The 60,948-nt window shown below is 40.3% G+C and overlaps 1 protein-coding gene across 3 annotated transcripts; it reads right to left on the bottom strand.

Annotated features, from left to right (window-relative positions):
* Positions 1-24,924: 24,924 nt before the first annotated feature.
* On the bottom strand, positions 24,925-40,131 carry SKA1 (spindle and kinetochore associated complex subunit 1). 3 transcript variants are annotated; one of them, XM_046671932.1, is made up of 8 exons: positions 40,078-40,131; positions 39,271-39,369; positions 34,890-35,014; positions 33,226-33,323; positions 33,019-33,066; positions 30,223-30,360; positions 26,683-26,852; positions 24,925-25,861 (listed from the first exon to the last, which is right to left on the bottom strand). In XM_046671932.1, exons 2-8 carry the CDS (start codon positions 39,356-39,358, stop codon positions 25,713-25,715), a joined length of 816 nt encoding a protein of 271 aa, XP_046527888.1. In that variant the 5' UTR covers positions 39,359-39,369; positions 40,078-40,131; the 3' UTR covers positions 24,925-25,712. The 3 variants fall into 3 exon arrangements, with proteins under 3 accessions (XP_046527888.1, XP_046527887.1, XP_046527890.1); XM_046671931.1 differs by having other exon boundaries at positions 39,979-40,124; XM_046671934.1 differs by lacking the exon at positions 33,019-33,066 and having other exon boundaries at positions 39,979-40,124.
* Between the last annotated feature and the right edge of the window lie 20,817 nt (positions 40,132-60,948).

Genomic DNA, 60,948 nt, shown 5'->3' on the forward strand with positions numbered 1-60,948 from the left:
GGTATCTCAAAGGCACTTCAAGTTCAGCTTACTTAGAAGCAGATAGATGATCTTCAATACTTCCCACTACACACAAAAAGCTCTTATTTCTGCCCCAACTCAAACCACTTATAGTGTCCCCTGTCTCAGTGAGCGGCACCACCGTTCATTCAGGGACGTGAGCCAGAAACTTGAAGGCATCCTTGATGCTTTCTTCTCCCTCACTTTCCCATATCCAATCATCGTCAAGTCTGTTGCATTCACCTCTTCCTTTGTTACCACCCTTGTTCATGCTGCCATCATCTCTCAGCCGAATAAATAAAATAGCTCAACAGGTGTACCCACAACCTCTCATCCCCCATCCAATCAACTTTCCAGAGTGATCTTTCTTGTAATGTAAAAAATTTATCATATGACAACCCCCTCTCAATTTAGACACTTTATAATCATCCCACTGATTTTAGAAGAACCCAAATCCTTAAAATAAGCCTCAAAGTTCTAATAATCTGATCCCTGCTTACCTCTCCAATCTTATCTCTCCCACTCGCCCTTGATGTCTGTACTCAACCCCATGAGCTGCGATGGACCCAGTATCTGAACACCCTTCCTTTGTTTGGGAATTTTCCAACTTATGAATTTTTGTGGGCAATGGATACCTCTTCCCGTTGTTAAAGCTGAAAACTTGCTTTCACTGTGTCCCTCGTAGCTAAGGCACAGGCACGTGACCTCCACTCCAGCCATCAGTTGCCCCCACATCAGACTCTGGAGCTTGTGACACAAAAGCATGCTACATGATGGAATCTGTTGAGATAAGGATGAAAGTCATGGTTGAGGTCACAACCAGTCTCTAGGGACAAGAGGGGAAGCAATCGTAGCAGCAACGGCCATGGCTAAGAAGTAGTATTGTCAGCAACGCCAGTAGCAAAAGCTGCAGCCCACAACAGCAGCAGTGGAGGATGCCCAAGGCCAGGTCTGCAGCAGGATTTTTTTTTTTTTTGAGGAAGATTAGCCCTGAGCTAACATCTGCCACCAATCCTCCTTTTTTTACTGAGGAAGACTGGCCCTGAGCTCACATCCATGCCCATCTTCCTCTACTTTATATGTGGGACGCCTACCACAGCATGGCTTGTCAAGCAGTGTCGTGTCTGCACCCGGCATCCGAACTGGTGAACCCTGGGCCGCCGAAGCAGAACATGTGCACTTAACCACTGTGCCACCGGGCCGGCCTCTGTAGCAGAATTTTGAATGCTTCTCCTGGCTGTGTTTCTTCTGCCTTCCTGGAGAGTTTCGGAACTGCTCCATATCTTGTAATAAATTATTTTTGTACTTAAATTAGCCAGAGAATACCTCTTTTGCCTGACATAAAAACCCGACTTATAAAAAAAATTGGTTCCAGGAATGATTGCAAGGAGTAGACTCTTCCAATAATAGGGCGAATCCAAACTTGATTATCTAGTATGATTGAGGACAAAATCAGTAAAATCCAGCAAATCTCTGCATTATGGCATTTAGTGATTAAAATGGTAAATTATTTCCTGTATCAGCTGGAACCAAGTGTCCATCAAAGGTCGGTCTTGGGGCATACGTCACATCTGCCACAGAACAGTCATGCAAAGCACAAGTAATTCAAGGTCCAGGAGGTGAGGTGTTTACTTCTTAACAACACTGAAGGGCTTAAAGAAATAAGAATGACAAGCTCTAAGTCCTAAATTCTCAGCTCAAGTCATGAACAGAAAGAATGGCTACTAAAATAATTTGTCATCTTTTGAGGCTGTAAGGCTGAGATATCCAAAAACTAAACTCTAAAGTTGATCCTACGTGTTGCCGAATCACGACATTAGTTTAATTCACAGCCTCATGCATTCTTACTTGAAAGTTTGGGCATCAATCAGGGAACAGTGGATGGGGATGGAATGGGATGTAATAGGAAGATGTGAAGGCCTCAGAAGCATCCAAACCCAGCGGAAGGAGCCTTTCCCTTCCCTTCTGATGAGACTATCGCTGCCTTGCCTGAAGACCCCTAAAGATCATGGCTGAAGTGGGCACCTTGCCAAGTGAGCCCATCCTCTCATCCTTTAGCTCTGCCACTTGTATTTGTTTCCAGGCTTTGGACTAGATTCCAGTTTCCAGTACCAGCATGGCCTGGGATGTCATTACAAAGACAAACCCAGGAGGAGATGTCCACACCAAAAGATATGCAAGATACTGCTAATTTTTATTTTCAAAAACTTGCAGGATATGGGTTTAGACCAAGGAGAGAAAAGTGTAATTTTAGATCAGGCTGAATTTACTGCTGTGTGTACCAGAAACTCTGAACTCAGTATGCCCGGTTGAGCAGCTGGAAGTGATTTTAGTTGGGTTTTCAATTAGTTGACCAACACCTGGGCTCAGGGGTGGCCTAACTGCAAGATGTTGAGATGCCAGAAATAAGCTGGCATAACTGTAGGTTAGTGCTTCTCAAACTTTAATGTGCATATAAACAGCATGGAGGTCTTATTAAAATTCTGAGATAGTGAGGTCTGGGGTAGAGTCCAAGATTTCTTTTTTCTTTTTTCTTTTTTTTTGGTGAGGGAGGTTGTCCCTGAGCTAACATCTGTGCCAATCTTCCTCTCTTTTGTATGTGGGATGCCACCACAGCATGGTGTGATGAGCAATGTGTAGGTCCACACCCAGGACTCAAACCTGCGAACCCCAGGCTGCTGAAGCAGAGCACGTGAACTCAACCACTATACCACTGGGCCAACCTAGATTCTGAATTTCTAATAAGCTCCCAAGTGATGCTGGTATTCCTGGTCCTCACGCACTTTGGGCAGTAAGAATACAGAGAAAGGATCCGATGCCTTAGAGATTTAGGAACATTGAAGTGGATTCATCATGGGCATCTCACTCATCCATCTTCTATATATCCCAAGAAAATCCAGAAAACACTCCTTTTACCAAGCTCTTGAGAATTACATTGGTGAAAGTATTACCATCATCTTCAAAAGTAATGGTAAGGCCTATTCCCTACAGGCTGAGGATGGTGGTGGAAGAAACTGAAATGGAAATGAGTTTCCTAGTTTCAAGGACAATGCTGGGATTCTAGGATAGACAAAACCCAGGGGCAGCATTTAACTCCCAGAGGCAAAGGGGAGATGGCTACAGAATAGGATGTGGGACCAAAGTAATAGGATAGACTGACCCACGGGGATCTTTGGCAATAGCCATTGATCATAAGCAACTTAGAGCTGAAATAGGTGGCCAGTCCACTTAGTTTCTTCTTGAACAATATAACAAACAAATAGAATCTAAGTCTGATGAAAAGAAACCTGAGCCACCACAATAGTTACAGCTCCTGTCTGAGGTCAACTTCTTCGGAAGCAGACCCTGAAACGAGGATTTCTATGCAAGTTATTTACTAAGGAAGTGCTCCCAGGAGAACTGTTAAGGAAAGAGGAAGCATGATAGGAAAGGGAAAGAAGCCAAGCGAGGTGTAATTTCAGGCAGAGTCTCAGCCTCTGTCTGATGCCACAGGGAAGTCTAGAGTTCAAATTATCTTGGAGTTTGTCCCAACTCCAGGACAGGAAGCTGGGCTTTCCCACTCCTGTTCTAATTAGTCATTGACTAGGATCCCCAGGAGGGAGGCATGTCATAAGCTCCCAGGTATTTCCAACTCTCTGTGCATGTAGCCAAATTGGCTCCAATAGCTGAAGAGAGTTGCAGGACTGGGACATTAGAAGCAGAAGAATCCAGGAGGGGTGCACAGAAATTGTAAAAGGGATCCAAGGGGATATAGGTGGACACAAAATGTCTGCCATAGTACCTCATCCCAGATTTAGCTAATTCACGGACCTTAAGTGCCCTGAATGAAGGGGGATTGCAAGGGACAGATCCCGCAGACCACCCCAAGTATACACTGTAAGTGCTCCTTTTATACTTGTCCACAGGGAACTGTGGCCACTTCCAAGAGCAAACAGACTTTGGGGAACAGTAATTGTCCAGACTTCTTGGGGATTATTAGACACAAGCTCTGAACTAACACTAATTCTTGGGTCCCAGGATACTACAGCGGGTTGTCAACCACAGAGGGAAATTGTGATGGTCAGATGATGCGTGAAGTTTGGCCTGAGTCCATCTCATGGTGGGTCTAGTGAGATTCCAACACTTGTTCAAGGTCATAGCCCTACTCCTGAGGGTAGAGTTGGAATAAATACACTCTACGATAGTCAGAAATTCCATGTGGACTCCTGATCTGAGGAAGAAGACCTATTATGGTAGGAAGAAACCAGAGGAAGCCCCTGGAGCTCCCCCTTCCCCTTCAAACTGTAAACCAAAACTAATCCTTCATCCCTGGAAGAACTGAAGTTCTATGGAAAGATGTAGGGGTGGTAACTCCTATTGTATCACCTTCTTAAACACAGGTTTGGTTAGTACAAAAGACAGCTAAGTCTGAGAAAAATGATACTAGCTTAATCAAGTGATACAGCAATTGTGACTGCTGTTCCAACAGCTATTTCTATTGAAAAAAGATTAACACAATCTCTAGAAGCTGGTATGCAGCTATTGATCTGGTGCTTTGTAAAAATCTATCCCAAAACAACAAGAGGGCTAGCCCCAGTGACCTCGTGTTTAAGTTCAATGCATTCCACTTTGGTGGCCCAAGTTCGGTTCCCAGGTGCAGGCGCACACCACTTGTCTGGCAGTGGCTCACATACAAAGAGGAAGATTGGGAGTGGATGTTAGCTCAGGGAGAATCTTCCTCAGCAAAACAACAACACATAAAACACCAGAAGAAAACTGTTTTTCCTTTCAGGGGCTGAAGCACACTTTCACAGTTTTGTATAATGTCCCACATTCTGGATTTGTTTGATTCTTTTCTTCTAGCTGTGTTGTTCTGACGCATTTATATGCTGCAGCTTTGAGGGGGCCCAACTGAGAGAAGCCTTAACAGCTGGTCTAGGAGGCCATACAAGCAGCTTTGCCATTTGGTCCTTTCGGCCAAGGAGATCTAAACAACTGTGGCAGATCAGCATGCTGTAAGAGCCCGTGGCAAGCCCCAAGTGGACAATTTCAGCCATAGCCCTGAAGGATTTTTAAGTAAAACCATTTCCTCTTTAGAAAGTAACTATTATCCTTTTGAGAAACAGTTTCTGGATTGCTACTAGACCTTGGTAGAGATTGAGCACCTGCTCACCACGTGACATAGAATGTGAGTTTCTCCTCACTAACCGGGTGTTTTCTGACACACCAAGCAATAAACTCAGATATGCCCAGCAGCACTCAGTCAGCGAGAAGAAACAATGCATGGTAGTCAGTCTCCAAGATGACTTCCAACGATTCCACCTCAGGTATCCATGCCTTGTGTGGTCCTCTCCCACATCGTGCCAAGGTTGGTCTATGTGGCCAAAGGAGTACAGCAGAAGTGATGGTATGTAACTTCTGAAGCTAGGTTATAAAAGACACTGTGGTTTATGCTTTGTTTTGTCTCTTAGATCACTTGTGCTGGGACAAGCTGGCTGCCATGTCGTGAAGACACTCAAGCAGCCTGTGGAGAGGCCCACATGGCAAGCAACATAAGCCTCCTGCCAAGAGCCAGGGAGGAACTGAGACCTCCTGCCCTCAGCCATGTGAGGGAGCCATCATGGAAGGGGGCCTGCAGCCCCAGCCAAGCCTTCAGATGGCTGCAGCCCCAACCGACACTTTGATTACAGCTCTGTGAGAAACCCTGAGCCAGAACCACCTAGCTAAGCTTCTCTCAGATTCCTGTCCCTCAAAAACTATGTGAGATAATAAATGTTTGTTGCTTTAAGCTGCTATATTGTGGTGTAATTTGTTGTGCAACAATAGATAACTAATACACAGCACAGTGTATTAGAACAGGTCTTGAAGTCACACGTAAGTGTCAGGAGGAAGCTCACATCCCCATGGTCCTACACCTGTCACAGCAACACCCCTTTCTCAATTAATGGGGAGTTTCCTAGAGAATTTGAGTTTTTAGAACACTCTGCATGTAGTGTGGGTTTCAGTGGAATGACATAACTGGCCTTAAGGCCAGTGCAGAAGGGACTTCTTCCTAACAGGCAGAACTTGAAGTTATGTATCTCATTGACTACTTTGCTTTCCAAGCCGGCCTTGTGTCTAGGGTATGGACATGTAAACTAGACCCTGCCCATTAGACACACCAGAGAGGATATTACTCAGCAACTTCCATTCTTGTGAGGGTGGTGGCAATAGGAGTAGCTGTGTCCAGTGCCCAGTATTGATAGTACAGCGATACCAGTGTAAGTGGTATCTGAAAATAATAGAGATAAATTCTGGCCAATTTTTGCCAAAAAAGGAATTTATTAAAAGATTGGGTAGCTTACAAAAGAACCTAGAGAGCTACAGAAGCAAGTTCAGTAACAACGTCCAAAATAATTCTGTGGAGCTTGTGCCGTGAAGATAAGAACCCTGAGTAATAGATTGGCTCTCATTTGTTCCCGCACATCACTACACTTCTTCCTGCCACAGGAACTGTGCACATGTTCTTCCTTCCATCTGCCTGCAACACGCTTTCTTCTCATTTCATTCGTTTTTTCCTACTCATTCTTAGGATCTCAGCTAAACTGTAGTTCTTACGGAAGATTTCTCTGATCCACCATTAAATATTCTCTTAGTGCCATTTACGTCCCCTTTCCATTACTTGTCACTTTTTTGCACGGCTATTTGCATAATATGTATATTCCCTCTAGCATATAAACTTCCTGAGAGCAAGGACCATATCTATTGGGGTCAACATTATATTTCCAGAGTCTAGTCCTGTGCCTGGAGCATAATAAGCACACAATAAGCATTTGCCAAATGAATAAATGGAAGAAAGAAATTGAAGTCGTTTCTCCAACTATTCAAGAGATTAACATGAGGAATTAAATGAGCATACACATAAGCAGACATCAGAATTTCTGACATAGAGAAGTAGTCAATGAATGTTCATTCCATTCCTCCTAGCTCTTCTTCCCTGGCCCCCCAACTCATCTCTAATCCCTTCTTGGTCTTCAGCTCTATCATCTAAACAGGTAAAGGATATTTTATAAATCCTCAAAACACAGTTGATGGTAATCTTGAAGCAACGATATTGTGAAAACTTTAGTTACTTGGAATCCTCTGTAATCAAAACTAAATTACTAAATAGAAAAAGCCTTGCGAGTTTTGTTCCACCTGCAGAAAGAATCCAAATTGCTCTCACAGTTCGGGCTTGTTATAGCTATTACTGTTCTCGATACCTCCACAGAAATCACCTGCCTGCAGAGCTCTCTCAGCTGTGAAGTGCCTTTTTGTTCTTAGGTTCATTCACAGAGCACAGGCTTGCGGGCACACTTTTCCATCCCCCTCACTGATAAATTTATTCGGTTTCGCTCCTTGTTCTTAGCTGGAAGTACCAATTAGAAGCTGCTTTGGGGTGGCTGATATAAGCATATGTGACTAAATATATATAGTTACATGAGGACTTAGAAGGGAAGGTGATGGAGGCGAAACACACAAGCGCACATAGGGTGAACTTGCATGTTGGCACAGGCCCAACCGCCCACGCACAGCTTCACAAAGATGTTGCCATGGCATTTCTTAGACAATGAGAAAGACTCCCGGCCTGAACCTATTGTTCTTGTAGAGCTTCTCCAGCACCCCCAAGGTCTGTTTAAATGTCAGACCCCAAAACAAAGCCCTTAATTACTTTGTTATTCACTTTTGCCCTAACTGAACCCAAAGCCGCCAGTCAAGAGCATGGGTTCCACAAAAACATCATGGGAGATACTCTCCATTCAGGGGATTTTAATGGCTAAGTTTTATTCATTCACTTAATCTTTGGTTAACTCCAAAATAGCAAAAAGCTTTTTTTTGTTTAATCTGCTAATTTCTAGTTTTCCATTCAGTTTCATTTCAAAAGCTGAGGCAGAAAATCTAAGTTACCTTTGCAAGAAGGCAGCCCAGTCCAAACTGCATTTTATGTAACTCACCCTAATTAGACTGCAAAAACGCTCAGCAAGGCATCCAGCTGGTTCACCGGAGCGAATGCTGTGCAGTCTTCTCTCCCTCGCCTGCTGAAATTAGAGCAGTCACCCATTTTTCTGTCACAAAAACCAGACACATAATATTCTGTAAGTTATTCTTCCTACCAGTGTAGGAGGAAAATAAAATAAAAGGAAGTCGTTTATGCAGTCAAGAACAATCTAGCAGCACTAAGGTAACACTCTCCTAGACTAATCCTACTTCAGTTTCTTCATCCTGGAAAATCGGTGAGCAGCATCAGGACCCTACCCCACACCCTCTCAGGTCCAGGGAGCTCCTGGCAATAGATGGAGGGCCTGCCCCAAGGATAGCATCATAAAGTTGTTGGATGCCAGCCTCTCTGAGAAGCTATAGTGAAGTTTTATGAGGTGTGTGGGTGTTTCCTTTTTTTTTTTAATTTTTTTTTTTAAAGATTTTATTTTTTCCTTTGTCTCCCCAAAGCCCCCCGGTACATAGTTGTATATTCTTCGTTGTGGGTCCTTCTAGTTGTGGCATGTGGGACGCTGCCTCAGCGTGGTTTGATGAGCAGTGCCATGTCCGCGCCCAGGATTCGAACCAACGAAACACTGGGTCGCCTGCCGCGGAGTGCGCGAACTTAACCACTCGGCCACGGGGCCAGCCCCGGGTGTTTCCTTTTTATATCCACTTCCTCTGTGATATTTGTTCCCGTAGGCCAAACTAGGACCTTACTGAACTGAGACCTGAAAACAGCAATTTAATCATATTTGCTTCCAAGAACACAAACACACTTTTCTTTTTGGGGGGAAAAAGAATTTATTTTCGTTGAAACAGGAGAGTGAATTGACTTTGAGTTGGTAAACTTGAGTTCTAGGCACACTTGCAGCCACTGACCAGCTGGGTACTTTAGCCAAATTACTCTCTTTCTCATCTGCAAAATTAGAGCTGGATTAGATAATTTCTAAATATTAGAAATCAGAATGGAATTCTGTTAAGCCAAACCTAATAAATCTAACCTTTTTTAGTAAAGCAGGCATTAATTAGACACACAGCTTCAGAAAAAAGTAAATAACAAAGATGCATGAATGTTCTTTGCCAAGAAGCAGGTCAACAAATATTTAGTGAAGATCTGCATTGTGCTGGGCACTTTCCTAAGCAGTTTTGGTTCAGTTTATTTTATTGGTGACCCCAGGAAAAGGACTCTGAGGACTCAAAATTTTGTCCATGGCACTTACTACAGTTAAGCTAGCAGGCCTGGCCTCTCCTGGAAGTCTTATTACGGAGCAGCTCTCAGTCCAACATGCGCCTTATGGACAGGAGTCTCTGGGTTTGAGTGCCTTTTCTCTGGCCCTTGCTTCTAGGTGGGCTCAAGTGTGCAACAGCCTACCTGCCTGAGACTAGCTGTCCTTGGGCACATTCAGTGGGGATTTTTAAAAATATTTAACAGTTGGAAAGGCCCATGCATTTATCAATCAGAATGAATATTGACCATCTTGATGGTCTGACCAGTGCAAACAGCTGAATGTCAGTCCTGATTTCATGCTAACCTTGGTGCAGCACAATGCCACAGACTTTTGCTCATGCTTTTCACCCTGTCTGGGATCTCTCTCACCTCTTCACCAAACTGTTGCCTAATGACTCAGATGAGGTGAATCCAATCAACGTAAGCAAGAAGATGCCCCAGAAACACTAATTTTCTATGCAAACCCAATTGTCCTTGGTCTTGCTACTACAGCAGCAGCACTGATTAAACTCTATCAGTATGCACGGCATTGAAACATATCTGTAGTTCTCTATGTGGAGTAGGAATGAGAGGAGTAGTTTAGCAAAAGTTCCCAAGGTAATATCCTGGTTCCCTCATCTCCAATTTCCCCTCAAGAAAGTTACTAGTTTGGGTAGGCATGATCTCTCATGTCAATTAATTATATGCATAAACCAACAGATGCTATTGAATTCAAGTATGCTTCATGTAATAACATTGATATGCTCTTGAAAGTTGATTGTCAGACAATGTTTCTAACAGGAAGCACTATTTCCCCTTGGTTTTCATTACAATTTCAAAGTTAATGTTGCCACCGAGAAAATATTTGTCTTAAAGAACAATTAGGAATACTATTCAGCAATTAAAAGGCCACAAACTGTATGATTCCATTTATGTGACATAATGGAAAAGACAAAACTTCAGAGACAGAAAACAGACCAGTGGTGTCTGGGGACTGGATGAGGGCCAGGGATTAACTGCAAATGGGCAGGAAGAAAGTTTTTGGGGTGATAGAAATGTTCTTTATCTTGATTATGGTGGAGGTTACATGACGATATGTTTGTCAAAATTCAAAGCATACACCTTAAAATGGAGAATTTTACTATATTTAATTTGTACCTCAATAAACCCCATTTACAAAAAAGAAGAAGTACAATTAAAAGTGAAATAAAACGCCAAAACTTAGCATGGAAGAATATTTCATGACTTTCCAGATAGAATAATAGCTGGCTGTGATGAAATTGCCTTCTTTTATGGCACATATCCCTAAATTTAATAAGCAAGACCTCTTAGGTGACAACCCCTGCAAGGGCAGTGTCTGGGAAGGAGTGGGGTCTGGGAATGAGGGGCGTGTCCCCAAGGCCAAGTTGAAGGCCACATTGCTTTGTGGTCAGGCCAAATGTGCAGGGCAGAGATGTGGGAATAAATTCTGAGCTGAACAGTGGGAAGCCAAGTACTGGGCCAGGCTGGACAGAAGCACAGAGAAATCCGGATGCCAACCTGGAAACAGGGCAGAGCAAAGAGAACCAGTGGAATAAACCGAGAGGCTGGACACAAAACTGTGCTCTAAAGACGCAGAAACCAGGGAATCCTATCACTCAAAACAAATCCCTGCCCCATTAATTCTCTGCTTCATTAGGGTCACACAAATACGCAAGGACGAGGGCAGGATCTACTTTATTCACTGCTGTATCTTTGTCACCTAGAATAGTCTCTGGCATATGTTAGCAACTCAATATATGTTTCTCGATGGAATGAACCTTATATAGCACGTGGTGGGCAATAAGCACAGAAGTTAAAACCACGGGTTCTGGAGTTAGCAAGAGGTAGGTTCCAATCCCGGCCATGTGACCTTAGGAAATTTATGTAACTTCTCTGTGCCTCTATTACTCCCCGATGCAATGGAGTAACACAACGTGGCGTCATATTGGGGATTGAAGGGTGAACCTGTATGTGAAGGCCTTACACAGTGCCCAGCAGGCAGTAAGCACCAATAAACCAAACGTCACGAGTGAGCAGTTATTGCAGCCCAAATCCAGCCCACAAAAGTGTGTATGGCCCACAACAGATTTTTTTTAAACTAGTTAATTGCCTACATTAAAAAATTGGGAACTTTTACATAAATATCTGGATCTGGGGCTTCTTTTTAACAACTGGACCCGCCTTCCCCTGGGCCAACTATGAGCTGGAACTCATGGGAAGCCTCCCCCTTCAGACAGAACAGGTGTTGCCCAGTTTTCATGTTGTCCAAGCCCACTTCCCCATGACATCACCTACCTGGTCTCCGTGGACATGTGTGTCTGCACACCAACAATAAATGGTGGTAGTGTGGTTAATGCCTTTAAGGTTGGCACTTAACAAACACCTGCTGTTCCATTTGGAATTGCTCTTTTTAGATTCTCATGGCCACTAGAGGGCAATACAGGTCCAATGTTTTTAAAAACAGCAAAGTGAATACGTGTTCTTAAATACGTGAATAGTTTATATGACTACATATTATTATATAACTACTTATATACATATTACATTTTTATGTACACACATATACAGAGACAAGCTTCTTTTTAAATGAGGACTGTGCTGATATACGACCAGTCGCTTTTACTGTTAATGTCATCAAATGTAAAGAACAGATGAGACACCATCAGTCCTCAGCAGAGACCTGAGACCTGAGTAACTTAGCCTCATCACCCAAGTAGTTGCACATGGAAGAAAAGCACAAAGAAATGCCTCCTTCTCTGTGCTTCCAACCTCCCAGCACGTGAATTCTGGCATCTACTCACACCACGCAGAGGGTAGGGCCAGCATAAAGTGGAGAGTGGAGACTAGGGGCTCTACAACCGAAGTCCCAATCCTTGCTGTGTGATGTTTGGCTCCTAGCCTTTCAGTGCTGTGTTTTCCACATCTGTAAAAGGAGGATTAAATGCAGGGCTAGCTTCACGGGTGTGTGACCAGTGCAGTCTCGCAGACCTCCGTCCCCCTCCTCAGAAAGGCCTCATGCTTAGGGTTTAATGCCCTCCAGTCGCCATCTTGAAATTCTTAATAATTTCATCTTGGAGTTTGTGTTTTGTAAGTGAAGTCTAATGGGACCGTGGAGAATGTCCCAGGGACTTGGAGCCTCAGCCCACACATGCTCCTGCCTCCCACTGAGACCTCAGGATGGATCCTCTGCCACCTGCTCCCTGGCCCTTGGTCCCCCGGGGCCATGAAAACAGCGAGATAAGTGGGAAGGTGGCCTGTGGGAACACAAATCACTGATAACCAGCCCAGCCTTCAGGGGATGGGGAAGCAGGCTCCAAGCTGAATTTTGTACAGTACACACAGGAGGCTCACCATGACTGGAGATTAGAGAGTGAGGAGTCCTGGAAAATCAGAGGAAAGCAGGGGGCTGACCTGGAATCGATTTGTTCTAAGCCAGCTGTGACTGCCCAAACAGCGCTATTAACTCTGGCAAGAAACAATGTGGACCCAGATGGAATTATGAAAGGTTTAGCACTTCCCTCAAGATTAAGTATGCTTGTCATATATGGCTTCTTAGGGGAGGCTTCTAGATGGTCAAGCATCTGTGGTACAAGAAATTATCTTTGATCTAACTACTAATGATCTCAAGGTAGCATAAACCATCTCAGTTCTTGGGGAAATAGAGATTTAAGAAATTCAAACTCAGATGGAAATTAATGAGATAATATTTCAGCTTTTCTTCATTAAATTTTAAAGGATTCACAAACTTCTATGACTCCTCCACTTAGAATTCTTTAGCGTCTATAAATTCATGTTATAGGTGATAGTATTACAATTGGAAAAGCAGTAATAAGTTTATATAGCTTAAAATGCTTTAAATAACTAACCTGAACTTGGAGGGAATTCAGATTTTTTCCTCCCTGTGAATTTATGTGAAGCATTAGTTTTCTACCAAATTCAATTACAAATTATGAAAGTAATTTTCTTTAATTATCCTCTTATGTTTTGAAAACATTTTAAAACATTTGAACATTGAAACATTGAAAACATATTAAGAAAACATTATGATTTTAGTTGTATGGTTAAATCTAATATCCACGGCTTTTCATTTTATTTCTCAAAGTTCTATAGAAACTTGGTAAATAAATATCTACAAATGATAAAGTTATCCTGGAAATCTAAATTGAAAACCTTACCTAGATGTGTAAAACAAGAAATTCATAATACTTCTTCCTACCCTTGCTTTTTTCACAACCATTTTTCTCAATTATAAAAAACTCTCTTTTGGGGCCAGCCCTGTGGCATAGTGGTTAACTTCATGCACCCTGCTTCGGTGGCCCGGGGTTTACGGGTTTGGATCCTGGGCATGGACATACACACCGCTCATCAAGCCACACCACACACAGTTCATCAATCCATGCTGTGGCAGCATCTCATATACAAAAAATAGAGGAAGATTGGCACAGATGTTAGCCCGGGGACAATCTTCCTCACCAAAAAAACCCCCCCAAAACCCTCTCTTTTGTTGTATCACCTAACCAATGTATGATGAGTGAATCTCAAATTCAACTTAAGAAAAGGAAGAACCACTTTATAGAAGTTCCAAAGCTAGAAGGATTTAGCTATATAGCTTACAGACTTTTTTGAGATACTACGTTGTTTGTAAAAATTTGGAAGCACCCCAAATGCCTAACAATAAGAAACCAGTTAAATAAATATATGATATGAAAAAGTATGTGGCTATTTAAATGACATTGTAGAACAGCATTTGTTGGCTTGGGAAAATGCTTATGATCCATTAAGTAAAAAGAGCCAGCTATATACACATTGCACAAGACTCTTTATACATTTAACAATATATATTTGGAAAGAAAAAAGCCTGGAAGAATGTATTCCCACTCTTAATGGTGATTGGGGAGGGGGTGCATTTTCTAACGACTTTTCTTCTTTTCTTTATTAATTGCTACGTGTCAGGTACCAAGTCTGGTATATTAAACCATATCAAAGTGCACTTCTCAACTATGGGTCATACGTGGACTCTTTGTTAACAGACAATTTGCAAATAGTTTATGATTTATCTTTTTAAAAAGTTAGAGCAGATTCATATTTATCCCTACAATGACTTTACTGCTCACCTTGCATTCTACATGCTCTCTTAAGCAGGAGAGAAGAGGGTAGGTATAGGATGTAGTTGGAGGTTGGGCATAACCCTGGATTCTTCCTGGGCATGTGTCATGCATGGAGGTGTTAGAGACTCTGCCTTCTGCTTGGATCCCCTCTCCTCGTTACCACTCTCAATATCACTTGGGTGATTTCTTGGCCTTGGTCTAGATATCACTTCCCTAGAACTCTTCCTTAATCCCTATGTGTTTATGTTGGGTGCTTTTGTGTGTCCCTACAATGTCCTGTACACACACATCAAAGCATTCATCACACTAGTATTTTTTATTTACTTAGTTGTAATCCCTCCTAGAATATAAGCTTCATGGAAGCAAAAACTCCTATCTTTTCTGATATCACTGACCCTCAGCCCCTAACACACCTGAGTCAAAGCAGACACTCAATAAATATTCTTCAAGTGGATAAACAGATCTAGCTTTTGTGTCAGAGAGGAATAAAAAGATAAGGACCACTGTGTTCAAGTTTTTCCCGGGGTCTTCCACAGAAGCCATACTGGCTGAAAGGGGCACGAGGGAGCATATTTCAGGAGACTAAGGATTCAGACTACATGCAGCCAAGAGACGATGAAAATAGGCTTGAGTCTAGAAATTAATACAGGATGAGCCAAAGAGTAGACAGAAAAGATGATTCCAAGATGGCCAAACTAGGAGGTCCAATCAGATATGGAAGAGCAACTAGTAGCTAAGAAAACTGGGGCAGTGGCTTTCTATCTTTATAAATAATCCACATGGTCCCTTACAGCAGGGGCTAGACGTTTCACCATCTAAGATTATAGCCACCGAGAGGAGGTTCTGTCAACACAACATGAGATTTAACCTCTTATAAAATTAAACATTATACCCTACTAAGGTTCTTGGGGCCCAATCTCCTAATGTGGCAAACAAATGTTTTCAAAACAAGAAGATTGTTTTTATCTATACTGGTTTATTTTATACCAGTGGCATACACAGCAGAAAATCACATCTGACACATGAATTTCTAGCCCACGGGGTTAGAACACTGCTGTTTACTAATCTCAGAAAGGTGCTCTGGGCTCCAGAACTGGGAGATATGGCAGTTAACACAGCACAGAATCTCTTCTGACTCAAAGCACATCAACAAAGCAGAAAGAACAAATGCCCTTCTCACTCCTCCCCTAAGACACAAGTCAGCTCACATGCACAAATGGCAAAGGTGTTTGGGAGTACACATCTCTGAACCCAACCCCACCTTCCAGGAGAACCTCAGAATAGAAGAGAATCACCCACTTCCATGTGCTGCCCACGTGGAACAGCAGAGGCTTGGGTGTTTCAATCTAGGGAGACAAATGATTGTATGATTTACTGTGGTCTCTAACTTGCAAAGGATGGCCAGGAGTGAATTATTATTTCTAGCTTATTAATACCAAGAACTGCTCCTGATAACACAAAGGGCCAGCGAAGAAGAGAGAGCTGGCAGAGGTACTTTCCTCAATTATTAGCTTTGATGATAAAAGTATAAACAGGGTGCCGGGCTGGTGGCACAGAAGTTAAGTTCGCATGTTCTGCTTCACCGGCCCGGGGTTCGCCAGTTCGCATCCTGGGTGCAGACCCATGTACCGCTCGTCAAGCCATGCTATGGCAAGTGTCCCACATATAAAGTAGAGGAAGGTGGGCGTGTATGTTAGCTCAGGGCCAGTCTTCCTCAGTAAAAAAGAGGCGGATTGGTGGTAGATGTTAGCTCAGGGCTAATCTTCCTCAAAAAAACCAAAAAGTATAAACAGAACCACAATTCTCTCAATATTCTTCCAAGCTCTGGAAACAGGCCAGAATTAAGTCTAGGTATATATGCATCCCGCTTGAAGAAAATCCTAAATCCACAATACAAACGTCTAAAACAAACCATTGTGGTTCTTGATCCCCTCTGTCTCAGAAGGAAAATATTAATGGGCGCTACAGAACATACGGCAGGCACACGATGTTTTTGATTACTAGTGATCCAGGGAGATATGAGATAATAAATATGAGATAATTCTAAAAGGTTACCTTGTTGTTCTCATCTAAAGGTCAAGAGATAGCTTCCTAGGCTCTGGTTCTAATAACGGAGGAGTAGCTCAAAATGGACTAACTCTCCCACAGATAATAGTAAACTCTACACAAAATATTTTAAAACGAACTATTTGAAGGTTCTAGAAAATGACCAAAAGCAGGCAGAACTGGAGGAAATATGCCTTTGGAAAAAATGAATTGCACTGGTAAGTTCCACATTAAACAGGTTTTTTCCTGAGGGTATTCCCCAGCTATATGCAGATAAACTAAATTCAAATGAAAAGCTATAAGCTTACTGCCGTGAGGTATTAGAAGAAGCACTTTGGGAGAGCCAGAGAAGCTGGAAATAGCAGGGTGAAATCCTGGAAATGAAGGAGCCTTGGAGGGAGAAGTCCTCAAATCTACTTGTACATTCCACTCAAACACTTGCTGTGCAATGTGGGAAGGATGAGTCTCCAAGGAGGACAGTGGAAAGCCACAGCTGGAAGGATGAAAAAGTCTAGTAAAGCTGCCAGCTGATAACCACAAAAGGGGAGACAAAGTCTGGATATTGAATCCCACTAGGTTAGAGGGGTTTACTCAACATTGTTGGCCTTCCACTGAAACAGCAGAAGGGCCTTAGGAGTAAACAACCTATGTCCCAGGACTAATGAGTGAACAGATGGGAAACATACACATAGTGGGAATACCTGATGGAGAAGAAAGAGAGAAAGGACAAGAAGAAATATCTGAAGTAATAATGCACGAGAATTTTCCAAAGTTAATGACAGATACCAAACCACAGATAAAGAATCTCAGAGAACATCAAGCAGGACAAATACCAAAAAACCTGCACCTAGGCATATTATATTCAAACTGCAGAAAACCAAAGAAAAAGAGAAAATCTTGAAAGAAGTCAGAGAAAAAAATACCTCACTTATAGAGGAACACTGATAAGAATGCCATTGGACTTTTCATCAGAAACCATGCAAACGAGAAGAGAGTGGAATGAAATATTTGAAGTAGTGAAAGTAAAAAACAACCAGCAAAATTATCCTTCAAGAGTGAAAGAGAAAGACTTTTTCAGATAAACAGAAGAGAAAATTTGTTGCCAGTACACCTGCCTTGCAAGAAATGTTAAAAGAAGCTCTTCAGAGAAGGAAAGTGGTATAGGTCAGAAACTCAGATCTACATACAGAAAGGAAGAGTGTTTAGAGACAGAATAAAATAAAATAAAAGAAGATAAAATAAAATATTTTCTTTTTCTTATTCTTAATTGATCTGGTACATAACCGTTGGCTCAAAATATTAATAGCAACTATGTATTGGTGATCATAGCTTACGGATAAATGGATAAAATGAATGACAGCAATGTTAAAAGGATGGGAGGGAGGAATCGGGAATCTTCTTTTACAAGGTACATGCACCTCCTGTGAACTGCTAAGTGTTATTTGAAAGTGAACTTCAGTTAGTTGTAAATGTACACTACAAATTCTAGCGTAACCATTAAAAAACATTTTTTAAAGAAGTACAACTTCTATGCTAAGAGAGGAGAGAAAATGGAATCATATAAAAAGCTCAGTTAAAACCAAAGAAGGCAGAAAAAGAGAGAAGATAAATCAAGAAAATAAGAAATAATGAACAAATGCAGCAAATAAAAAACGGTAACAAACATGGCAGGTACTAATCCTAACAAATCAACAGTCACTTTATATGTGAATTGTCTAAATACACCAATTAAAAGACAGAGACTGACAAAGTGGATTAAAAAAAAAAAGAAGAAAAGATCCAATTATATCTTGTCTACAAGAAATCCACTTTAAATATAAAGACACAGATAGATTAAAAGTAAAGGGATGTAGAAAGATACACCAGGCTAACACTAATCAAAACAAACCTATATTAATTTCTATAGCTATATTAATTTCACACAAAGTCAACTTCAGAACAAAAAAATTATCAGGGATAAAGAGGGGCATTAATGATAAAGGAGTCACTTCCAAGAAGACATAACAATCCTTAATGTGTACGCACCTAACAACAGAGCATTAAAATATGCGATGCAAAAACCGATGGAAGTGCAAGGAGAAATAGACAAAGCCACTGTTATAACTGAAGACTTTAACACCTCTCTATCAGTAATTGACAGATGCAGCAGGCAGAAGATCAGTAAGGACAGAGTAGAGCTGACTAGCATCATCCATCAACTGGATTTAATTGACATAAAATACTTCATCCAAAAACAGCAGATTACATATTCTTCTCAAGCTCGTATGGAATATTCACTGAGATAGACCACATTCTAGGCTATAAATCACACCTTAGCAAATATAAAATAGAAATCCACACAAAATATGCTCTCAGATCAACACAGAATCAAACTGGAAATCAATAACAGAAAGATAGCTGGAAAATCCCAAAATATTTGGAGATCAAACAATACACTCCTAAACAACAAATGGTTAAAAAGGAATCTCAAGAGAAATTTAAAAATATTTTGAAGGAAGGAAAATGAAAATACAACTTATCAAAATTTGTGGGATGCAGTGAAAGCAGTGCTCAGAGGGAAATGCAAAACAGTACAGCCCCACTCTGGGAAGCAAGCGGCAGTTTAAAAAAAACCAAAAAACCAAAAAACAACTACCATAGGATCCAGCAATTGCACTCTTGGGAATTGCACTCCCAAATTAATGAAGATTTATGTTCACACAAAAAAGCTGCACTTGAGTGTTTATAGCAGCTTAATTCATGATAGCCACAAACTAGAAACAATGCAGATATACTTCAACAGGCGGAATGATGAGACCAATGATCGTACATCCATACCATCCATACTGTGCAGTACTGTTCAGCAATAAAAAGGAACAAACTGTTGATATGTGCAACGACCTAGATGAATCTCCAGAGAATTATGCTGAGTGAACAAAAGCCAATCTCAAACGTTTTTTCTCAAATGTATCATTCCATTTATGCAACACTCTTGAAATGACAAAATTATAGAAATGGAGAATAGATGAGTGGTTGTGAGGGGTTAAGGAGGGGGTGGTGGTTGGAGGGAGGTGGGTGTGGCTATAAAAGGGCGATATGAGGGATCTTTGTGGTGATGGAAGTGTTCTGTATCTTGACTGTTATCAATGTTAATATTCTGGCTGAGATATTGTACTATAGTTGTGCAAAATGTTACTATTGAGGCAAAGAGTAAAGGATACAAAGGCTCTCTCTGTATTATTTCTTACAATTGCATGTGAGTCTATAATTATCTCCAAATAAAAAGTTTAACTAAGAAAAAAAACCAAAAAATGATAGGGATATGGGTTACGTGGGTATATGTACCGGTCAATACTTATGGATCTGTATCCTCAAGATCTGTGCATACTACTGTATGTAAATTTAATCTCAATTTTTAAAAAAATGATGCAGCCTCCTAGCCATCTAATTTACTCCTTTTCAAATACACTAGGGCAAAAGAGTACTCATAATAAAGAATTTGAAGTATAGCTTGCTAATTACACGACAATTTCTCATAAATATTTTTCTTGTGTGTTCCTTAGAGACTTATCTTGAGTCAGCCTAACAGAGTTCAATTGACATTATAGTAAATTATTTCTTTCTAATCATATGTATATAGTCTTGACTATAGTGTGAGTAACATTGTTTGAAACATAGCCAGGAAGATTCCCTAACATATTGATTAAATCTTCTTTTTTGCCACTTATATTAGTAGATATATCTGTGGAACAGTGGTTTATTAGGAGATGGGATGTTCATAAAAGTAATCACTTAATATTATGAAACCAAACTGCATGCTACAACACAGTTCTATTCAATGCACCACAGTCATTTCATTTATGATTAGGTACAATATTTATAAATTGTGAAATCTTAAAACTACATCTAATAAGCAAAATAAACTAGAAAACTAAAGATGTTGGCTGAAAAAAACATTTTTATAAAGGTCCTTAGTCAATGAAAGCTTCTTTTTATTATTTAACTAGTAACTTAAAATTTCAGTATTTCTTGAAGCTTAATACTTTACAGATTCTGTGCTGAAAAGATGAGATTTCTATGTAATTATCAGCAGAATATTTTTTTAAAATTTTTTATAATCCAACCAGACAGAATATCCTTTAATTTCAACATGAATATATTTCCCAGAAGTAATTTGGAATATTAGAATCATAGAATACTAAAACTAGAAGGTCCTGGGAGAAATTTCCGTTCAACCATTTTAATATATACAGGAGGAAACTGAGGCACAGAAAGGTGAAGTCGCTTGCTTATGGCAACAAACTGGTTCAGTTAATGTGCATTCAGTAAATCTTTAGCCCCCTCTACTGTAGAGCCCGTTAGATTGGCTGGGGACACAACAGTGAATAAGAGACAAAAACTCCTAGACTCAGAAGTGTATATGCTAGACGGGGCAGAAAGACAAATACATTGGTAAAATATACAAACCATCAGATAGACAGATGTGCTATGAAGGAAAATAAAGCAGAGGGAAGTGTTGCAGAAGGGAGCTGTAATTTTAAGTCTAGGGTGGTCCAAAAGGCCCTAAATGATGAAATGGCATTTGAGCAGATAACGGGGAGGGTCACATTGGCAAAGGGCGAGGAGCTTTCTGGGCAGAGGCAACAGCCAGTGCAAAGTCTGAGGGAGACTCATACTTGGCTTGTTCCAGAAACAGCATGGCGGCCGGAGTGGCTGGAGCAGAGCCTGGGAAACGGAGGAGTAGATGATACCATGGAGCAGAGGAGGGGCCATGAAGGACCTTGCAGGCCTTTGTAAGGACTCCACTTTTAATCTGTAAGAAATGGGGAGCTATGGAAGGTTTTTGAGCAGTGGAGTGACCTACTCTAACTTGGGTTCATATGGAGATGGTAGGGGGGCAAGAGCAAACACAGAGACCAGTAAGGAAGCTCTGAATTAATTCAGGGGAGAGACAATACTCTTCGGGGCCAGGGCAGTAGATAAGGAGCTTGTGAGAAGGGGTCAAATTTTTGAAGGCAGAACCAAGAGGGAGGAAATGGCAGAGGGAGGACTGGAACCCAGGTTTCTGATGTTACCTTTTCTTTTTGATGCACCATGTTGCTGAATTATTTTTTTAAAGTGGAAGAGAGTATTCCCAAGAAATAATTTGATTCCTGAGTCACAATTAAGGATTAGAGTGGCAATTTTTAGTATGCAGCTCACAATCACTCTGCCAAGAAAACTTCTGTAATTAGAATAGCCCACATTTGTCATGTTGACCCATCAGAAGGAACTTTTAATTACCTGAGCTTTTTGAGTTGCTGCATTGATCCTAGATTTAAAATGTTAGTCAGAAATTGCACTACAGTTGCTAAAGAAAAAAAAAGGCAGGTAAATAAGCTCTTAATAATAAAGATAAACCTGCATTAGAAATGAAAATCTGTCCACATTAATCACCTGCAGAGGATATGTTCTGCTTAAGCTTATTTGCAAACACGGTTCCTTAAAAGTGACACATTTTTCAGATATCAAGCTTTATATACTGCATATCATTTCTCCATGCATAAGTTAGATGCCAAATACCTTTGTATGTAAATGTAACAATATTTACATTCAGTGTAATTGAAGAAATTCACGTCTTCACCCCTTTCATCTAATGCATGAGGTTCGAATACCCAGCCTAGGCTCAGTGAACAGGGTTGGGAAGAACAGATGCAGGACGGCTGAACGTCACGGGTGCCTAAGTGGCACATGAGCTCATAACTGATCACTAGCAACACTTCCTTCTTTCCCAACTTCACCAGCCCACAAGTTCTTAGAGCATTTTCAGGTAATGTAAGTATCTAATCAGTATGTTTCTTTCACATGGGTATTTTAAATTTTATTAGGAAAAAATTTTAAACACTCAGAAAATTAGAAAGAATAATACAATGAATACCATTATAACCATCAGCTAGGTTGAACAATTGTTAACACTTTGCCATATATCCTCTAGGTATGCATGTATGTATGCATCTAATTATATTGCTGGACCATTTTGGAGCTTATTATTAACATCACATGCCGTCTTACCCCTAAATACTTCAGCATTTATCTGCAGAAAATAAGGATATTCTCCTACATAACCATAACACCATCATTCCTAAGAAAACAGTAATTCCTTGATGGTATCTAATACGCAACCCATATTAAAATTTCCACAACTGTCCCTATGTTTTTTCCAAAACTGAATCCAATCAAGGTTCATGGTTTATATGTGGTTGTGCTCTTAAGTCTTCTTTAATTTAGAACAGAATCCCTTTTTTTCTGTTATTGACTTGTTTTTGAGACCAGGTTACTTACATGAAATCTGAATTTGTCTGTTTCTTCATGACGTTTAGCCTGTTTCTCTATCCCCTGTGTTTCCCATAAAACTAGATAGAGCTAAAGTCTTAATTAGGTCCAGGTTTCATGTTTTTGACACTAATATTTCACAGGCAGTACTCTTTACTTCATATTGTGTCACATTAGGAGGCATATAATGCCAGGATGTTCCACTACTGGAGATGCTAAGTTTGAGTAATGTTTACGCTATCTCTTGTATGATAAATTATGCAAAAACTTCGTGTCTTTAAACCACTGTACTCATTTATTTTTCACGATGTCCGCAAGTCCTGAATTCAGACAGCACAGCAAGGGCAGCTTGTCTTTGCTCCTCAGTGTGTGAGACCTCAGCAAGAACACTTGAAAGCTGGGGGCTAAAACCACTTGTTCACATGACTGGAAGTGCTGGCAATTAATGTGGTTTCTCCATGTAGCCTGGGGTTTCTCACAACATGGGGACAGGGTTCTAAAGGCAAGTATCCCCAGAGAAAGAGACCAGATGGAATTCATATTAATAGCTAGTTTGGAAAAAATGCAGTGGCATTTCCTCCCCATTCTATTGGCTGAAGCAGTTCCAAAGATATGCCCAGAATCAACGGAGGGGAACAAAGATCCTTGTCTCTTGATGGAAGTGTTGACATCACATTCAAGGAGCATATGGGATGGGATACGGTATCCTCCCATCCATCCATCTTTGGGAAATACAAACTGCCACAAGTAGTAACAGCCGGATCTCTTTATTTAAGGTTACATTTCCCCCTTTGTAACTAACACGTAAGATAAACACACAAGAAGACGCACGTCTAGACATACAAACTGGATGAGGCCAAAGGAATCCGAGGGGCTATCTGTACAGTTAGGAAACGGAAAAGGGGCAGAGCATCCTGAGGAGAGGTTCAAAAAAGGACAGAGGCGCTATCTACCATGATCGCTTGAAACTACTTGTGTTAACCTGGCAAAATGTATCATCTACAAATAACCAACTTTTCCAAAGAACAGAATCCATAAAGGAACAGATTAAAGATTTTATCATAAAAATTGGTATCAATATAGAACTCTGAGAGGGGTTCTGGCTCTCTACTGCCAACCCCTCTCTTATCCAGGGCCCAGGGGCTGGTAGGACTAGGTGGTAAACCGGGCCTCAGGCTCTGCGGCATGCAGCTGGGGACAGCCAGCTGGAATGTGTTCCGCTGCAGGCCATGGGACTGCCATGGAGAGCTGTGGCATGAGGCTCCGTGCCTGAAGTTCTGGAGAGGACCGTGCCACAGGGATCCATGGCCTGGAGAGGAAGGGCACTTCAAGGCTGCAAGCTAGGGAAGCTGCTGCAAGAGAAGATGGAGAGCAAAGAAAGAGCAAGCAATGGATCTGAGGGAGGAGACCCAAGACCACAAAATTCTTTCAAAATTAGATTTTTTAAAATGTTATTTTCAAAAATAAATAAGTAGAACAAGCCTGTCATTTTGCTTAAAAATCGATGTCTTTATTATTCTTTGAGGCACATGATTTTACCAACTGTATGTCTAAATCAATGTACAAATTGACTACATGTTAACAATTAAAATAGAGACTAATGGCTCACCTCAGTATCCATCCCACAAGAAACAAACTTACTGACAGTTGTTCTGCATGAGTTTCAGGAAGAAATATTTTAAACAGAGAAAACGTTTTTTATAGGGAAAAGTGATTCCTAGAGAAAACTCAAGCAAGACTTACAGTAAAAGATAATGCCATTACTTTTATTTAAAGTGAGACATGAAAAATTAAGCATACCTGCATTTAAATTACGGAGAAAGGATAACAATAAATACGCAGTGCCCCTAACGTACTCCGTGGTCATCACAGGAACTGTTCTTTCTCTGCTACAAGGATCAGCCCACCAAGCAGATGGCACGGACTGTGCGGGTTAACTTTACGTGTCAGCTTGACTGGCCACGGGGTGCCCAGATTAAACACTGTTTCTGGGTGTGTCTGTGAGAGTGCTTCCGAATGAGCTAGCATTTGAATCAGGGGGCTCAGTAGAGTAGACTGCCCTCCCCAATGTGGGTGGGCATCATCAAATCCATGGAGGACCTGAACACAACAAAAGGTGGAGGAAGGAGCCATTTGCTTTTTTTTTTTCCTGTCACACAGCCTGAGCTGCAACACCTCATCTCATCTTCGCCGGCCTGGCCTGCCCCAGTTCTCAGGCCTTCAGACTCAGATTGAATGGTACCACCAGTTTTCCTGGGTCTCCAGCTTGCAGACAGCAGACTGGGGGACTTCTCAGCCTCCATAATCGCATGAGCCAATTCCTCATAATAAATCTCATAATATATATAATATATATCCTATTGGTTCTGTTTCTCTAGAGAACGTTAACCAAAACACAGATAGATCAGACAGTCTCCCCAAGTGTGAAAGAGAAATACGACCAAATTCTTACTATTCAACCACCCATGTTCCGTGACCACTATCAACCTGCTTACACCTGTTATTTTATCATCTTTTTCATCTCAATACAATTGCAATTTAATTACTGGTTGAAGTGTACAGGTTGGTTTATACTGAATGCATTTCAGGTAAGTGGTTTGCTAACGACATATGGGAAAGCAGAATAACCACATGGGTGGGCTTCCTCCCAATCCAACTTTTGCCTGTAGCCTGAAATGCCATTGATGGAGTTTAGACACTAATGACCTTTAATAACAAAGAGCCTAGGTAACCCTGACCTTATCTTCTTGATCTTTTTCTCCATTATTGCATCTGCACCCATCTTATGAGGGTCTGCAGCATCGTCACTAAACAGAAAAACTAGACATGAATATTTATTATTCCATTACATGCCTAGCACACAGGCTCATACGGTAGGTAGTTAAATATTTGCTGAAAGGAAGTGAATTTTAAAATATATATGCTTTGTCTTAAAAAAATTTCATTTTACAAAAGAAGAAAATGAAAAAGCTAAAGAAATTATATAAAAAGAAATTACATACAAGGAAACTACAGGAATAGCCTCTATACCCTGCTGTTGGCTGGCTCAAGCTCACAGGGCCTCAGGTTATAACGTATCGGGTAAGGCCTCCCCCTCGGACCTCTGAGAGCCTCCGGCAGTGTCGTAAAATATTCAGGATCACGTGAAACCTCTTGTCAACTTTCAAAGCTGTGAACTCCTTTATGTCAGCTTCCACTATAAAATAATGACCTGAAAAGAAAGACATTAGTGCTAATGTTTATAAGGACAACTTTCAAGATGCGTCTTTAATGCATTACATTGTGACTATGAATGCTATAATCATTTTTACTATCATTATCCAACCGAAGTGAGAACGGGTGTTCTTGCTAAAATAATTATCCTTTCAACTGAAGTTGCATAATGTTGAGAAACATAGCCCTGCTTACTACATCACTAGCTATCTGCTGGTACCTTCTAAACAGTTCACTTTTCAAGAGGCAATATGACACACTGGTTAAGAAAATGACACCACAGCAGCTCCATCACTTCACTGGCTGACTTTGGGCAGGCAGCTTACGCTCTCTTTGCCTAGTCTGCACAATGGGGATAACAATAGTACACAGCTCATAAGGATGCTGTGAGGACTAAGGCTCTCAGTACCCTATCTGGCACATAGTAAGTACTATATAAGCTTGACCAACTGTTATCATTACTGCCCAAATTCTCAAAACACTGGGTACAGTTCCATAACAGACTCTAAGGCAATGTTTCTCAGCCTCGGCACTACAGACATTTGGAGCTAGATAATTCCTTTTTGTGGGAGTTGTCTTGTGCATTGGGCACTTTAGCAGCATCCCTGGTCTCTACCCACTAGATGCCGGCAGCACCCTCAACCTCAGTTGTAACAACCAAAAACGTCTGCAGAGATGGCCAAATGTTCCCTGGTGGGAAAACCACCCCTTGAGAAATCTCTCTCTAGATTTAGAATTTTCTAGAATTAGCTTTGTTTCTTACGATTTAACTACACTCTAAACAGTTGACATGTACACATACATATGCCATCATTTTACCTTTGGTATCCTTCGTTTCTTCATCAATAAATCTGTGATAGAGATTTCTGGTCACAGAATTCATAGACTTTTTTGGTTGATATAGGATCTTATATTTACTAACTACTGCCTTATTGATTTCTTTAATAACATCATTAATTTGACAATAGGTTAAGCGGGATTTCATGTACCTGTAAATAAGCATACGATTAATTTTTTTAAAAGAATCATTATATAAAATTATTTTCTTTGAAAAATGTTTACATATGATGACTTTATACAGTAGTAAAGCTATTAATACTCTTCATTAAAAAATTTTTATATCAACTTCCATATAAACCAGACATATCTGAAGGGCTGAAAAATTAAATAGAGACCACAACATATCAGTGCTTTCCTCGCTAGTTATAGCTAGATGCATTAATCTCAGTTCTCCACAGACAGAATTAATATTACAATTTAAAATAAGCTTTCAAATTCTGATTCAGACTGATTAATTGCAAGGCAGAAGTTTATTTAAACATTTTTAAATGTTTGTGAGCAAGGGAAAGAACATTTTAAATATTAATAAATTATATAACTCATATCACTCTAGTTTTCTATAAAAACTTACCTGTTCAAAGAGAGACAGAAGGAAAAAAAGAGAAGAAGGAGAGCTTCCGAACGAGAAGGGCTGAAGTCGCGCTGCAAGGCTGCACAGCAGAGGAGGACCAACGGGTCACCATGCCCTTTTTTACTCCCTAGCTCAATTCCCTGCCAGCACCGTCTCTTTTCACTCTAAATCCCACTCTTTCACTCCGGATCTCCCCCTTGCTTGTCCTCTCCCAGCCACCATGGAGTCTTACAACAAAAAACAGGAGACTCTCGATTTTGAGTGGTCTGCACACACCCCAACAAAACCTAATGATCTGCCTCAATTTTTCCCTTCAACAATTGTGGATTCAGTACGTTAAACCCCATCCTTTGCTTCTATTTTTCTAATCACAACTTCTTTAACATAAAATAATATATACATATGTTTAAAGGAAAATGTTCATATTGACCAAAACCCACTCATTTTCATTATTTGCTTCTTTTCTCAATTCATTTTTGCCCATCTGTTTTCTCTACCCACAATTTCCAAACTGTTGACACCACAGCTCTCCACAGCGCCATTCCTTTAAATCCTCTGAACCACCACCTTAACTTCCTCAATACCCATCCCCCACCTCTGCCCAGCTTTTCCACTTTAATTCCACCTTCAGTATTATATTTTTCAAAATAAATAAATAAAAGCTCCATGCTTGGAATACCTTCTTCTTTATCCCAACCTTCTAACTTCTCTCATTCATTAAATTACCCCTTAGTTTAAAAATGAATACTCTGCCACAACTATTCTAATTTCCTTCCTATAACTCTTCATGGAAGCATTTTCTAAAGACTCTTCTCCTCTAAGGTTCCTCACAGACATGTGCTCTTCCCTGTAGCTCAGCCAATGGGCAACAATAACAATGACAATTTAAAAAACTGAACAGCATCAAACAGAATTTTCATGAAGATAAAGCTGACAATAAAGGAAATGACTGAGTGACAAAAAAAAAGATTAAAGAGAAACGTCTGCCTTGTTACTAGTCTCAGAACTGTGAAACAACCAGGTATTCTTTAAGTGGCTAATAAGCATATGAAAAGACGCTGAACATCATATATTATTAGGAAACTGAAAATTAAAACAAGATACCATTATATGCCTAGTAGAATAGCTAAAATAGAAAAATCTGACAAAACTAAATGCAGGTGAGGAGGTGAAGCAACCAGAACTCTCATTCACTGCTGGGGGGAACGCAAACTGGTGCAGCCCCTTCGGAAGACAGTTTGGCAGTTTCTTACAAAGCTAAACACAGACTTACTATTTGATCCAGCAATCACTCTCCCAGGCTTTTACCCAAATAAGTTGAAAATTATGTCCATACAAAAACCTACGCAGAATGTTTACAGCAGCCTTAATCCTAATTGCTCAAAACTGAAAGCAACCAAGATGTCCTTTAACAGGTGAATGGATAAACAAACCGCGGCACATCCAGACCATAGACTATTGGTCAGCAATAAAAAGAAATGAGCTATCAAGCCACAGAGAGACATGAGAAGAATCTTAAATGCATATTACTAAGTGAAAGAATCCAGTCTGAAAAGACTACATAGTGTATGACTCCAACTGTATGACATTCTGGAAAAGACAAACTAGAGAGACAGTAAAAAGATTAGTCATCACCTGGGGCTCGGGGCAGAGAGGAAGAGGTGAAGCACAGGGCACTTCAGAGCAGTGAAACTATTCTGTATGATACTGTAATGGCGGACACATGACATTATGCATTTGTCAAAATCCACAGAATGTACAGAAAAGAGTGAACCCTACTGAAAATTGTGGACTTTAGTTAATAATGCATCTATATTGGTTTATTGGTTCTAACAAATGCTCCACACTAATGCAAGATGTTAATAGAGGAGACTGTCTCCAGGTATGAGAACACCCTGGACTATCTGTCAACTTTTATGTAAACCTAAAACTGTTCAAACAAATTAAGTTTATTAATTATAAAACAAACAGGGGCCGGCCCTGTGCCCGAGTGGTTAAGTTCACATGCTCCACTTCAGCAGCCCAGGGTTTCTCTGATTTGGATCCTGAGCGCAGACCTAGCACTGCTCATCAGGCCACGTTGAGGCAGCATCCCACATAGCACAACCAGAAGGACCTACAACTAGAATACACAACTATGTACTGGGGGGCTTTGGGGAGAAGAAGAAGAAGAAGAAAAAAGAAGACTGGCAACAGATGTTAGCTAAGGTGCCAATCTAGGGGAACAAAAAACAAACAACAGGGGCCAGCCTGGTAGTGTAGTGGTTAAGTTCATGCACTCTGCTTCAGCAGCCCGGCATTCGCAGGTTTGGATCCTGGATGAGGACCCAGCACCGCTTGTCAAGCCACACTGTGGCAGCATCCCACATAAAATAGAGGAAGATTGGCATAGATGTTAGCTCAGGGACAACCTTCCTCACAAAAACAACAAAAACTGAGATGGACAACTCTCAAGAAAGTAAAATAATCATGCCCCTTGCCCTAAGGATTCTCCTTCTAGGTCTGTATCTTAAGGAAATAAGGAATTACAAAACAGACTCGTCTACAAGAAATTTCACTGTACCATCATTTGTAACAATGAAATCAACCCAAATATTTAATAAAGCGATGCTTAAATAACTTATAGGGTAGCCACATGATGAAATATTATACAAGTATTAAAATCCAAGTTTATATTAATGGTTAACGATGGGAAAATGCTCATGATAAAAAGCAAGTAAACTGTATTTACAGTATAACTACATTGTTGTAATAACAATCAGGAATACCTGTTATGTGAAACTAAATAAATCTGAAAGGAAATACTCATATCTGAGAGGGGAATTACAGATGAGTTATTTTCTGATAACACTTTCTAACAACATGTAATGAGAAATGTAACAATATAAAGCTGAGAAGTTAGGCAAAGCCCTGGCATTACGAAAATGTAAAAACATGGAAATACTTACGCAGGAATGCCATTAAACTCATCAGAAGTTATAAATAGCATTTCTTTAATAGTTCTTTGTTCTTTTGGGGGCTTCTTTGTGGGTGCAGGTTCCTTGACTTTGACTGGTTCTTCAGGGTCAACATCTGCTACGTTAACACTACAGAACAGAGGTACAGATGTACAGGTAATCATCAGAATTCTGCAGCATACTAGAAAGTTTTCCCAACTGAAAATAATAAGTATCAAACACACTCATCTCGATATAACAATTTTTTAGGCAGCATTTTTTTCTATCCCTAATCCTATTGTTCATGAAGATCTCATTAGTGAAGAGAGTGCTGAAAAATTAAGTCCTCAAATCTTCAGTATAATTGTATTTACACACCGCAAACACGATGCATCTAGCACACATGCTAAACATCTTTATCAGTTATTCCACTGCCTCCTCAAAGTCAATGTGTATAAAGTTGAACTTCACCTCTAAACAGCTTGCTGACTTCCCTATTTCTGGACATGAAAACATCAATCATCTTACACTTCTATTTTTCTAATTTATCCCATTGGTTGCTAATATCAGTCCCTGCCTGTTGCAGATTCATTTTAGTTGCCAGCAATGAGCATGGGTTACCCTTGGATTCAGTCCTGCCTAATTTTTGGAGAAAATGAAAAATATAGCTCCTACCTCACTAGCAAATGGAGTCTAGAAATAGGCTGTGGCTTCTAGGTTGTTTAACTGCCAAGGAAGGAACAGACCCGTTGCCAGCAGCAAGTCAAGCCATATTAGCTTGACTGCTCCAAAAAAGAAATGGGATACAGGAAAGAGTAGATCCAACCCAGGAGCAAGCAAAGGGAAGCCCAAGAAAGGCAGGAAGTGAGATCCCAAGATGACAGCTGAGCACCAGACAAGGAGAGCAACCAGGCCTGGTGGAGGTGGTGTGACTGAGGAGACCGCATGACTGAGGAGACGGCCATGTTGTGGGTTAAGATAAAGATGCCCAATGCTATGGCACCATCATCCTTACATGAATCCTAACATAAGAATCCACGGTGAGCCTGGCTGGTACTTGCTTGTCTTGACCATATACTAAGGAAGCTCCTCATATCTCCTTCATGCCCTGCTGTGTGTGTCAGCTGAAAATACCCATTTCAACCTAGAGGAAGGTTCTGCTTTGACCTAGCCCTGAAAGCTAGGCCCTAGTGAGTTTAGAAGAATAAAATTCTGCCTATTTTCCAGGCCATTTTCCTGCTGGATGTCCAACGTTCAGGCCACACTATAACCCTGGTGGATATCCGATGAAGACCTGCTCCTAGCATCCATTCATGACCTTGCCCATTAATTTTCTCTTTTTATAGGGAAGTTCCAAGGTACTCGACCATGTCGGGGACTCTGCTGAGCTTATCTTCTTCTGGAGACCTTGAACTGTCAGCAGTAATACGGCTCTCTTCCTACTCAGCAAGGTTCATGCCTTCCTCTCAGTTCTTCAAATTTAAATAGCACATTGTTTATGAAAACACCTATGTAAAAGTGTGATTATCATAAGTGCCAGGATTATTCTCTCTTTGATAGCGGGAGAGTCTGCAACACAAGTGTTGTAAGGTATTGGTAATATCCTATTTCTTGTTCTGACTGGTAGATACACTGATGTTTGTTTTATTACTCTTCTTTAATTTGCACTTAATAATACTTTAATCACTTTTCTGTATATATGATACATTTAAAAAATTTCTTAAAAAAGTTAAGTTATCCATGGAATGTTTTTACATACTTGGAGGCCCTTTTTAGAAATATAATTTCGGCAGAAGACGGGAGAGATAGGAGTGGAGGAATGCTGGAAAGACAAAACACAGAAGCTCCCAAATCATAAAGGCAAAAGCTGATGGAAGATCTCATTCAGAGCCAGGTAATGAGAACAGAAGGGAGGCCAGGGACACACAACAGCCCACAGAGGCAGACGGAAGGCTGAGGGCTACGAGGGGGTGAGCCAGGTGGAAGATGCTGAGTTCCTGTCCACGTGATGGGAGGATGGGAACAGCAGGCATGGCTGGTTACAAGGAACCAGCGAGTTCAGTCTTAGACATGCAGAGCTGGAGGAGAGAACAGTTCATTCATCAGATTCCAGCAAGTTGGACATGTGAGAGCATGAACAGTGGTGCTGGCTACGCGTGAGTTAAACAGAGCTTGAGGAGATACCTGTAACTTAAAGAAGGGCAGGGAAAAAGGAGGCAGCCAAGTCAGATGAGGGATGACAACTAAGAAGGCACAGTCAGGTGCAGAAAATAACTTCAAAAACAAAAGATGGACAGCAAATAAAATCTGAAAAGAAAAATCTCGGCCGAGGAGCGATGTTTGACCTCTTTGTGACCTTCAAGCAATCCATTTCGTAAGTGTGGCAGTAATAACAGCCAAAAGCCAGATTTCAAGGACTCTGGGAAAAAGGGGAGGCACAAACATATATTGGCAGTGAACGGAGATAGGACAGTAGCTTGAGAGGGAAAGCAGAACTAAGTTTCATTCCTTTGGCTTCTTTTAAGATGAGAAGCTCATTAAGATTATTTCTACCCTAAGGCAGTGGTTCTCAAGGGTCAGGGGAGGTTTTGGCCCCCAGAGGACATAAGGCATTGTCACAACTGGGTGGGGCTGGGGTGGGATGCTACTGATATCTAGCTGGTGGAGATCAAGGATGCTACTAAAGATCCCATTCTCACAGCAGAGAATTATCTGGCCTAAAATGTCAATAGAGCAGAGGTTGACAAACTCTGCTTTAAGGAAAAGAAATGAGAAAAAGTGGCCAAAGAGAGCCTGGAAGAGACTCACCCTTGGGAAAGAGGTGACATTTTCTTCAGAGACAGCAGGATAAGAAAACTGGTGAAGACAGGGAGATATTATTTCTAGAGTAAGTGACAAAAAAACTAGATAATTACTAACAAAACTGCAAGTACACGAAAAAGCAAAAAGACTTAAGGTGTTTGTTTTAATAGGTTTACTAATCCAGATAGCAAGAATAATTATACGTAGACTTACAAGTTCTTGGTTACTGTTACTTGAGGCAAATGGGGAGGAATGTTTTCTTTGAGATGTTCCACATCTTTATAATCTTCTTCGAGAGATTCATAGAGTTCCTAAAATTTAAAAAATGCTCACAAATAAGCATCTTTCTCGCCTGTGTTTTAAGATGTTATAAAGAGCATGAAAGGCTGTGAACCACAATCACAACGATTGTGTGTTCAGAACACAAAAGGGATGGAAAAGCACTGAATGCAGCAATATTATAAAAAGAGCTCTTCGGTTTCTAGAGCTGTTTTTAGAAGGCACTACATTATCTTTCTCTACTGGGTTTTCCCAGAGAACAATTGCTAGAATCACATTACAACAGGAAAAACTGGCATTGAATTCTTTCTATTTTAGCTCTTTCTTTAGTATTTTACTTCAACTTGGGATGCAACTGAAAAACATATGAAAGATTTACGTTCATCATCCTGGTAAATTGCTTTTGTTGACTTAGCAAACCTTCCCCAGTGTTATCTGCACACAGCGCCAGAGTGAAAATGCCTGCAAGCACGAGATGCTGCTTGGAGTGATTTCCATTGCTGACATGCACATATTCCAGCTTAATGAAAATTTCTACTTGGTCATAACTGCTTGTGTTAACTTCCACTAGAACTTGAGACTATGAAGTCATACAAATTTAATAAGGAAAATATTTGGCACCTTTGGATTCCTGTTATCTGATTCTCAATCACAACGTGAAGAAAAATTCCAAATAGCCTTCCATTCTGAGTTGAATACTCTCTAGGCCAACACCTAACGCTGGAAATTCTTGGGCAGATTAGAACTGAAATCAATATCGATTTCTATTTTGAATTTATATGACATCTTTCTTTTGAAGAGCTGAATGATGCTCATAGACAATAATTTCATTTCAACTACTAGTAAGATAGGCATAATCATGCTCATTCCTATAGCTGAAAAATCTTTCAGACCATAGGGATTACCAGGCTGAAAGGGACCGTAGAGGCCACCTTGTTCAATCTCACTGAACACATCAGCGGCTCTAACAGCATGAGATAATTATGGCATGGATCGAGCATTTTTCCAAAAGAAAGTACACAAGCACTTTAATTAGTTAAAGTCAACTAGAAGGCTTATTTAGAACAAAGCATGCATGTGAATGAGGCTCAAGTCTTACTTTACTTGAAAACGCAAATAATGCATTTTATAGAAATACAGAAATTCAGAATAGAAGAGACCTAAGGAATAGTTCAGTATGACCCATTATTAACCAAATGAGGACCCTGAGACCCCAACAGGTAAAATGGCTTTCTCAGGGTGGCAGAGGCTGCTAAGGGCAGCCAGGGTGAGAATCCACATCTCCTCACCCCAGGGCAGGTGTCCCTTTCACACTACTCTCCCAGGATATCATTTGTTTAAATTAAACCTACCAAGAATTATCTAGGAAATCCTCCTTTTTAGTAAAGTTGAATTCCATTGGCTACCAGCATGAAGAAAGAAATACCTCTCATGCTCTGGAGTCCTTTTACTGGGAAAATAAAATGCAAATGGCACCCTATACCATTAATAATAATTCACAAAGCTAAGAACATTATAAATCCTTAAGAATTCCCTGGTGATTAGGGAGTTTGTACTTACTGCCTTTTAATTTTGTTTCTTCCCAAGAATAACATTACCTTGAGTGAACTGTTGGTTTGTTCTTGAAACTGAATTTCCAATTCCAATTTATTTAGAAGTTCATTTACCACAATGATCTCATCTCCTATTTTATTTAATATGGTCTTCAAGGTAGGTTCTTGGCCTATTAATAAACAAAGACAAAATGGGAACAAAGCGTATAGAAAAGCAGTAACACACAAGTACCCAATTGAACTCTTGGAACACACAACTTTACCAAGGGAGAGCCTGGAGGGTGGAGAAAGGACTGCTGATTCAGCCCCTAGGACCTGTCTCCATGGATAATCTTAAGACCTCATTTCCAAGCAGCATGGAAGACAAGGAAGGGAGAGGTAAATACAAAGTATCCCCTGAGTGTTTTGTTTCTGGCAAATTCCTTCACTGTAATAAAACACCTAGAAATGTTATATAAAATAAACACCCATGTACACGCATAGCTGAGCTTTCATGAGAATAAGGTAAATCCCCAAGGGCCCCAATGTGAAGAGAGAACCATAGAGCAGGCGGTATGTTGATAATGGGCAAAAGAGAAAGAGCTTGGGACTTCAAAGCACAGGGTGTTGGAAGTGAGAATCCCAAATGAGGCCAGGACCTCTCTTCACCGGATGTATCTTCAGTGAAAACGCAACCTGAAAAATTCCAATCACTGGCCAGGGAGGTGAGATTATGTTTTAGATTAGCCCTCAAGTGTGTGTGGGAGGTGGGGGAGAGCTCCCCTTCAGAATCTCTAATAGAGGTTTAGGATTCATAGATACGCTGTCCACACTATTCTGAATCCCCAAGCAGAGAGAATAACATAAAAACTCACAGGCTGGTGATGACCCCAAGGTGCCTGGCAGAAACAAAACCAGATGTTTATAAAGTAGCATGCTGTCTTACTCCCAACCCCACCTCCTAGCCCCTCTGTCTAGCTTCATGGATTTGAGGATGGGAAAACCAGAGTACTCTCCTCTCTAGAAATAAAAGAAGTAGTAAAAAAAACTTTTTTAAAGGGCAGATCTAAAGCACAAAAGACTATCCTGATAATCAAATCTTTCCTTCTTCACCTCCAGCAACTAAACAATGAAATACACATAAGTAAAAGCACAATTTGACCTTTATCTCTAGATTATGGAGGCAGTAGAGTGAAACGGCTAGAAGCCCCAGGCCTGAAGTCAGAGAAACCAGTACCTACCTCAGGTTACTGTGAAGATAAGTGAAAAAGTACATAAGCTGGCTTTAGCACTGTGTCTGGAACCTAGCAAAGCATCAGTAAAGGCTGACTGCTATTCAGCATCATAACGAGAAGTAGTGTATTATTCTATCTAACAGAGCAATGCTAATTGTATTTGACACTAGGCTCATAACAACTAAAACACATTAATAAGTAAATGAGAGTATCGATGTGTCTACTGAGATTAATTTCAGATGGTCAGACAACTACAGGCATACCTCGGAGATATTGCAGGCTCGGTTCCAGACCACAGCAATAAAGCGAGTCACAAACTTTTCTGTTTCCCAGTGCATATAAAAGTCATGTTTACACTATACTGTAGTCAATTAAGTGTGCAATAGCATTATGTCTAAAAAAATGTACATATCTTAATTAAAAGATACTTTATTGCTAAAAAATGCTAACCACCATCTGAGTCTTCAGCGAGTAGTAATCTTTTTGCTGGTGGACGGTCTTGTAAAAAATGCAGTATCTGGGAAGTGCAATAAAGCAAAATGCAATAAAATGAGGTATGCCTGTAATTGGATCTCATTCCTGTGCACTGCTATCTCAATCTTTAGTCACCTAATTTTAGGGTCTTGTTTACTGATCTGTAGTAATATAATCAATCGAGCAAATTCACGACCTTTTATACTAGTGATCTAGTAAATCACAGCAAAGTGGCAAACAAATTACTGGACTTTATTAAATAGGTATGGAACCAAACAAATGACTCTCTCCACACACAAATGACAGTCACCCAGTGTGCAGTAATCTAATAGGTCGGCTTCAGCCAGGCCTCATGCTTCCTCATGCTTTGGTGAAGTCATTTAAACTTAAGGTTTGATAGTTGTCTAGATTTCCAAATTATATCTTTTTATCCAACAGTAATCATGCCCTCAGAAACAGAATCTAAACAAGGATAATTATTTGTAAAGGAAAAAACTCAGTTTTCCACCTCCTATGTAGGGAAAAACCCAGTTCTTCCCACTATGTCTTACTTCCCTGTGTGTCCTTTACCTTCCAGAGAACACTTCACTTTTGACACTTCTGGTCACAAAATTGGGGGGGGGGCCTCACAACAAGCAATTCTCTGTGACACCAGTGGGTGTCCTACAATTCAACTCAATTCTGACTCTATCTACCGAGAGATAGCATCAGATCCCACAGGTTAAGGACTTAGTCCCACAAGACCGTCCACCCACCCCTTTCAGATGCCCATCGCCAAGTCCAGGTTGCTACCTGTGCTTATGACCAACTGGCTATAAATCAGAGGTTCCCACAACTCCCTCCTCAGGTTCAATTACTTTGCTAGAACAGCTCAGAGAACTCGGGAAAACAGTTGACTTATTTCAAAGGAACATGATACAGGATACAGATGAACATCCACTGGAAGAGAAGCACAGGGCAAGGGATGTGGGAAGGGGCAGAGAGCTACCCTGCCCTCTCTGAGGGTACCACTCTCCCAGCACCTCCAGCTGTTCCCCAACCCGGAAGCTCTCCAAGAACCTCATACTTTTGGGGTTTTAGGAGGCTTCATGATGAAGTCATGATCTATCACTAACTCTATTTTTAGACCTTCTCCCTTACCAAGAGAATACGAGATGGGGCTGAAAATTCCAAGCTTCTAATCATGGTTTGGTCTTTCTGGTGACCAGCTCTCATCCAGGGGCCATCCAGAAGCCCACTCAGAGTTGCCTCTTTAGAACAAAAAACACTCCTATTACCCAGGAAATTATAAGGGTTTCAGGAGCCCTGTGTCAGGAACTGAGGTCAAAGACCAGATATTAGAACAAAAGATACTCCCACTGTTCTTATCACTTAGGAAACTACAAGAGTTTTAGGAGCTCTGTGTCAGGAACTGGGGGCAGACACCAATATATATATTTCTTATTGTAAACCACTGCATCATATCATTAAAAATCTAGGGGCCAGCCCTGCAGCCTAGTAGTTAAGTTTAGCACACTCTGCTTTTGTGGCCCAGGTTCAGTTCCTGGGGCACAGACCTACATCACTCGTTGGCAGCCATGCTCTGGCAGTGACCCACATACAAAATAGAGGAAGACTGGCACAGATGTCAGCTCAAAGTGAATCTTCCTCAGCAAAAAAAAAAAAAAAACTAAACTAAATGTCCTTTTTAGATTTTTCAATAAAAGTGGCATAGAAATACAAAGAGTACTAGACTGGGAATCAGGACACAGAAACTGGTCTCAACCACTACTCATGAGCTGGGGGACCTGGGCAAGTCACCTGACTCCTGAGAGTCTCAGTTTCCTCCAGTGTGACATGAGGGGGCTGGAGAAGATGAACCCACAGTTCCTTCGGCTTTAACTTTCTAGAGCGTACGTGAGCCATAGACTGTAAGATGGATGAGGCTCCTTTATTAGAGGTTCTCAACAAGGGATGCAGAATATCAGAGTCCCTAGGAGGACATGCATAGTTCAAACGGGCATTCCAACATTATAATTTCATGTTTGAAAAAATTTTTTAAATTATCAATTCATAATACAAACTACAGTAAAAGTTCAACACGATCTTCCCAGCAGATGGAGTTCTGCCTATCAATAAATCTTAAACTCTCCTAGATAGGGCTGGGGAACAGCACATCATTTTTATTAACATTTTTCCAGACTTGACAAGGATCACTTACTTCTTTGCACTTCCATTGCATCATTCTCTCAGTGCTTCAAAATATTTTGGAAGATGGTTACAACCTCCAAGTTTCTGGATGATTAAAAAACTGATTTCATTTTCAATTAGTTGTTTCCCAGTGATACATAGTGATAACCTTCCTCCAAAGCGGGCTGTAAGATGGGTTATGAGCTCCTAGCTCCCTGGGTTTTTTCCACTTTTGTTTTTATTCCTTATCTTTCAGTATCTCCATTTAGCTATAGAACCACAAATGCCACATAACCTTCACATCTTACTAATATGTTTTGTGCATCTCAGAAAAATGTAAGTAAATAAATCTAATTAATATCCAGGCCATTGTTCAATGTAACTTACATTTTAGTATTCTCCGCAATATTCAAAATATGGATGCTGGCAAGCTTTAAACGTCACTATTCAAAACTTAAAGTTACCTTTCTAAGATACATTCATTTAACTAGGCATAAGATATTCAAAGTGGAACAATACCCAAAATGCATTGTGTAGGTACAAAGTCAGTGAAATTTGTCTTTACTTACCACAGTTTCTTAATGACAGAGTTTTTTTAATATGGCCAATCTTTTCATTAATATGAGAGCATAACTGTTCCAGATCTGAGGAGGCCATCCTTTAAGGCTCTGAGGAAAAAAAATATATAAACATGTTTATTAAAATTTTTTTTAAAAACACAAATTTCTGTTCACTTTCAAAATCCAATAGTAAATATCCAGTAAATCACACCTCCTTGAAAGGTAAGTACAAAAACTCAAGAGTAATTTCTTTCAATTCTACAAAATTCACTTTCCAACCAACGTCCAGTACTGACCTGTCTTAGAACCTTCTATAATCAATGCATTCCAAACCAAGGTACAAAGGATAAACCTGCATCATTTCCCTAAGGATTAGGGGGACAAATCCACTGTTTATATATAAAGACAACATTGGTATTTTCTTTAAAAGTCCAAAATACACAAGAATTTTAAGGAAAAATACAGTAAGTTCCAAGAAACGGGTCCAGGTAAGCATTTCTCCTATGCTGGGGGCGGGGGGGATTAGGGCTTTACTCTTTGAGGTCGGTAAGGAGGCGGAGGGAGGGGGAAGGAAGGAGTCAGTTACATCTACCCCGAGGGTAGGTGAGGTCTAAAGCAGCTAAAGCTGGTCTAAATGTGGGGGAGGTCCAGCCGACCCAGCGCAGGAACGTCAAGCCCCGCTCCTCCGCCCCGCCCGCGCGACCCTGCATATCCTACCTCGCCCAAGCAATGCCTTCCGCCTACTTCCGAGGGGGGGATCCCCACATCAGACTGCAACCTCTTGCGGGTCTGGGAGCAAAAGAGCCCATTCGATACCTGGCTGCCAGCCGCGGAGACCCCCGTCTCGGCCGGAAGCCCGTGATCGCGAGACGTGACTCCGGGAACGAAATTCAAACTGCCCGCCGGGACCCGGCGCCGCGCAGGCGCACATCGACGCTCCCGGAACGCCGGCTCAGCGGCTACACGCGTTTCCGAGTAGTCCAGGACCACAGCTGGCCGGGGCCTGAGGCGGGGCCGGGGGCGTGGCCGGACGGGGAAAAGGCGGGGCTGGGTCGGCTTTGGCGCGAAATGCTGCAGGGCTGGTGCCCCTCCCACTCCGGGGGTCACGGGTGATCTCAGCCGCCTAATGCTGACCGCGGCCCAGTCCGAGGCCGAGCGGTCCAGGGATCAAACGGCGAGCTAGAACAGTGGGTCTCCAAATTCGCTGCATGTTAGAATTAACAGGGCCAGCTTTCACAAATTCCAGTGCCTAGGCAGTACCCCAAGTCAATGAAATCAGACAGTCTGGAAGTGAGATCCAAGCCTTAATATTTTTTATAACACTACAGATAATTCCAAAAAGAAGCCAAGTTTGTGAGCCAGAAGACAGGGACCCTGTCTTCGTGGGGTCTACAGCTTCTGTAAGGGCTAGTGAAATTTAAAACAAGAAAAAGGTGTAATTCTCTCTGTTGAAAAAAAGGGGAAAGCATTCCAGGGCTGGTGTGGCAGCTCTACAGTCATCAAGTGTCAAAGTTCTTTCCATCTTTGGGCGCTACCCTTCAAATTATCATGCGTGCTGGCCTTGAGATTGCCTATGATACAAGATGACTGACAGTTGCTGTCCTCAGGTTCCTGTCCAGGCAGCAGAAAAGAGTGAAGAGTAACAGGCTTACCTGCCAGTTAAGCCAGCTACTTTAAAGAGTTTCTCTGGAAGCCACACGCAGTGGCGTCTATCTGCTTTTCACGCACACCTGCAAGGGAGACTGGAAAAAAAAATCATTAAAAAATAACCTGATCTGGATAGTTACATTGCATCCTCAACAATACAGGGATTCTGTTTGTAAGGCAGAACAAAAGCATAGATTCTGGGTAGGCCACTAGTAGTCTTGGCCAATTCTACTTGTTACTTTGATTATGGAAAATTTCAAACATGTAAAGTTAGAAAAGTATAATGAACCTCATGCTCAACTCATCACCCAGCTTCCACCATTATTAACTTATTGCAAGTCTTGTTTCATCTATACCGCCTTGCCTCCCATCCCTTGCTTACTGGAATATTTTGAAGCAAATCTCAAACATTGTATTTTTTATCCAAAAATATTTCCATATTTATCTCCCAACAATAGAAACGTTTTAAACATTACCATGTTAGTATTATCACATATTTTAACAATTATTCCTGAATAACAAACATCCAGTCAATGTTCAGTTTCCCCTGATTATATATAAAGTATTTATTTAAAAAACATTGGTTTGTTTGAATTAGAATCCAAACAAGATTTAAACATTGTTATTTGGTTGATACATTTTTTTAAGTCTTTTAATCTTGACACACCTACTTATTTAGAGCTAAATTCCTTTAGCAGGAACAAAACCTTTCATTGTAGGACTAGATGTGAGGCTTAAACTGTCAATACTCTAGGAAAAATAACACAGTAACAGAAATTCACCCTGCAGCATCAAGGACAAACACTATCAGATTATTTCCCCTGAGAAAATAAATAGGAAGAAGAGAGCACAAAGGCACTAAATACAAGAGGAGGGGGGGAAATGTGGAAAAAATATAGAAATGAGCAATTGGATCACATGGCCCACTTCATATTTCCCTTCTAGGACTGATTTATTTGTCAGGACTCCTTTTTACAATAACAGAAACTCAATCCAAACTGACTTAAGTGAGAAAAAAAGACTTTATTTGGCTTATAAACTGTAAAGTGTGTGTGTGTGTGTGTGTGTGTGTGTGTCTTCAGTTACAAGTGGATTCAAGTCCTCAAACGTGCTGTCAGGAAGCCCTCTCTCTCTCTCAGTTCTGTACTCCTCTGTGTTGGTCCTGTTGACCAAGGAAAAATCACTGTAATTTAAACAATACATATTTATTTGGGCAATTAGAATTGCAATTCAGGAGATGCAGAGTTAGGCAGAAACCCAAAATGTGCTCTGGAGAAGACAAACAAGGCAAGGGCTTATAGAGAGAAAAAAGAGAGAACACACACAGGTTGTTTTGCAACACATGGGATGCTAGCAACAAGATGGGTGCTGGCCACAACTGTTATTCCTTGGCTATGTGTGATTGGTTGCTAGGGCCATTTCCAAGGCAAAAAAGTTCTTATCTAGGGAAGTAAGCACTTTTCTATAGAAGTAAGTGTTTTTTCTTTTCGTAAAGAAAGGTCAAGGTAACAACAGTGGGGCACAGTTCAAAAAGTTACATTCCATCTGGGCAGAGACATGGCATACATGCATAAGCCTCACTTCCTCAACGGCCCCCCAGCTCTGTTTTAGAAGCCCTGACATATGTTACTCCATTTTGTTATCAACGTCCACAGTTCCATTCTCAGACAAGCTTTTTTCCATAGTGACTTCTGGTACCTCTGGACTTATACTCTTACAGGTTAGGAGTTCTCGCTTTCCTAAGAGATCTAGAGAAGGCCCCAGGATTGCATCTCCTTGGCTTGGGTCATCTGTCCATTCCTGAACCAATCCATCTATTTAGAGGGATGGAATGATCTGATCAGCCAAACACCTGGAAGCTGGGGGCCAGGTCACCCCTACCCAAAACATGAGGTCTGAGAATGGGACAGAAATATTTTCTCAGAAGAAAATCTAGCCACTTTTATGAGACAGTAGGCACAGGGAGATGTTTGGAGGCAGATAAAAATGGAACAAAACCAAAACCTGTCTTCTTCAGGATTGTAACCACATATATACAAAAGGGAAAAAATGAAAAGAGCAGGGTGTAAGAAATTGCTGAACTGTTCCTCGCATAAATATGAGCAAGAATAAAATTAATGTGAACTCTGGTCTTCAGGAAAAAATTAATAACAATAGCATCAGTTAGCATTTATTGGGTGCTTGCTCTAATCCAGGTATTTTATGTATCTTATCCTATTGAATCTTCGTAATAAACTTATGAATACTTATAATCATGATCTATACTTTATGGATGAGGAAACTGAGGCTTATAATTAAGTAACTTGCCCAAGTCAATAGATGGCAAAATGGGGCCCTGACCTCAGAGCCTGTCCTCTTCACCATGATGCTCTGCTGTCTCTCAGGAACAGGGGGTCATTTGTTCCCAGGATTTCTGTTTCTGAACCTAAAGACTTCCATTATTGTTTAATTCCCTCATGTCACTTACATCACCGCTTGAACAATTCTAGATTATTTATGAATTGCAAGGTTTTGATATCCAACTGACTTTGAGAGGAAAGACTTTATTCATACTGTCCATACTTCTCTTTGTCTTTTTCTCCCAGCTAGGTGTCAGGTTTACCTTCTGGATGTACCCAAGTCAGAGTTAACCGAGGGCCTCATTGTGGAATAATGATCAAGGATCTCTTTGAGCAACAGGACTCTGCATTTCTGGGCAGCTTGGGAAATCTTTATTTCTCTGGTTTTGTCCAATGACTAACAACCAATTCGTTCAATAAGTTTGGGGACAGCTTCATAGCTTTCTGGTGCTAACGGGTCTTCCTTTCAGAAGAAGGAAGGCTCATGCTAAGAGATGGGGCACCTTCGGAGATGCCTCACTGATCAAAAGGGACAGATCGGACCCTTTGGGGGAGTTATAACATCCAAGGCAGATTATGTTTTTACATTTCCTACTAAATTACACTCCTTCGGCTTGTTTTTAAAAGCCATTTTCCAACTGACAAAATTATAACCCAAGGCATTTACTTGTAATACAGTTCTCACAGGGATCATTTCTCAATTCTCATCAGCAGTCATAGCAGCTGAGATGAATCATCCCAGAAAATCAAACTTCTTGCTTTTCCCAAGTCTCGTACCTAAAATGAGTTATAGCTCTGGCAGTTTTTTTTTTAATCAGTAAGGAGAAGAAAAATAAAAAAGCTTTTAATTTCCCCTAGAGTACTTCCCTCACGTTATTGAGTCTTTCTCCAGTGTATATTTTTTCAGTGTTATAGTCAGAGCCCCAATTTCTGTGCCACCAGGCTGCCCTTAACAAAGGCCCAGAGGTATGCGGTATGATTAGAGGCAGGAAGGGAAGGTCCCCAGCATGAAAACTACTCTATCTCTTTCTCTCTTTCTGTCTCTGATGTCTAATCCTCCACTTATTAGGGAGACAGAAGAAAACCTTTTCGTAGTCCCACTCATCACTAATTGCCTGTGTGAACCTGAGAAGTGAATGACTTCCAAGATCACTTCCAGCTCAAAGCATTAGGTTCTTTTTTCTTGTGAAACATATTTCCCCCTTCCGATAGCCTGCTTTTCAAATATAAATATGACTAGGTAGAGGATAGTAGACTTTTAGGTTAAAAAGGAAAATCCACAGATTTTTCCTTCCCCTACTTAATAAAATACACCAAAAATATATATTTTTTTAAAAGCATCCCTCCTCCCCCCAAAAGGGGGCACTAATAATTGCCAACAAGAAAAAGGAGCTAATATAAGGCAATAAACTTTAAAAACTTTTGTCAAGGAGGGAAACAAGATTCTGGAGCAGAGAGGAGAGCTGGGACACGGCCTGGCTCCTAACCACAGTGCCACTCCTGAAATCACATTGGAGAGCCCATAGCTGTAAGAATTGAAGGGGATGTAGAGATTAGCAACTGAGGGATACCCTTTCATTTTTCCTTCTTCTTGGCCACGGCTCTCGCTCTAACTGAGTCTAGTTTCCCACTGGGAAATGACACGAAGGTTGAGAGTATTCCCCAAAGGGATGGGCTAGTCCTTGGAATTGTGAAGAGTAGAGCATTGGTTCAGGGCATTTAATAATGAAATCAAATGAAAGGGAAAAAAAAAGAGAAAAGGAGGCAAGAAAGGAAGAAACCATGCAAAAACTGGTAAAGAAAATGACTTTACAGAAATACGTAATTAAAGGAATAGCAAAAAACCTATATCTATATGAAAAACACCTTTACACAATAAATACAATGAAGTACAAATAACAAAGACTAGAAAAGAGACCTTTGAAAATCAAGTTAAAAGAAAAGCTTAAGATGATCACAGTCCATGCAGTTGAAAAAAAGAAGAAATTAAAGCAAATACAGACAAGCCCACAGAAACAGAAGACAGAAATGATCCAACATGAGGATAATTAGTGTCCTAAATGCAAAGTGCCAAAAAAAATGGACCAGAAGAATCCAGAATATATAATAAAGGTGATTACCCAGAAAAAATTGAGCCTCTAAATGGAGGTGCACATTGCATTCCAGGAAAATTTATTAAGAGACTCTCTATAACTAGAAATATCCAAGTTAAGTTATTCAACTTTAAGGATAAAGAAAGAATTCTTCAATCATTCAGGTGAAAAGCAAATTGCCTACAAGAAGAAAAAAACTAGGTTAGCTGGCCTTAGACAATTGCACAGTAACATTTCCCCCCAACTTTTTATTTTGAAAAATTTCAAACATACATAAAAATGGAAAGATTTGAACAACAAACACTCATATACTCTTCACTTAAATTCTTCAAATGTTAATATTTTGCAATATTGTGCTCCCTATATATCTATACATATAATAGTGGTGGTTTTAAAACTCCACAAATGTTATAATATGTTGCAAATTCTAGAGAAACCACTAAAAATATTTTAAAAGAAGTATAATTGTTTACTAATAAAAAATGCTCAACTAAAACCAGAGAAAGTAGGAAAAGAAGCCTTTGACAACAAATAGAAAATAGTTGCCAACATAGTTGATACTAACCCAAATATATCAATAATCATATTCAATGTGAACAGGTCTAATTACACCAATTAAAAGACAGAGATCCTCAGAGTGGATTTAGAAAAAAAACACATAAGACCTAACTCTATGTTGTCTACAAGAAAACAACTTTAAATATAAAGAATACAATAGATCAAAAGTAAAGGGATGGAGAAAGATATTCAATTATGATACTAATCAAGAAAAAGCTGAAGTAGCTGTATTCATTTTGGACAAAGTAGACTTCAGAACAAGGAAAATTATCAGGGATAAACAGAAACACTACATAATGATAGAGGGGTCATTCTCCAAAAAGACATACTTTCCTAAACATGTATGCACCTAACAACAGAGCATCAAAATATGTGAAGAAAAACTGATAGAAATGAGAGAAAAATAGACAAATCTGGTATTATGTTGAGACTCTCCTTGTCAATAACTAATAGATCAAGTAGGCAGAAAATCAGTAAGGATATGGCTTCTTAGCAGGCATGAGAATCATTCAGAAAGCTTTTTTTTTCTGAGGAAGATTTGCCCTGAGCTAACATCTGTGCCAATCTTCCTCCATTTTGTATGTGGGTTGCTGCCATAGCATGGCTGTTGAGTGGTGTAGGTCCACACCCAGGATCCAAACCTGTGAACCTGGGCTGCTGAAGCGGAGCATGCCAAACTTAACCACTACACCACAGGACCGGCCCCAGAAGGCTTTTTAAAACACAGATTGTTGGGCCCATCCTCAGAGCTTCTAATTCAGTGCATCTGAGATGGGGCCCAAGAATTTGCATCTCAAGTTCCCAAGTGATGCTAATGCTGCTCATCCAGGGATCACACTTTGAGAAACATTGGCTTGGATCAAAGGAGCCGTTGGTCAGGCTGAGATAAACTCTGTGACCTCATTATTTCATTTACAACTTGAGGGAGGGATAATTCATTGAAATATTGATTTGTATAGATACACATCTTCTTCCTGCCTTTTCAAGGAGATAACTTGATCTTTAGCAATTTCTTACCACATGTATTCTTTGCAAGGTGTAAGGAAGAAGTTCTTTGAACTCAGGGGCCTTTTATAAACACCTACACTCAATTTTAAAGAGTTTATTTCAAGTCTCGTTGAGACAGAGGGGGAAAAAGAGGTTCCTTTGAGATCCAAAAGAAAGATGTCTTGCTTAGGCTGGAGAGAAATCTAAGGTCTATAGTCAGAGGCCTGTGATCAGAGGGGAAGTTGACACATTTTATAATCATGTCCTAGAGATATGGCAAAATCCCCAAAATTGGAGCCTCAGGTGAGAGTGGTCCTAGTCTGGGCCTCCCAGCCTTGCCCATGATTCTCACACCCTGCACATGGGGCACAGAAGCAGCAGAGCAATCAGGATACAGGAAGTTGTGAAAATGAACATAGGGAGACTCTGAGTGATGACTAAGGGACTCCCCTCACCCCCATTTCCAATAATCTGCTACTATGTTAGACTTTGGGCCTCTGACAGCCCTGGAGGAGGGAAGCACCATAATAACAGAATGGATTTCTTGCCAGCTGAACACAAGGGAGGCTTGGAGAAGGATTCAGATAAATTTAGTGACAATAAATGTTATTTCTTACACATCTGAGTTTGTGGACTCAGAATTGTACTTGCTCTCTTTGTTAAGATGGAAATTGTAAAATTATTTTAAGAGAAATTGTGAAACCAGGAAATCACCACTTTATATACATTGTCCATGAGTTTTCAGGGAAAAGGCTAATAAAAAACTTCATACTTGGGGCCGGCCCAGTGGTGGAGTGGTTAAGTTCATGCGCTCCACTTTGGTGACCTGGGGTTCACCAGTTCAGATCCTGGGCATGGTCCTAGGCACTGCTCATCAAGCCATGCTGTGGCAGCATCCCACATAGAAGAACTAGAATGACCTACAACTAGGATATATAAGTACATTCTGGGGCTTTGGGGAGGAAAAAAAAAAAAAAGAGGAAGATTGACAACAGGTGTTAGCTCAGCTAACCAAAAAAAAAAGTCTCCTTCTTCACCAAAAAAAAAAAGCAGACGTCTAGAGAAAAAAAAAAAGCTAAGAGGCGACTTCATGAGAATTTGAAATAAAAAAACAATGGAGATTTTGGTGTAAAGCAATTAAAAGGTTGCTTGTAGCTCCTCTTAAGTAATCAGAACAAACTAAACCACAGGCCAGCTAGTTCACCAGAGAGAACCAGGGAAAGAGACAGTTAAGAAGAGCCTTTCTGGGGTCAAAAAAACTTCAAAGACTGCCTCAAAACTGCCCCTGTCTAACAGATTGACTTCCGGCATGACAGTGCGAGGAGTTCCACTGACCCCAGCCCCTGTGAAATTGGTGAAAAATACTAAAAAGCAACCAACTGAAGCTGCTATAAATGGTCCTAAGGGCAAACAGCAAATGAAGAAACATCAATTATAATAACCTAGTCCCATTTTTACAAAAGTTTTTCTTCCTCTCTAGCTATTTCTGCAATCACATATGGGATCAGAAAGTTGTGTAAAACGATGTTCACCTAATAATAACTATGATTACTTCTGGACAGTGGGATGTGATGTGACATTTTTATTTGCAGTTTTGCATTTGGAGGCACTCTCTAAATTTTCATATCTGAGCATCTATCAATTTAATGAAAAATTAAACCACTATGAGATTTCTTCAAAAAAAAAAAGGGAGGTTGGAGTGGAAGCAAATATGCCAACTAGATTAACAGTGGTTCTCTTCATTGTAACTGCTATTATGGGATTTTTTTCTGTATTTGCAATACACATAAATAAAACATACACTAGTCTTAGTCAGTTCGGGTTGCTATAACAAAACATTATCGACTTGGAGGCTTAAACAACAGATATTTATTTCTCTTTAGTTCTGGAGGCTGGGAAGTCCAAGATCAAGGTGCCGGCTGGTTCAGTTCCTGATGAGAACCCTCTTTCTGGCTTGTAGACAACTACCTTCTCGCTGTGTCCTCACGCGGTGGGGACGGCGGTGGTGTGGGGGGAGGGGGCCAGGGAGACAGGAAGGGAGACAAAGTGTGATCTCTTCTTCTTATAAGACCACTAATACTATCAGATTAGGGCCCCGACCTTTATGATCTCATTTAACCTTAATTACCTTCTAAAATTTATATCTCCAAATAGAGCCACATTGTTGGGTTATGGCTTCAACATGTGAATTTTTAGGGTACACAATTCAGTCCATAACATTTATATATTTTTTTAACTATGAGAGGTTAAGCTTTTATGTCTCTGGCTTCTAGAGTCTAGCCTTTTAATGCGACAGAGTGTGTATGTGTAATAAAAGGTTATGGTGAGAGGACCAGTTGCCTACGAGGGAAAAGGACACAAAAGAAAAAAATTACTTAATAATTTTTCAATAACAATCATAAGAATATCTGTCCTCTTTCTAGTTCACATATTCTAGGGGATGGAGGCTGCATATGGATTGTAAAATGTCCAACCCGAACAGTAGCAATCACCCCTTGAATCCTGACAGACTGCGGGCAAGCTGACCTCAAGAGAGATTTAGAGCTGGCTGGAAACTGGAGCTTTGGTTTCTTCTTAAAGAAAAGGAAGATGAGACATATTAATAAAGCAGTTTGAGAGTACAGAATTTCTCCACACAATCGAGATTGTGTTAGCACTTTTTGCCATATGCTTAGTTCACACAAAGGCAAAGAGTGAACACACTTCAGCATTCAAGGTGTTGGCAAAAATCAAATGGAAAACTCACATTGGATACTTGGAGGAGAATTTAACAGAAAGGACTACTTAAAGTGTGTGGGCATGGTTTAGGGAAGGTAACAAGTGATGGTGCCATTCCCCCAAGGTTTGCCACCTCAGGGGCAGTTATTACCTCTAAGCATGAAGGCTAATGGTCACATAGCCTGGGGAGGCAGCTCTGTGGAGGGTCCACCTGGCAGGAGCTATGGCCTCTGGCTAGGTTCAGAGCACACTTGTCAGGAACCCAGCAGGAAGGAAGCTGGGACAATAAATATCTGCCTCCATTCTCCTGCCACCTAAGGGTCTTCTGCTAATAACCTGCACTTCCATTGACTGGACCCAACCTGAAGCCGGAAGCCAAAGGAAACTCTTGAAGCCATCTACATAGGTCAGGCCTCCTGGGTCCAGGGCTGGATGGCAAACCATGGAGAGTGGATCCTGAGGGCCAAGCGGAAGACAGTCAGCACGTACACTCAGATTATGGCATTCATGTATTGACATACTTTGTGAATTTGGCAAAAATAGTTCTTAAAACAGGCATCAATAATTTATACATAAATATTTGAAATCAAGTACTATAAGTTACATAACCCTGTCTTTTATTTCATAGACTCTTCCAAAACATTTAAAGGATATTGTCATATTGGTATTTACAAACTGGGCAGTCATGCAATTCTTGAGGTAGAGGGGAGTAAGACTTGCCGAATTTTACAGAATCAATTAATTGTGGAAATACCTGCCAATCAGATCTCCAATAACAGGGGTCACAGGAAAGCCAGAAAGGAGCATTTGTATATCATTTATATCACTGTGTTCATTTTGCTGAATATATTCTAATCTCCTGAAACCAAGGTGTTTTTCTTGCTTACCTTCTGAAAGTTACTTTTCTTAAGGAAAACTTAGCAATAGAAGGGACAACTCAGAATTTCATTTTATTAAACTGTCATTATGATATCCAAGTCTATATAATGAGGAAATTTCCATGTTTTGGAAAACCTCTGTCTGTGTGGATATGACCATGCATACTGAAGTACATTCTGTATAACAGGGTATGTTTATAGCCTGACTGATCGCTATCCATGGTAGCTTTGGAATTGATAATAGCGTCCTTTGTAATGGTCAACTCACACTTGTTATTGTTTACAAAAGTCGAATCAGAATTGTGATTCAGCTGACAGGAGGGCAGCCAAATCAAGGAGGCTAGGACAGGATGGTCAGGAGTGAGTTGAGTAATCATGGTTGTGGTAGGTCTAAAGTCTCCCTTTCTGAAATGCTGAAATTGAAGCCCTTTAGCAAGATGCACAAGTCCACCCTTGGCCTGGCCCCTGCCTGCCTCTTCAGCTTCATCCCCCAGCACCTCTTGCTTGGAAGTTTGTCCCACAGCAACAGGTGCATGCAAGGATGCTCCTGTGCCCCTGAATGTGACCCCAGTCAAGACACACACAAACCCTGCCAGCCCATCCGTGCAGTTTGTCACCTCTACATCTTTGCTCACAATGTTCTTCTCTACATCCTTTTTTCTTTTCTGTCTCAATTATTTCCATTCATTTTTCAAAATTCAGCAAATGAATCGTCTCCTATCTGAAGCCTTCCTTGATCCCTCTTTCTTGGGTTAGATTTCCCTGCATATTTTCGTCTGTAATTCTCATTCAGTTGGTCTAGCGGTGGGGTCTAGGATTAGAAACTTTTTAAATTCTTCAGATAACTCTAATATGCTTCAAGCTTTAAAAGCATTGAGTGGGATGATAAGGAAGATAGGAAGAAACAAGGAGGTAGGGATTTGCAGGTACCAACCTGAAGCTGACTGGTCTCCTACTGAAATGTAACATGAGGAGGTGTTATGGGGTGAACCGAGCACCCCCACTTCAAATTCATATGTTGAAGTCCTAACTCCTGCTACCTCCGAATGTGACCTTATTTGCACATAGGGTCTTTACAGAGGTAATCAATAATGACTGAAGTCATTAGGTGGGCACTAATCCAGTATGACTGGGGTCTTCATTAAAAGGGGAAATTTGGACACAGAGATCCATATGAAGGGAAGATGAAGTGAAGAGGCACAGAGAGAAGATGGCCATCCGCAAGCTGAGGAGAGAAGCATGGAACAGATCCTTTCCTCACAGAAGGAATCAACCCTGCGACATCTTGATTTCGGACTTCCAGCCTCTAGAACTGCAAGACGACAAACTTCTGTTTTTAAAGCAGCCCATCTGTGACACTGTGTTATGGCAGCCTTAGCAAACCAACAGGACGTGACAATAAGAAACTCCCACACTATGCCCTAGATTTACTGATAAGCCACAACTAAACCTGGGCTCTTCCTGATGATGGAGATATTGTTTAAAAAGACCATGAGATCTAAAGGAAAGGTTGTTGTGTTCAATATACTCTGTTTGAGAAAAGAGTAAGAATGTTCATTTAATTTTTGTGTAGTTCGTAAAGAGTTAAGCTTTGAGCAGAGAAGCTATGTCCCTTGATGATGCCAAAAGGATGAGATAGTACCATAAAACAGAATACTTCATCTGTATCTGGTACCAATTAGGTTTCAACCACATCAAAGTTTTACCTAGAACTCTGTTTATTTGTTGTCTTCTTCAAACTTGATAAAACAGATGTTTGCTTTATTGAAATGCTGGTTGGAAGGCGCTCCTGCCGTGTGGCCACTAGGTGGCAGGGCAGCATCATTCTTCATGAGAGCACCAGCAAAACGAATTGCAAACTCAGGCATACGTGGCCACAGATAGGAAGTCCACCTGCTCTAAAAGTTTATGAAGCCAAACTTCACTATCTTCCTTTTTAAGCACTCACTTTTTCTATTATAAAAGGAGCACATTTTTTAATTGAAAATTTGAAAAATACAGCAAAGTATAAAGAATAAAATGAAAACTCTCATTATTCCTCCTGTCAAACAAACACGGGTCCAGGTCCTGCTCCCCAGGATAAAACGGCCAAATGTGGACCATTCCCGCGCTCTCTGTAAACACTCCCTGCTCAGCTCCCTCCCCTCTCAGGTACGACGAGTTTCACCCAAACCTAACCCTAACCCCAACCCGCAATCCCTCTTTTAATAATGGATAATGGATATTTTTTGAAATATGCTAGCAATGTGGGAAAAGGATAAGTTCACCATTCACAGCCCTCACCATGAGTATCAAATCTTGTGACAACTGCAGCAGCAGGTACCAACGTAGGTAAAACTGATAAGCTCTGTCATTTTTAAATATAGGTAAAACACTGACATCTGAAGAGACATCACAGAGAAATTAGACTTTGGTTAAAGAAACAAAACGTATGTCACCTTTGGTGGGAAGACATAGGAGTTTTACTTATTTTTTGGTAAAATTGTAAATTTCTACTTTTAAATTAAAATACAGTAAAATTGAGTTTTTATAGGTTTAACACATGTATTGATTTGTGTAAATACCATGATAGTCAGATGCAGAAGAGTTCCATCAGCCCAAAACAACTCCTTTGTCCCTCTGTCATCACACCCTAATGGCTAATGATGCTGAGCATCTTTTTATGAGCTTACTGGTGAAATATATATTCAAATCTATCACTTTTTCTTTTTGTGAGGAAGATTGGCCCTGGGCTAACATCTCTGCCAATCTTCTATTTTATGTCAGATGCTGCCACAGTGTGGCTTGACGCGGGGGTGCTAGGTCTGCGCCTGGTGTCCGAACCTGTGAACCCCAGGCCACCAAAGCAGAGTGTGCGAACTTAACCACTATGCCACTGGGCCAGCCCCCAAATCTATTGCCTATTTTTAAGATTGGGTTGTTTAATTTTCTTAATGTTAAGTTTTGAGAGTTCTGCATATGTTCTAGATAGATGTCCTTTCTTGGATATGTTATTCAAATATATTCTCCCAGCTTTTATCTTGTCTTTACATTTTACTATCATTCACAGAGCAAAAGTTTTGAATTCTGGTGAAGTTCAGTTTATCTATTTTTTTCTTTGATGGATCATACTTTTGATGTCAAGTCTAAGAACTTTTTGCTTAACTCCAGGTCATGAAGATTTTCTCCAATGCTTCCTTCTAGAAGTTTTATAGTTTCACATTTTACATTTAGATATCCGTTTTCAGTATCTCTTTGTATAAGGTGTGAGGTTTGGGTTGAAGTTCATTTTTTCTTTATTTTGCCTATGGATGTCCAATTGTTTCAACACCATTTGTTGAAAAATACTATCCTTTCTCTAGCGAATTGTCTCCGTATCTTTGCAAAAGATCAGTTGGCCATGTTGAGTGAGTCTACTTCTGGACTTTCTATTCTGTGCATTGATGCACATGTCTATACCTTCATTAATACTATATGTCTTGATTACTGTAGTTTTATGTCTTAAAATCAAGTCATGTGAATCCACCAAATTTCTTCTTTTAAAAATTTTTTTGGTTATTCTAGTTCCTTTGTTTCCATATAAATTTTAAAATCAACTTGTTTGTATATATGCTAAAAATCAAGCTAATATTTTGACAGGAATTGTGGTAAGTCTGTAGCTCAGTTTGGGGATGAGTGACATCTTAAATACGTTGAGTCATCCAATCCATGTGCCTGACATGTCTCTCCACTTAATTACATCTTCTTTGATTTTTCTCATTAGTATTTTGCAGATTTCGGGATACAGATACAGCACATATTTTGTCAGATTTATACTTATGTATTTCATTATTTTGGAGTTATTGTCAATGGTATTATTTAAAAATTTTTGGTTTCAAGTTGATATGATGTCCACATAGACATATGATTAATTTTGTTTGTTGACCCTTTATCCTGTGACATTACCAAACTACTTATAAGTTCTAAGAGCTTTGTCTTTAAAGATTCCCTGGGGTTTTCTATGTAGAAAACCATGTTTTTTGGGAATGGGGGCATTTTATTTCTTCCTTTCCAATCTATATGTCTTTTACTTCTTTACATTGTCTCATTTTACTGTCTAGGACATAAGCATGATATTGAATAGGTCAAGCATGATAAGCATGAATGCTGAGAGCAAAGGTCCAGCAAGTGACACCAGTTGCCTAGAAGCAACAACCCCAGGATGTCAACCCACTGCGTGGTCTACAGGTGTTGGGGTAGCCAAGAAAGACATGACTCACAGACATGACTCATGCTGGATAGAATAATGCCTTACTCACATAGAGAAGAGAGACAGCAAGATCAGCTTCAATCGTGAGTATCTGTTCCCCATAGTCAGTAGGCTTACCCCACAGCAAACACAAGGAGATGGTCGGTCCACACCTCTCTTACGCTGCAGGCAAAGGACCCCATTACCTCCCTTCCAGGAACAGATGTAGCAGTGGGGTTGGTCAGGTGGCATATGACATACACACTTAAGCAGAACAAAAAAGTACACGTTAAGCCTGGAACAGAGAAAGATATTCCCAAATAAAGAGATATGCCCTGCACAGGTTGTGAGGTCTCTTTATGTCTTTGCAAGGAAATGTTCCAGGCCCAAGGCCAATCTTGCACAACCATGCAAAGGGCCAGAAGCTGCGTATGACTGCCTTTCCTGACAGCAGACATCCTTGCATTGTTCTCAATCTTAAGAAAAAAGCATACAGTCTTTCACTATTTAAGCGTGATGTTAGCTATAGATTTTTTTTTTAGATGTACTTTTTCAGGTAAAAAGTTGATCCTGTACCTTGTACCTTACAATTTTGTTGAATTTGTTTATTAGCTCTAGCAGTTTATTTTTTGTGGATTCTTTGTGATTTTTTATCCACTGGATCATGTCATCTAAGAATAGAGATAGTTTTTCTTCTTCCTTTCCAATTTGGGTACCTTTTATTTCTTTTCCTTGCCTAATTGCTCTGGCTAGAACTTCCAGTAGAATGCTGAATAGCAGTGGTGAGGGTGGCCATTCTTGTCTTGTTCCTGCTCTTAGAGGGAAAGCTTTCACTCTTCCACCATTTACTATGATATTAGCTGTGGGTTTTTCATGAATGCCTATTATGTTGAGGAAGTTCCCTTCTATTCCTAGTTTTCTGGGTGTTTTTACCATGAAAAAGCATTAGATGTTTTTCAAATGATAACTTTCATCATTTGAGATGTTCTATTAATGTGATATATTACATTGGTTAATTTTCTTTTGTTGAACCATCCTTGCATTCCTGAAATAAATCCCACTTGGTCATAGTGTATAGTGGTGTATAATTCTTTTGATATTCTGTTTGATTCAGCTTGCGAGTATTTGGTTGAGGATTTTTTGCATCTATATTTATAAGGGATATTGGTATGTAGTTTCCTTTTCTTGTGATGTCTTTCTCTACTTTGGTATCAGAGCTGCTGGCCTCAGAAGATGAGTTAAGAAGTTGCTATAGCCTGAATGTTTGTGTCCTCCAAAATTCACATATTGAAACCTAATTCCCAAGTAATGGTATTTGGAGGTGGAGCCTTTGGGAAGTGATTAAATTAGGAGGGTGGAGCCCTCATGAATGGGATTCATGCCCTTTGAAAAGAGACTCCAGAGAGCTCCCTGGTTCCTTTCACCATGTGAGGACACAGTGGGGTGACAACTACTTAAAGAAGGAAGCAGGCTTTCACCAGACACAGAATCTCCTGGTGCCTTGATCTTGGACTTCTCAGCCTCTAGAACTGTGAGAAATAAATTTCTGTTGTTTAAAAGCCACCCAGTCTATGGTATTCTATTATAGCAGCTCACATAACAAAGAAGTGTTCCCTCTTCTATTTTTAGGAAAAGTTGGAGAAGAATTAGCATTAATTTTTCTCTAAAGTGTGGTAAAATTCACCAGTGAAACCATCTGATCCAGAACTTTTCTTTGTTGGGAAATTTTTTAAAAAGGATTTTCAATTTGGGAAATGTATTTCTTTGTGTGGTAAAATATGCATAACGTAAAATTTACCATTTTAACCTTTTTTAAATGTACGGTTCAATGGCATTAAGTACATCCACATTGTCCTGCAATGATCACCACCATCCATCTCCAGAACTTTTTCATATTTCCAAATTGAAACTCTGTATCCATGAAGCAATAACTTCCATTCCCCTCTTTTCCAAGCCCTCGGCAACCATCTGGGAGATTTTTGATTATTCATTCCGTCTCTCTAGTTGTTATGGGTCTGTTTCAATTTTCTATTTCTTCTTAATCAGTTTTGGTAATTTTGGTGTTTCTAGGTATTTGTCCATTTCATCTACATTATCTAATTTGTTGGTATACAATTGTTCACAGTATTCTCCAACAATTCTTTTTATTTCTGCAAGATTAGAGGTAAGGTCACCACTTTCATTTCTGATTTAGTTATTTGTGTCCTCTCCCTCTCTCTCTTCATCAGTCTGCCTAATTTTTGTCCATTTTGATGATCTTTTCTAAGAACTAATTTTTGTTTTCATTGATTTTCTCTATTATTTTTCTATTCTCTATTTCACTTATCTCCACTCTAATCTTGATGATGCCCTTCCTTCTGCTAACTCTGGATTTCATTTGCTCTCCTTCTTCTGGTATGTTGAAGTATAATGTTGTTAATGATTTGAGATTTTTCTTTTTTAAAGATTGGCATCTGACTAATACCTGTTGCCAATCTTCTTTCTTCTTCTTCTTCTTATCCTCCCCAAAGCCCCCCAATACATAATTGTATATTCTAGTTGCAGGTCCTTCTAGTTGTGCTATGTGAGAGTGCTCAGTGTGGCTTGGTGAGCAGTGTTAGGTCCACATACAGGATCCAAACCAGCAAAACCCTGGGCTGCTGAAATGGAGTGAGAAAACTTAACCCCTCGGCCGTGGGGCCAGCCCCTTGAGATCATTTTTAATGTAGGCATTTATAGCTATGAATTTACCTCTGAGCACTTTTGCTGCATACCATAAGTGTTGGTATGTTGTATTTTCATTTTCACCTTACCTATAGAGGAGCAAGGATAAGAATTCAATTGGACTTCTCTCCAGAAACTGTACAAGCAAGAAAAGAGTAGAGTGAAATATTTAAGGTGTTGAAATAAAAAAAATCACCAATCTAGAATTCTGTATCCAGTAAAATTTTTATTCAACATGAAGAAGAAATAAAGACTTTCTCAGACAAACAAAATTTGAGGAAATTTGTCTCCAGTAGACCTGGCTTGTGAGAAATAATAAAAGAAGTCCTTCAGAGATAAGGAAAATGATAGAGGTCAGAAATTTAGATCTACATAAAGAAAAGAAGAGTATTAGAAAAGGAATAAATGAAGGTAAAATAAAATCTTCTATTTTTCTTATTCTTTTTTTTTTTTTTAAAGATTTTATTTTTTCCTTTTTCTCCCCAAAGCCCCCCTGGTACATAGTTGTGTATTCTTCGTTGTGGGTTCTTCTAGTTGTGGTATGTGGGACGCTGCCTCAGCGTGGTCCGATGAGCAGTGCCATGTCTGCGCCCAGGATTCGAACTAACGAAACACTGGGCCGCCTGCTGCAGAGTGCGTGAACTTAACCACTCAGCCACGGGGCCAGCCCCTATTTTTCTTATTCTTAATTGATCTAATAGATAGCAATTTGTTCGAAATAATAATAACTGCAACAATGTATTTGTAATGATAGCTGCTGGATAAGTGAAATGAATGATAGCAATTTTCTAAAGGATGGGGGGGCGGATTAGGAGTATTTTGTTATTATAAGTACTTGGCACTGCCCATGAAGGGGTAGTATGTTATTTGTAAGTGGACTTGGATTAGTTGTAAATGTATATTGCAAACTCTAGGGCAAACACTAAAAAAAATTTTAAGAAAGAAGTATAATTGATACTAAGAGAGAAGAGAAAATACAATCATATAAAAGCCTCATTTAAAACCAGAGAAGGCAGAAAAAGAGTGGAAGACAAAAATAGAAACAAAGCAGGGTGATGAATTAAAAAACAGTAACAAATATGGTGGACACTAGTCCAACTATATCAACAATCACTTTAAATTTCAATGGTCAAAATACACCAATTAAAAGACTGACACTGTCAGAATGAATGGAAAACAAAGACCCAACTATATGTTGTCTACAAGAAACCCACTTTAAATATAAGGATATAGATTAAAAGTAAAGGGATAGAGAAAGATATATCATGGTAACACTGATCAAAACAAAGCAATATTAATTTCAGCAAAATAAATTTTAGGCAGCCAACTTCAGAGCAAGGAACATTATTAGGGATAAAGAGGGACATTACATGATGATAAAAGGGTTAGTTCTGCACAAAGGCATAACAATCCTTAATGTACATACACTTAACAACAGAGTGTCAAAAGATATGAGGCAAAAACTGATTGAACTGCAAGGAGAAAAAGATGATCCACCAGCACAGTTGGAGACTTCAACACCCGTTTATCAGTAATTGACAGATTAAGCAGAGAGAAAATAAGTAAGGACATAGTAGAGCTGAACAACTGGAACTAATTGACATTTATAGAATAGTTCATCCACAGCAGCAGAAGACACATTCTTCTCAAGCTCATACGAAATACTCACCATGGTAGACTACATTCTGAGCCATAAATCACATCTCACAAATTCAAAAGAATAGAGGGGCCGGACCCGTGGCCGAGTGGTTAAGTCCGTGTGTTCCACTGCGGCGGCCCAGGATTTTGCCCATTAGGATCCTGGGCGCGGACATGGCAACTGCTTGTCAGGCCACGATGAGTTGGCATCCCACATGACACAACTAGAAGGATGTGCAACTAAGGTATACAACTATGTACCAGGGGGATTTGGGGAGATAAAGCAGAACAACAACAAAAAAAAAGATTGGCAACAGTTGTTAGCTCAGGTGCCAATCTTTAAAAAAAGAATAGAAATTATACCAAATATGCTTACATACCAAAATATAATTAAACTAGAACTCAGTAACAGAAAAATAGCTTGAAAACCCCAAAATAATTGGAGATTAAACAACACACTTCTGAATAACACATGGGTCAAAGAAGAATTCTCAAAAGGCATTTAAAAGTATTTTGAACTAAAAAGCATAGACTAAAATCCTCAACTGAGTAAAACATAGTGGAGAGAACTATTCATAAAAACTATCTGTGTATGTAGAGAAAGCTCTTTTGTGCTCAATAAGAAGGGGAAATCGTGGGATGAAAGACTTTCAGTATTATCAGAAGAGCAATTAAAATCCATTGAGTGCTAACTCATACTTGTCATTGAAGGGTGGCACTTTTTAGAGATGAAAAGACGGTTTTCAGTCTTGCTTTCAGGGTGAGCATAGTTCATACAGTGTGTATGTGTGAAAAAACATAGATGAACACAAATGATCTGATATGAGAGAGGGTGAGAGAGAGATAGAAACATAAGGTGCAGGTGGCTGGGAACCAGAAGGGAAGAGATTTGCTAACTTCACAGAAAGTAGTAACAAAGAAGAGTCTGGGGCATCTGGGGGCATCTGACCCTTGGTACCCCAGCAAGGAGAAATGCAAGAAAAGAGGCTCATGGAGTTCCCACCAGTCAAGCTGACATTTTCAAACGTAACTTCACTAGGCGTTAAGGGAGAGAGAGCATCAAGAAAACACAAATGAGGGACAGGCCAGGTGGTGGAGTGGTTAAGTTTGCACACTCTGCTTCGGTGGCCTGGGGTTTGTGGGTTCAGATCCTGGGTGTGGCACTATACACTGCTCATCAAGCCATGCTGTGGAGGCATCCCACATACAAAGAGAGGACAATTGGCATGGATGTGCGCTTAGGGCCAATCTTCCTCACCAAAAATAAAGAAAGAAAGAAAAGAAAATACAAATGAGAGTATTAAAGTATTAAACTCACAGAACACACGTTGTCATACCTTTCAACCCAATTCCATAGGGATAGTCAATTTTTTCAGCCAGACTTTATGGCTCCCTTCCATCTCCACCTCTGAGTCTGCCACATAAAATGGGTTAAATCTCACCCAATTACAAGGGAGAAGATGGCAGGGCCCCTTGTCTCCTCCAGGTTGGAAGGAAAAGATTCCTGTTTCTCTTCCAGAGCCACCATACATCGTTCCCATTTCTAGATAAAGGAACCATCTAATGTGAGTTAGCAAAGTACCTGAGGGTGCTGGTATGTACAGGATGACTGGAGCCCACTGTAATATAAGCACACCTGGGCTGTTCTCCATGGCAATTGGGCGAAGTACTTGAAGTCTGCAATCTTATCTGTATGAGTTTATACAAAGTAAAAAAACTTTTTGTGATGTTTCTTGGGTTGTTCACTGTGAAGGTTAATTTTATGTAGCAGGGCTCTGCTAGTGTAGACCAGATCCCTTTCCTCTCCTTGTCCTCAAGGCCCACTGGATAGTGTGGACTATGGAGGTTACTTCAGCCGGAAGATTCCTCAGGAAATGGCTGCTCGGTAGTCTTATGCCCGAGGGGGCTAGTGACCGCAG

Source organism: Equus quagga, chromosome 9, assembly GCF_021613505.1.
Source record: "Equus quagga isolate Etosha38 chromosome 9, UCLA_HA_Equagga_1.0, whole genome shotgun sequence".
In the NCBI taxonomy this organism is placed as follows: domain Eukaryota; kingdom Metazoa; phylum Chordata; class Mammalia; order Perissodactyla; family Equidae; genus Equus; species Equus quagga.

Bases quoted from the DNA above. Each gene is read 5' to 3' on its own strand.
- SKA1 (XM_046671932.1), bottom strand. From the start codon at position 39,358: ATGGCCTCCTCAGATCTGGAACAGTTATGCTCTCATATTAATGAAAAG. The intron at 30,361-33,018 runs GTGAGTCTCTTC...TCTGTTCTGTAG, and splicing joins ATGTCACCTCTTTCCCAAGG to TGTTAACGTAGCAGATGTTG. The intron at 26,853-30,222 runs GTAAGTATTTCC...GCTTATTTACAG, and splicing joins GAGTTTAATGGCATTCCTGC to GTACATGAAATCCCGCTTAA.